General features: G+C 34.6%; 4 protein-coding genes across 4 annotated transcripts; 1 reads left to right on the top strand and 3 right to left on the bottom strand.

The window, feature by feature from the left end:
* Positions 1–5756: 5756 nt before the first annotated feature.
* On the bottom strand, positions 5757–25048 carry LOC145580048 (diacylglycerol O-acyltransferase 1-like). Its single transcript, XM_081637369.1, has 16 exons — positions 24335–25048; positions 20983–21063; positions 20796–20869; positions 20617–20692; positions 20293–20360; positions 19528–19651; positions 19089–19175; positions 17833–17934; positions 17590–17726; positions 15966–16047; positions 15821–15841; positions 9025–9087; positions 8392–8439; positions 7277–7339; positions 7074–7127; positions 5757–6280 (listed from the first exon to the last, which is right to left on the bottom strand). Exons 1-16 carry the CDS (start codon positions 24722–24724, stop codon positions 6176–6178), a joined length of 1575 nt encoding a protein of 524 aa, XP_081493495.1. The 5' UTR covers positions 24725–25048; the 3' UTR covers positions 5757–6175.
* Positions 25049–32985: 7937 nt separating this feature from the next.
* On the bottom strand, positions 32986–44112 carry LOC145578887 (THO complex subunit 6-like). Its single transcript, XM_081636185.1, has 13 exons — positions 43868–44112; positions 43753–43784; positions 43534–43632; positions 42610–42686; positions 40545–40590; positions 38751–38811; positions 37028–37081; positions 36706–36786; positions 36363–36402; positions 36120–36226; positions 35260–35370; positions 34077–34193; positions 32986–33255 (listed from the first exon to the last, which is right to left on the bottom strand). Exons 1-13 carry the CDS (start codon positions 44081–44083, stop codon positions 33166–33168), a joined length of 1131 nt encoding a protein of 376 aa, XP_081492311.1. The 5' UTR covers positions 44084–44112; the 3' UTR covers positions 32986–33165.
* Positions 44113–44719: 607 nt separating this feature from the next.
* LOC145578886 (disease resistance protein RPS2-like) lies at positions 44720–57151 on the top strand. The gene is made up of 2 exons (XM_081636184.1): positions 44720–46611; positions 56157–57151. Exons 1-2 carry the CDS (start codon positions 44918–44920, stop codon positions 57148–57150), a joined length of 2688 nt encoding a protein of 895 aa, XP_081492310.1. The 5' UTR covers positions 44720–44917; the 3' UTR covers position 57151.
* Positions 57152–58688: 1537 nt separating this feature from the next.
* On the bottom strand, positions 58689–67307 carry LOC145580047 (telomere repeat-binding factor 4-like). The gene is made up of 6 exons (XM_081637368.1): positions 67065–67307; positions 65310–65548; positions 64024–64099; positions 59991–60080; positions 59167–59437; positions 58689–59086 (listed from the first exon to the last, which is right to left on the bottom strand). Exons 1-6 carry the CDS (start codon positions 67212–67214, stop codon positions 59058–59060), a joined length of 855 nt encoding a protein of 284 aa, XP_081493494.1. The 5' UTR covers positions 67215–67307; the 3' UTR covers positions 58689–59057.
* Between the last annotated feature and the right edge of the window lie 1399 nt (positions 67308–68706).

Raw genomic sequence — 68706 nt, 5'->3', positions numbered from 1 at the left:
AAAACTCAACATCATACAAACATGGTTTAGAGATTTAGCGGTGAACTTCATGCTAAATAATTAATTCAATTAAAATAATAACACTAACCTTGATGACTGATCTCTTGTTATTATTTTTCTTTTTCGTTTGCTCAATCAGTTAGGGATGGTGCTAATAACGTGTTATAAAATTAAAAAGAAAGTAGAGAAAGCAGAGGAGATAATAGACCAGTCACCTTATTCTATTGAGTAGGAAACATATATATACATATACAATAATTAGGGTTTTCTTAGAAAACACTAAACCCTAAATATAGAATATTCCAGAGTGTACAGGAATATAATGGGCATCCACAAATATTTCATAACAACTACTTCCTCTGTTTTTATTTACTTAGAACATACCTCTTTAGCACGCATTTTAAGGGAGATATTAGACTAGGTAAACGGATAAATTAATTCGCAAATTTTTACCACTGATAAGAAGAAAGGGATAAGTTGCTACGATTAAAATTTCATAACTTAATTAATTCGTTTATCTAATCTAATCACCTCCTCGAAAAGCGTAATAAAAGATGTGTTGCAACTATTAAAAAACAGAGGAAGTACATTATTGTTTATCTCTACTTGTAATTTTTCGCTGTAGAAGGGACATCCATGTCGGAAGATTTTTTAGCACTCTACAAATAATATATGTTACTCCGTACTATAAACTTACAACTCACTCCCGTATAATCTTGTTGTCACCAGATTGTACCACCCTATTGCTTTTGTGGTATGCCTCTTTATACGGAGTACTAGTGTGGCATGATATTTTATTTGTGGCATGATATTTTAAGAGTTCATGTGACGAGAAGAGAGATTTGCAGAATTTTATTTCCAAAAAAACTAATCTGTCGAGGATAGAAATAATAATAATAAATCATGGAAATACAAGGAAATATTGCAAAACACAATCATAAAATAAAAAATGTTCGTGTTGATGGGTGAATGAGATTATAAAGTCAAAAAGAACTTTTAAAATAATTAGTACTTGTAAGATGTTTGGTTGGTGTAGTTTGACCCATAGTCATCGTGGTGTTTAAAGATGAGATCAACGAGATAAATGCACTGAAGTCGTGGCTTTGAAATGTGATTGTCTAGTCTTTTTCAATGTGCATATATTTTAATCAAGCTTTCCCACTGAAAGTTAGTTAAAATATTACTAGATCATACCGCAAATTTCTCAAAAAAGTAATCATATAGCTAATCTATCACAATTTGTCAAGTTGGACTATAAAACTTTCCTTTTAAATTATCTCTAATAATTATAGAACCTGTTTTGGTAGGAAAAATATACTTTTAGTTTTGATTATGAGGAACTTTTAAAAATGATACTCAAGATTATGAATAAAATCTCATACATCATTGTTCTTTTGCGACTCACTCTACACAAATAAAACATACTTAGTATGCATCAAGTATTAAACAAAACTAAGGTGCTTATTAATCAAGCAATTTGCCAACGCCACCATTTTAGCAATCCACTAGATGTTTAATTAGCATGTAATTCCCTTGCAATTTGCAAGCATAACAAAGCATATGATTCTTTGGTACATGTGACTAACACATTAGTCTTCTTAATTACGGACTTTTGTTAATGAAAATATGATATTTTTAAGTAGAGAAAGTAAACTTTGCACCATTTGTAAGACCATTCAATGCAGTAGAACTAGAAAGTAATATAACGAATTAAATTAGAGTTCAGCAGTCTCTAACTCAACCACAAATAACACAATCCGACTCATAGATCAGTTTAATTACATTAACAAAGAAACGAGGAATAGCCCAAAATCGACATGAAACCAAACATGAACGCGACACTTTCCCAATATGTAAACTCGAAAAAAGTTCTTCAATCACAAAAAAGCATCACTATAGAGAAGATTTCTCGTTTCTAGGTTAATTGAGAATCGAAATTGAACCAAAAAGGTATTGCTTTGAGTATCGGATTCATTGTTCATTTGTTCCTAAGAATAGCACCCACAAGAAAAATTGGACACATGATAAAGAATAAAGAGTTTAAGTTATGCCAACATTGTGCGATCCCTTTCAAACAAAATCACAAACAATTTCTAATTTAGGAGGATAAGTCAAATGTAATTTGCTCTTTATTCACCATGAAAATGTCTATCCTTGGTTGCATACCATGGCTGCATTCAACAACACTGTCATTGACTGAGTTTAGAACTCTGCTAAATTGACAAAGATGTCGATGTTTTTGTCCTAAATTTAAGTGAATTAACGTCTTAACATGTCATACTAGTGTCGAGTATTAGACACGGGTACTTGAACTAAACTAGGAACATTGTACAATAAAACAAATGCACAATTACTGCCAAATATCCTCAAATCATAATTTCCTTTTTTTTTTTTTTTTAAGAAAGAAACCATACCAAGATCAATGGGAAATAGGCACACATAAATTTGATACTAGTTAAAGATTCATATTACATAAACATAAACAATGAAAACAAAATGAATTTTATTCACTATATTCGGCAATTGAACCCTTAAACATGCAAAACAAAAGGAAAAAAACAACTCCAGAATCTAATTCAGCAGCAGACAAAACAAAGATCCACCACAATAACCAGATCTTACTCCTATTTCTCCACAAAAAACAAAACCCATCTCAATAAATTATATATATATATATATATATATATATATATATATATATATATATATATATATATATATATATATATATATATATATATATATATATATAAACAAGAAAGGATTAAAGGAATGATCAATTAGAGCTTAAAGCCTTAAATCTTAAAGATGATCATCTCATAAATTAGCAAATACTGTAATCTACATCACTTCCAAAAGATACAAACAAGCTCAACACTAAACAAAATTACACAATTTAATATTTTTTCCAACTTTCTTTTTCAGAGAATAAATAATAAAAATACTAACAATAGTAATTAATTATAAAAAAAGGGGTAGAAATTACCAACCCTGAAGCATATTAGAGTACCTATCTTTAATCCATCTAAAACTCTTAGAAAAAGACTTCTTAATTTTACCTTCAACACTATAAGCTTTATAACTAGCAACCCTTTTCTTCCTTGCCATTTCTGGGTCACTAAAACACCAACCAGCTTTTGATGATGCATTTACACTTTTACCCTTCTTCAACTCCTTTGGAATCTGCTGCTGCTGTTGCTGTGATGTTGTTACATAAGATGCACTGTAACACCTCATTTCATGTAATCCACCATTATTATAAGTATTATCACCATTATTATTTGATGTATTGTTTGTGGGTTTTTCATTATTTTCACCATAATATACTTCTATTTCCATTCTTCCATCTGCATATGACTTGGATCTATAATATTCACCCATCTTTTTTTCCAAAGTTTCCGGAATTTTTTTTTTTTTTTTTTTTTTTTTTTTTTTTTTTTTTTTTTTTGAGATTTGTTTGAGTTGGGAAGAAAGAAAAGGGGAAAAAAAATGGAAGAAATTTGAGGGTTTTGATGTATTTGTACCTTGGATTCTTCTTGGAAAATCAAGTGGAAAATTGTGTTTTTATTTGGATTTTGACAACTTTATTTTAGGGGGGAGTTTTTAATTACTCCGTATTTTCTTTTTTCTCTGTGTTTCAGCAATTTGTTGCGGGGTTTCGGAGCATTGGAGTTTGTAGTGTGAATTAAATTTGAAGGGTTAAGAATAATTTAATTAAATAAAGAAAAAAGAATGGAAAAAGGTGTGTGTAAAAAAAAAAAAAAAAAGAATGGAAAAAGGTGAATTAATTTTTTCAATAATGGGGTGCAGAGATGAATAGAGAAGGGAAGGAAATGGGGTCGACGGTTAATCTAACGGTGGATATGAGTTTGGCTAGGGCAGCCATGTTAAGATAATAGTCTTTCGTTTTATTTGAAAGTCAAAGCTCAATTTGGCGCTTTTTATCTTTTAATTAAACCACCCCCCCCCCCCCAACAAAAAAAAAATTAAAAAAAAAATAAAAATAAAAAACAAGAAAAGAGATTGACCATACAATAATCACTAATTTTGGAATTAATTATATCTTCATTCTAGAATAATCCATTGTTAGGATTAATATGAGAAGACCACTAACAGTTGGGATTAATTATGTGAATTATTCCTAAGTTTTTTAGGGTAAAATCTCTTTAATTGTTACATAGTATTATTTGTGGGAAATGCAAAGTTTTGCTATAAAGTTGCTAATGCAATGCTTTGATAAAGGTTCTTTCTCTTCTCCTTTTTTAGGGCACTTGGGTGAAATTGATTGCATTAAGATGGAGAAAAGTGGCAGAAAAGTAGAGCATTATAAGTTGCAAATTAGAGTGTTAATAGGAAATTAAAGCTGATATAGTGAAAGAGTGATAGACATGTGGTGAATGGTGCAGTGGTTGGGTAGTGATGATATGAGGATACAAGAGAAGCAATGTAGCTTCAAATGAAAAAAAAAAAAAAATCGGGAAAAAAAACTTTGTTTGAATGTGTTTGACTTCATTTGTTTCAAAAAGCTTTGTTCGAATGCGTTTGATTTTCATTTGATTCAAAAAGCTTAATTTGAATGTGTTATAACTAATGGAGAACATACAAATTTATCTGTTTTAAACAAAATTTTGTTTATCACAGAGACAAAAGTATAATTTTTGCGGTGAAAATGGGCAAAACCGCTATTTTGCCTTAAAACGATTTTGCTCAAAACTGCTACTTAGTTTTAACTAGGGCAGCCTCATAACTGATGGGGGTAAACAATGAAGAGAAGCCAGAAACCTACTACCATAATTCAAAGTAGGATTTCATCTTAAAATCAATTGACAGTTTGAGAAGTAGCCCACTTGGATAATAAACTGAAGCTATTTGCTCTTCCCTCAATTTTATCAATTTCATGCCAACCAAACATAACATGTATTCGACTATTCGAGTCTTGCTCTTCCCTATATTATACTTGTAACCAGACAAGCACAAATGTTTAGTCGAAAATATTGTTATGGGCACTTAAGAGAAAACGGGTAGTAATTAGGAGTATTTTCAAGCTAAGAAATCCCAACATAAGGTTATTCCCTAACAAACTCAAGGATAATACAGTACAATTTTTTTGCTAATTACTAAATTTCTTTTTATGTGTGTGCATGATCTTGCACCTCTAAGAATCTTAGCATATGATGTTGTTCATACTTAATATCTTTGTCACTGTCAATTCCACACTCACTCCAGGACCATCCACAAGACTGAAACAAATTAGACAAAAACTTTTCAACTTCATTGTACTCTTATGGGTTTTACAGAAATTGAAAGCCACATGCAATGCAAGGAGAACCACATAACTACTATAGAGTACTTCGTAGTAGATTTGATGTACCAATGTCGGTACTTCAACTTCCAAACATGAAGGGACCTCAACATAATGGAAGAAGGGGAAACTGCCAATATCAAAGCTAGTTACCTCCAAAATTAAGTTGACATCTAGATTTGCAACTTACTCGTGTTAGATACTTTGCTTCAGGTTCTACTAGAAAACAGAAACTTCTGTATCAACCATCAAACTAAACTCATCCACTAAACAAGATAAAACCGCTCCACATCTGAAGGAAGAGACTTAGATCAAATATACTAAAACCAAGATTGCTCAGGCGGGGAACAGTTATACTGAAATTTCTTTATCAACTTAACAATAAGTAGAGAAGCAAACACATACCTCGGCTCTTAGCTTCGACTACACCACATAGGAGACCACAATCATTACAGACAAAATAATTTTTCTTGAATATATTTTAAACTTTATTTCTTGTGAGCACCCAAGATAACTGGAAGCTACCCAGAATCTTACATGATAAGATGAGATTTTAGATTTGAGCAACATGTTGCTCAAAAACTCAAAAGGAAACAGAAACAAAAACACACATGTACAGCTTTTTCCAGAAAGTTTCTGCTCCTAATTCAATAATTCATCTACACTACTGTATTAGAAAGGGTGCATGTAATTTCCAAGTCAAAATTGCTCACACATTATGAAGTCATGTAATGACTCACTTGGCATGAGGAAATAGCAACGGCCAACATTTACATGGCATCTTGAAATGGAACGACAGCTGATCTCTGCATTGTAGCATAAGCTCTATCGCTTTTACGCAGTTAATTTGCCTTTTCTCAAGTTATAAAAACTTCATGATGATTTGCCTATGCGATTCATTAGATCATGGTAATAAAGGAGAACGCACATAGGTTGGCCAAATATGCTGAAGATGAACCAGAAGATCATGTTTCCGACCTGATATAAACATAAATTAAGGTAGAATTAATATACAATAGTACGCACTGAAGAAATTATCCTGTACATATGATGAAAAATCAATTTGAAGAAAAGTAACAGAAGGTTCTAACTGCTGGGCATTGAATAGCAAACTTAATTGAGAAAGTGGGGTAACGAATATGAAAATGATATAGGCAAGTGCAGCTACTAGCTATAAGAGGTTCACTAAGGCCCCGTTTGGTTTGATGAAAAATATTTTCATGGAAAATGATTTTTCCATTTTTTCCCCTTTTCCTTTGTTTGGTTTGTGAAGGGGTGGAAAATAATTTTCCCAATTGTGGAAAATTACATCCTTAATGATGGAAAACATTTTCCTTTACAAAACAAGGGAAGCCACATTTTCCTCCCTCCTCCTTACCTCCTTTTTACTTCTTTCTCATCCATCCTCACATTCCCACTCTTATTTTTTATTTTTCTTGAACTTTTCTTGTATGCAACCAAACAAAATAAACTAATTTCCATTTTCCAATTGTGCTTTTCCTTGAAAACCAATTTTCCATTGAAAATGTTTTACATCAAACAAAATGGGGACTAAAAGTAAAAAACACTACATAGATCACTCATAAAACGTTAAACCCCCCCCCCCCCCTCCCCCTCCCCCTCCCTCCAGGGATAAAGCAAAAAAAAAAAAAAGAGAACTCATCTTATCTATTCTTTCGTTTCTTTTAAAACAATCATTTTGTTTGTGATTTGGATTAAAAGCGTTTCCAAAGTTTAACTCCCAGAAAAAAACTAGAGAAGTGATTCATACCATTGAACTCTGGAATTTCCTCTGCAGAAAATTTGTAAGTAAAACCAAGGGAACCTGATTTAGAAAACAACATGAGCACTATCAGCAAAACAAAATACATATATTTTCACAAAGTATATAAGGCAAGGAGCTAAAAAATAGTCCTCCAAAGAAAAGGAATGTCAGAGAGGACAGTGCAACACGGCTTTGGCAGCCCAATTTACCTGAAACATAATACCAAGAAAAGCCCAAAGTTTGAACATTTGGCAAGGAACGGCAATGCATAGCTGTGAAACAAAATAGATTTAAGTCACACCCCAAAATAAGGTCAACATAAATCACCAATATATAAACACATCCATTAAACAGCCAATCAATTAAACTGAAATAACAGCAGCTCAGAAATCACACATAGAAACAAAATATTGCTTCGTAATATCATGAACAAAAAATTTTAAAGTTAAAATTTCACATAAAATATAATCCAGTAGGCTAGCACCCTAAATACCAGGTATATGTCTATTCAATTGCATCAAAGAAGGCAAAAGATTTGGCAAGACAACCCAAATTTGTAGAATCTGACATTGGATGACTAGTTTGTTGCAACTCAATGTTACGACAAATGCCCATCATGACATTTCCAAATACCGATCTAATTATAAAATACAAAAACCACCTCAATATGCAGAAAGCCAATACCATATCGTATCCTATCATATCCTACTAGATAATGAGCACAAATCATATACTGATATTTAATATGATTGCCTATCATTTAATCAGATTCCAGCACTAGAAAAAACAAAAAATTAAATTCAGTAGATCTGACAGACTTGCAGGCCATATAAAACTGGTATTCATATGGAAACTTTTCCGACTGACCCTGACCATTCAACATTTTGCTCAAGAGTCAATTCTTGCTTTGCAATCACAATAAGCAGAATTACAACCAGAAACTTCATCAAATACAAGTTTTGTAGCTATATCTAAGATTGGAGAACTTCAACAGGGATACAACTTCCTGGACAGACTGAAAGCTCAGGTTCACCTAGATGTTACAAAGGTAGATACCTCTTTTGAGTTTTGATCAATCAAAATATCAAATAATGTTTTCTTTATATAGGAATAAGCCTATTATTTTCTGAAGATGAAGATCTAGAAGAAACTAATAAGCAAAGTTGTTATCGCAAAAAGAGCATGCAAATAATGAAAAAAAAAAAAAATCATTAGGGTTTAAGACAATAGTATAAAAAAAAAATTAAAAAAATAAAAAAAATAAAAAAATAAAAAAATAAATTATTAATGCAAGAGAGCTCTAAAGAGAGGTTTTCTGAGATACCTCATGAAATATGGCAGATATAAGGAAGGCAAGCAATACTGCAACACCCTGAACGAAAAGATTTATTGTTAAGATCAACATAATGATAAAGAGAAAATACAAGTTAATCTTAATGATTGACAAAATTTGTCAATCTAGTGGCAATATTGTATAAAAGTGCACTTTTTTAACTGTTCATGGGCAAAGCCGCTACTGTAGCGGTTATAGGGCTTAACCGATAAAGTAGCAGTTTTGCCCATGAACAGTAAAAAACTGCACTTATTTACAATTTTCCCACTTGATTGACAATATTTGTCATTCATAAAAATTAACTAAGTACGCCTGTAATGATAAATGACAAGGTGTGTTGAAGATTTTTAATTGCAATCCTAAGATCCTCTAATAAGATTGTATTTGCAAGATATTTTATTTTGCCTTCCAACAAGTTATCTTTCAGAGAAGACTCATTGTCTACCAATCAATTAACTGTGGATGACAGAATAAAGGGACACAAGGAGACCATCTCAAAGCCATTCTGGTTTATGGTAAAAAGACTTGCAATATATCAAGTATCAGCAGTATGCCAAATATAGTAAAGGGGCAGCAGCCGAACACTAACCAGAAAAATATTTATATAAAGATAAGTGACAATACCTTGGGTATTCCATTGCGCAAGCATGGAAAATAAACATGGCGAACCATCCATTTATGTACAGGCTATGGAGGGAAGATATAATTTAGTGAGAAGAGAGAAGAAAAAAAAAAAAATAAATAAATCAGTTAATACATACAAAAACAAACATTGCAGTTGCAAAGTACATCTAACACTACTTCAATGGTTAAAACTTAATTATTATAGACTTTAGAGTACTACAAAGTCCAAACTCATTGATTTAAAGATTTTGAGAACTGCAAATGATAAAAACTAGGGGTGAGCAAAAATTAAGGTTACCCGGTTCCGGAACCGGACCCGGTTGAGACCCGAAACTGGTTCAACTGGGTCCGGATCCGGTTTCAAAAACAAGGACCCGGTTGCAACCAATTCCAATTCCAAGTCCTAATTTATTGGACCCGGTACCCGGTGGGTACCCGGTTAATTAGTTCTATGTCAGTTTTATTTAGACCATGAGAGTTAATTGGAGTTTGCGGCCCATTTTTTTTATCAAGCCCAATAACCCTATATACTGTTTTCTTACCCATAAATAAACCCTATCTACCAAACCCTAAAACTTAAAACAATCTTACAGCCGTCGTATGGCTCATACCTCACATTCACTCTCGTCCTCTCACGTACTCTTACTTCCCATTCAATCTCTTTCATCCCTTAGCTAGTCTCACTGTAAATGTTTTTTTATTCCTTCTCTTTTCAATTATCTCTACAAATGTAACTAAAGTAGTGAATGCTTACAACTAGATGAAAGCAAATGTATACAAAAACGAACATTCAAACATACAAAAGGAATCTGCTACTCTACTAGTAATCTGAGTTATTTTTTTGATTTTTTTTTGTTTTATATATAAATAAATGCACTGTTGTTAATGATTAGCTAATCTTTTGAGGTTGATTTAAGACATTTGATTATATGAGATTTGATTTCAAAGTCAGATTGTTTTTGGGTTGAAGCCATAGCGCCGCGATCCAATTAGATGATGATAAGCGGGTACCCGTTTTGGAACCGATTCCAACTGGATCCCCGACCAGTTCCGAGTTTATTGGACCCGGTTAGGATCAGTTCCAATCTTAGTTTTAAAAGGCGCGAGGCACACCGAGGCGCAAAACGTCCCTGGAGCCTAGGCGCAAAGCGCAAGCGCGCGCCTTTCGTATATGAGGCGCATAGTTTTTAATTTTTAATTTATATATATTTTACTGCTTTCTTAGTACCAAGTATTATGTATGTTTAAAAAAAATTAAAGCTGGTTAAATAAAAAGCTTAAATTTATTTTTAGAATAGACTTTTTTTTTTTTAAACAAAAAAAAAGGTAGTCAGCGTCAAAAAGGGGCGTAAAGACATAGAATGAAAGATAGAGGATCGAAGGAGGAGGAAAAAAAAGATCAAAGAAAGAGAAAAAAGGAAGACTGACCTGGGAGAGCTTTGCAGGCGACAATGCGATTATTCCGGTGCCGAAATCCATCGGAATCACATCTAATTTCCCCAATTATTTCGGAATTCGCAAATTAGGGTTTCTGATATTTAGGGCTTTTGATTTTGGGGTAAAATTGAAGCTAATTAATGCAATTAATTGAGGGTTTTTGTTCGAAATTGTAAAATAAAGAATGGGTAAGTTTTAATTTGCAAAATTTTTTTGGTCTTTTTAGGTAGATTTAACTCAAATCGCCATTCTCTCTAGCGTTTGACTGTTAAGCGACCTAGGCGCAACGCCTTGCGCCTTGGCAAAGGCAGTATGAGGCGCACCAAGGCGCGCGCTTTTGGTAGGAGCTTGCGCCAAAAATGGTTAAAACGCACTGACGTGCGCCTTTGTGAGCCTTGTGCCTAGGCGCGCTTTTTAAAACTAAGGGTCCAATACCGGGTCCAATTTTTTGGACCCGGTACTAACCGGGTCCGGTTCCAATTCCCTTCAACTTGACTGGATACCCGATCTTGCTCACCCCTAATAAAAACACCAATAAGTAGTATATGATTGACAATTTGTCACAGTAGTCAAACTTCCCTATTATATTAACTTAATTTCTGTTATACTGAATTATAAAGGATCTTAAAAATTCCCATAAGGTCCACAAAAAAGATTCCCTAGTCAGTAGTAGATTTGGCAAAAGGGTCATTCAGGTCGGGTATATGTTGGGTCAATTTCGAGTCGGGTCATGTTCAGCTAACATTTGGATTGGGTTCAAGTCGGGTCAATACAGGTTTCGAGTCATGTTCGGGTTATTCTACTTTGTGTCCATATTGTGGATCAAGCTGAAATCGATAAATTTTTTATTTTATTAAGCACTATCAATTTGAGTACAGTTACGGTTGGGGATGAAACAATTTGAGTCATGTCTTGCACTAGGCATTTTTAGTTTGGGTATAAGATAATATTAGTGGGACATTTCAAGTATCGGGTCCGTTCGAGTCAAGAAATTCGAGTTAAATCACATCAGGTCAACTTTGAGTTGGGTCATTTAGGGTATCGGGTCAACTACACTTTCGAGTCGGGTAAATTTCGGGTTTTGTGTTGTTTAGGGGTCATGTTAAGTGTACAACAGAACAGTAAATGACCATTTCATCAGATAGAAATGCATAATAGTCGACCACTTAGTCACTAAGGTAAGTATAGACACTTAAAAATGTCTCCCCAACCAAAGCTAGATGACGAAACAATCTTCATTGCCTAATTTGGTCCGATTCGCATAAAAGGTCTAAGAATTAATTGTATAGTCCTTTTGTTCTAACCCACTATCATTTCCTAAACCATTTTAGCCATTTCATTAGCTTAAAATCCATAAATCCTCACCCAGTTTTATCTTTTGTCCGATATTCACAGGAAAAAAATTATATTTATATAAAGTTTGTATTAGTTTATAGATTTTGTATACGTTTAATATTTTATTTCTTTAAAGTTGTTATTGTTTTTTTTATTTAGGCTGTGTTATTTTATTTTATTTTATTTTTATCAATTATCTTATTGCTTTTTAAGGAAAAAAAAAGGTTTTTGGTAGGAAATTTTTTTAATGTGATATAGCATTGATAATTGCAGCCCAAAACCGAGTAAATATGATTTTTGTCCCATACATTTAATCCAAGTTCTAGATGGTTGGATAGCCCTTGAAAATAAGCTTTCCAATGATATTATCATAAGCTCAATTCCGATTCGAAACGAAAAAAATATAATTAAAATACTAAACTCTATAAAAAACAGACACCGTTCCACTATTTCGATTATATCTCGAATTCTACAGACGATTTTAATCTGATTCCAATTGGGTTGGAAAGTAGACTTTCATAGGTTTCCAACGATATATTATGTATTTTATTACAAGTTCTAGATCAAAAGTTATGAAAAAAACAAAAACCGCAAATTGCTGACCCTTGCAACGCGTTTTCTAAAATCTATCTTCTTTTAGAATATCTATCTTTACTCGTTTTATATGTTATAAATGCCACCCTTATTTCTGATTTTTAGGAGGCGAATTTGGCATCCATACAAATATTTTATCAATTCCGAATCATCCCAAAAGGCTTACACTTAAAAGCTTTGACGTACAATTTCTATTGTTCTTAGCTTTATTTCTAATTCTATTCAAGTAATTCAAAGTTCAAAACAAGATCCGAAGGTTCTACCTTTTTTCCTAAGGCGTGAAGGTATAATCCCGAAGGTGATATTAATTTCTTTAAATATTTAATTTAATTTTTTGATTTATTATTTTTATTGAAGTTACTAAGAATTTATTCATGATGTAGTATTCCAGGTTGCACAATCAAAGTGAATATTTAATTCTCTTAGTTTTATTTACTCTAATTAGTTTTAATGCTTTGATTACTATTATCATGTTTAAGGATTTATTTTTAATTATTAGTATATGTCTAGGATTTTATTAATAATTATTTAGTATCATGTTTAGGATGCTTTTGATTCGTTCTTTAATTATTATCTAGTTGCTTCCAATATTTTTATGCATGCTCATTCATTTATTTAATTTATTCTAGTTTGCTTTGGTTACCTCTATTGCATGTTTAATAGGGAATATGTAATTGAAAATCATGCCTAATAAGAAAATTTGGACAACGGGTATAGGTTCCTATTAATCTTGTTGCTTAATTCAAATGGTCACAATAATTAGATTTATGTGTGCATTAAATATTCAACTGACTTAGATTAATTGGTTTAGAGCAAATTGAATATGGTTTGAATGTCTTTTGGGTTGCAATTAATACATGTCGCTATAAGAATCGAGTAGAGGCCAATACGGGCGGCATTGGTTTCATGACTCAATTTGTAACATTATCCCCGAATATCCAGTTATGGTTCATGACCACTATGGAGTTTAATCTCATTGATTATGAATGGGGTATAACCTTCATGGATTAAATCATTGTTTCCTTTCGGTTTGTCCCTTTTCATGGTTTCCTTTAACGACCATGAACGGTTTACAAATTTCTTAAAAACTTGTTAGCGGCTCCCTACTTTTTTGTCCCTGTCATTATATGTCAAATCCAACTTTCTATGATTGCCAAGCACATTCACAAATGCTTAAGTAGGCGCACTTCAAGCGACGCCTATAATGAGCAACATAAATAGATAAATAACTCTTCATATAGAAATGCATTAAACTTGTTTCCAACTGCGAGTTCCAATCCAGGATAAAGGAGGATAGTTATGGTAGGCCATTGATAGCCAGTGTAAAACTTTAACACATCACTTGACATGAGCCACAACGATTGAGAGTAGTACTAGAATGGATGTCCCTTTGGAAGTCCTCATGTTGAATCATGTAGCCGACCCCACTTATGGGATTAAGACATTCAAGCAAACAAGAAAGATAGAAATGTAATAAGGAATAAGGAGTATAATAGAAAGACACCCAAACGAAAAGGGGGAGATATATGTACTCCCTAATATTTTGTCTCATTAGATGGATAGCTTTTATGGTAGTCCATCTTTTACAAAACTGGTTCTTCAAATTAACATCTATGTTCAATCAACCTCTCCCACAATTACATGTACGGCGGATAAGATTCATACGGGCATTACCGCCATAGTTTAATATTCCTCACCACCCTCTTTGTTTTATAAATAATACCAAAGTGCTTTTCATCCACTCTTTCAATGTTTTGTTTGTCCTCTAAATCTTGTTATATTGATTTGTTAACCAATCAATACCAACTTTCTCTAGCTATCTAAACCTCAATAAAAATAAAAACTGCCCAACTACTTTCCTTAATACCATTTTCGTCATTCCTTATGTAACTTGACTTTTAGAATCCTTCTTATGAACTCCCAATTGTATTCTTGAACCTCAAATGAGACATCTCTTGTAACAACCTTAACCTCCACCAACAAAACTTATCAAAATATTTCTCGCATATATCCTTTTTCTTAGCAAGAGTCCTTTGAGTTTTACCCTTCACGCATTTCACAATGCAAAGATCCTTGGTCATTACTTGTCTCCTAAGTATCTTAATGATATCTTTTACACCATCCCTTAAATCTAGCTTGTCGTAAACAACCCTTATAAACCATAAATTTAGCCTCTCTAACACCTTTTTTTCTTTCTTCTTACCTTTAGTATCCATGTTCTTCACAATAGTTTTCATCTTTAAATTTTGCTAAGCTAAGTAGAATAACAACTTTTTTCTTAATTGCAGATTTCACATCCACATTCGATCATGTAGTGTCCTTGTGCTTAGGCGCTTTCATCCTTTAGACCCTTTTTGGTTGAAGGGATTTGGATGGAAATGAAAAGAAAGAAAAGGATTCTAATCATGTTCCCATGTTTGGTTGAACAAAGGGAATTGGGAGGAAAGTTCCTTTACAAATTTTAAGCTTTCCTTTCCTCCCAAATTTGGAGGAATTCGACTAGAAAGTGAAAAAATAAAGTTACAAATTATAAATTTTAACTCTCTTCACCTTCCTTTTCCTTTCTTTTCCCTTTCCTTCCTTTCTCTTCTTTTCTTTTAGTTAAACCAAAACCAATTAAAGTTAGGGTCTAAGTTTACTCTAAGGCAAATCAACTACTTTAACCACTTTTTGAACCAAAACCTTATAGTTTGCTCCATTTAAACACTACCACATCTAATTCTCTAACTCACATTAAAAAGTTGACACTATTCACAAATTCTACTTTGACTAACTTTTGTGATCTATGGATAAGAAAAATCATAGTCGTAAGGGATTTTGATAGATTCGTCTTAATGTGTATTTTCAAATCATCAACTTTAAATGATAATTAAAGATATAATGGTTGAATTTGTGTATTGGAAAATGTACTAAAAGACACGTGTCAAGAAAGGAAGAAAAATATAAACGTGGCAACTAAAATATACAAGTATAAAGTATATATTTGGATTGGTTTTGCTCGTCGCCAGGTGAGGATCACTCTTCCTTGAAATTAAGTATTAGCCAAAATCAAGTCATAAGATTATGCAAAATCCAAAATGATCTCTCCTTAATATCCATTTTTCCAAAAATATATATATATATATAGAAGAGGTAGTTAGGTGGAGAAAATACCGAAACCTAAATACTATGGGTGGTGAGATAATGTCAATGAATAAAGATTACTTCTTTTATCAGAAGTTGTAGTCATTCTCGTCTACATTTATCGTTACGTTGTTTCTTCTACAATCTACAATACTAAACTCAATCTTCCCAAATTGACTCTTCCTAGACAACCAAATATATTATCATAACCTAACTGCATTGAATTTTATACACATCAAGGAAAATGACTTAGCGACTAATGCCTATAAATGAGAATAAAACAGGCATGAGTTTACAGGAAACATACCATATTCCACATCCTCCAATACTGATGGAAGTCATCCATTTCACGAGCAAACAGAACAGAAACAAGGGGGACAAAATCATCAGCAACAATGTATACACTATTGACATGTAAGAGCTCAAAGTTTTATCTCATAAATGAAGTCTACCTCTTCGAATGTTCTTGCATTCCACCAATCCTTGTAAAACTCACGGTCACCAAATTTAAGAAGCTCAGCCAATATGTTTAACCTGAAAGTGAAAGACATCCACGTATTAAAAAACATATAGTAAATGGTAAAATGGCAAGTATCTAGATAATTTTAATTGTGGCCAAGGTATACAATAAATAACTTATACTATGTGTCCAAGTGGCAGAATTTGGTGTTTCATGTAATTAATTGGCAACTGAGATGAAATGAAGGGTCTAATTAACATAGATCTCCTTTTTCTAAAAGAAAGCAGCTCTAGCACACAATGTCCTATTTCATTCCATCGGAAAGCAGTTATACATAGTCAAATCCATTATCAACAAGTTCAAACAACTCATGGGTGAGGCAAGCTCTTCTATTCTGGTTCATGGGTTCTCTTGATTAAATGGTTCATCTGGCGTAGAGATCGAGCTTCAAGAAATAGTAAATGGTTATCATCAAGGAAAAAGCTCTGATCAGCCACAAAAAATATTCCTAATTCTTCCAATTGCAAATTGGACTAGCAATCCTTTATAAGATCATAATAAATAGTGACTTGCTGGAAACTCAGTGTTTAGTTGATACAGGACATGGGGCCTATAGGCCATTCCAAAGTAGTCTATATTAATCATTTCATGGCAGCACCATCTATCGCTTCAGAAATTGTTGAAATAACAATATGTTTCTTTTGCCCCTTCTAGGCGATCAAAATATTAAGAAATGGTTAAAATATTCAAGATAATTAAGTACAAGGTATTTACAAAATTCCGTCTTAATACATCTCATTTCATCAGATCTGGAAAGAACAATAAAGAGAAAATTACAAAGATATCATGGAGTTCAAACTTCACACACCCAAGGTAGCGCAGAATAAACCTAACCAGAGAAGCTAACTTCACATAAATGCTTGTGTCATATAATGAATAAAAAATTGGTAGAACTTTTTTTGAAAACAATTGGTAGAACTTATCAAAATCATAACAATTTTGAAAATTGACAACAGAAAAGTAAAAGACTTTTTCTAGTTTCCTGTTTTTAGTTTTTGTTTTCAAAAAAATAGGGAAAAAAAAAACACGAACAAGCCCTAAGTTCCTGTTTTCTAATCAACCAAACTGATGCAGAAATGATAAGGCTGATAAAAGAGCAACACGGGGAAGTAAAAGATGATGTGACTAATATAGGTGATATAAAACTCATGCTGTTTCAATTACAACCCTTGACACAACACCACGACAAAGTAGCACAACCTTTTCTGTGACTCAGTGACGGTTACCAGAGCCTCAAATATATAACATACTTTGCAACAGAAGCCCAATCCAATAGTACATGAAGTCAAGATATCTGTACGAGTTCAGCTACAAGAAATTTGATTAAACAAGAAAACATTTCTTTTGGAAAAATGGCTGACTATACGTGTACATCAAAGAGGGAACAGGTTTTATTCATAATTGACATTCTAATGTATGGTAATCAAGTCAATTCCAGAGAGAGAGAGAGAGCATTTGGGAGGGGGGGGGGGGGGGGGGGGAGGAAAATTCCAGCAGATAAATAGAAAATAACTTGGAGAACATGTAAACAGATTGAGATGTAGCAATCAACTCACCAGAGGTGGAAAAAGCAATAAAACATGCACAGCCACACGTATAAATTTGGCACTGACAGCTTCAAAATCCTTTCAATTGCATACAATAAGTTTGCTTTCAGAGGATGCTGTGAATTTTGTACAATTGGATTGATATACTACAAAAACATAGCAACAAGAAAAAGAAAAAAAAAATTGTCAAGATAACGACTGAGATAGGAAAGCAGGGGAAAAAGATCAAATTAATAGATAAAAGGAACAGACTTGTTCAACGATGAACCCCATTACTCCAGTAAATATCACCAATTTTAATACTTGTCGAGCCACCCATCCTTTGCGAATGCATGCGGTCCTAGGATAGCTTGTCTGCAAAATAGAACAGAGTCCATAACACATCAAGCACATTTTTTGATGATTAAGTGAACACACTCCATATACACACTGAAAAAAATTTATATGTGTGATATGCGAGCTCCCATTGGTACCCTTAATTCATGATAACAATTTAAAAGCAACTAAAAACTAATGAATGGAAGTGGGCAATATTGGAATAGGTTAACAGCACAGAATATACACAACATACAAACTTTAGGCATTAATAAGCAGTCAAGTTGCACTTTTACAGACTGATGAAATATCATCACACGCAATCTACTATCTACAATTAAAGACAGTTTCAAAAGCATGAACTCATGGTTCACAGAATACCATAATTATTCATACTTTCATAGTAACACTTGGATAACTTATCATGTGAAGAAATCTGATAACTAATTGAACTTGGAACATTAAAATTGCGATAAAGTATGTCACAATTGTATCTCTCATAAACATCACCTATCCGAAATATGGGTCGATAAGCATTATAAGCTTTCCCAGCCGAACTTAATAGAGATGGAAAATTGATTCCCCAAAATTTAACATCAGCAACAAAACTCTCCCAGTGCTTTCAAAATTGATCCCACCTCAAGAGGGGAAATGGAGGTAACATGTATACATAACCCCTGCAAAAACAGAGGAGCTGTATCCGAATGACCATAGTCATCAGTGCAACACCCATAATCTGCTGCTTCATTGTTTAGCAGCAGCCCAAAATTCAGCAAGACTTTTTAATTATCCACTAATTAAAAAGTCAAAGACCAATAATTTACTTCATTGATAATGCACATAGAGAATGACGGTGGAAAAAAGCATTTTCTAACTGAACGACTGTTTGAAGAAAATCACATATGACAACTTTAATAGGAAAGTATAAGCAAGTCACACTTATTCACTTCAAAATGACAGTCCATAGTCAACTGCCTTCCTGCTCACAATTACCACTTCACTTAAATAATGCTTCAGTACACAGAGAAGTTACAAAAGCACTCAAAGTGATGACCATGGAAAGGTTGAGAAGCAAAAGATGGATTAAATCTTCAATATATAGATGTACCAAAATTCTAGCAGAGGTGGAAAGAGGTAAGCATTAAAAACCACAAGCATGATCTAATATCAAAGTGGGCTAAATTTCTAAGTACCTGGTAACATAGTGTTGGAGCGACCATGAAGTACACCAGACTTTCGATGCTTACATCATATGGGAGTTCCATTAGTAGTACATCCTCCTGAAACCAAACTAAAAATCAATAAGGGAAAGCATAAATACTAGAGTATATCACAACAAGATAAAATTATTTTAGAAGATAAATCGTCTTGAAAAGCAGGAATTCAGTAAGCTATCTATGGGAATTGTAATTCCCCCAACAGCTTATGATACAAAGGATATATAATCATTTATTTAAGTTACAAAGTAAGCTATGAATCTATGCTAGAAGTTGAGCTAGGAACTCTTATATAAGGTTGTAAAGCAGCAATGGTAGAAGTAAAGCTGTTGCAGAATGTTACTTCAGAATTACACCATAAGGAAGAGAAAATTGAGCAATAAAAGAAGATAAAATATGAAACCATTTCAGTTACCTTAATAGATGCTTTGGCAATCGCTCTCATATCATAGTTTGTATGTGCATATGATACCAACTTTAACCACATGGTGCAAGCAAAAAGCATCAAAATGACACCAGAAAGAACAGCAGAATCACATCTGCAAAGATAGTAGGTGTTATGATTATTGATAAGTTAATTTGAACCATTTTGTGGAATGCATCTGAAGAATGCATAGAGCAAGCATTAGATATAGTGGACTAGTAGATGAGCTACACACGAGACAACAGGTAAAATGATAGTTGAGAACAGCATTGCATGTAACCTGCATGCCACTCATAATTATCATAACTGACTACACATGACAATGACTACAAAGATAGGAAAAAAAATAGATACATTCATCATTTTGCGCTTTGCCAGTGACTCCAGTGAGCATATGTTATTGCGGGTTCTTTTTTTTTAAAAAAACAAAAAAAGTCTGACAAGATTGATATTTGATATGATGCAAAACATGTATACACTCTATCCATCTGAACTTAGTTTGCTCACTTTCCTAAATTTGGCAATGGTGCTTTAGGCTCTCTCTTATCAGTTATTACTACTTAAAGCTAGGGGGGTCTCACCCTCTCCTTCATTCAAGAAATTAAATACCCCACTATATCTCATCAAATCTACCTTTTTATTACAATAATATTTAATACCAAGCCCCCAACTTTTTCCCTGAGACTATTTAACATGATAAGTGAACACATTCATTGAGACAGAGTGGATGATACATAAAGGTGTCAGGAAACCAACCTGAGTATTACAAAAACTGGATATAAGATGGTAATTGTGGAAATCAGTATATGAAGCAGGACAACAACCTACACAATCAATCAGATTATTAATACATAAATATCCTACAAAGTTTGAGACAAGATCAGCTAATAGAAAGGTAGAACACAAGAGCATTCATATCATGTAGTAGAAATAACAACAAATATATTAGCAAAATAAAATGACGAAATCCATAGAGCGGCTTCCAGGAACAAGGTAAGAAATATGGAGGAATAGTTCAAAAAGAGGCCCAAATCACAAATCAGCAACTGGATAACATTTTATTGCATTAAGATAGCTTACCGGATCAGTAATACGCCTTCTTTGTGCCAACTTCTCTACCAAGAAAGCAGTGAATGGAAAAATTGGGAGTGAAAGACTGCAAGATAAAATACGCAAAAGTACATAAAAAAATTCAGGATCATCCATGCATATAACAGATGACTTGTCAGTAAAAGGTATTCATACTAAATGATAATTACCAGCACATAAATATAGGCCAATCCCTAAAGGACTTTGAGCTGAACCAGAAACCAGCTCGTATCAACAATCCATACTGCAAACATTTTCATGTTACCAAAACATCAATTTAACCCGCAGAGCTGAAATTAAGCCTGGCTATTCAACAAAAATGATAAAAAAAAACAAATGAAATTAGATGGTACTAACCTTCATGAGGTTTTCTATTATAAGACGGCTGTTCACAGCAACAAGTACTACTACACAAAGATTGAAGAGACCAGCGTGACTCTGCAACAGATAATTTGATTAATAATAAAGATAACACAACAAAAATGGACGATACCAAGAAGATGTTGCTTAGCATAGGTAGTTGCAAGAAAATGTTGCCCAATATAACCTAATCCAAGGGCCCTCACTCTCTAGCATTTAATAATTTAATCAATCCAGCGATAGTTGTCCACGAGCAAATTGAAATCTTTATCAAAATCTAACGCCTATATTTTACTTGGGGCAACAAACTCAGTTATAGACAGCCATGCGACACGGAAAAATTGCAGCTCTTGATATGAAAGCGATCTTTTCAACTAAGAGAAACCAATATCAGTCAGGCCGTTATTACACCAGTAATTTGTGAGGTTTTGGGTCAGGACATGGTGTAGGGAGGATAGAAGAGCGCAACCTTACACTATTTTAGTCTTAGTCTAAGATTGACGAATATTGTATATCCTTTAACCCAATACAACTTGATAAACCAAATAATTCTCAACAACTGAGCAAGGAACTTTATCTAACAATATTTAACACTCTCTTCATGTGCATAAAATTTTTCAAGTCATACTAATGTTAAATATAACTGGACCAAGAATGTAGATTAAGGCAAGACTACAGAAGACTGTAAGCAAGAAGGATAAATGAGCAGAACACTTGGTTTAGATCAACCACGCAATCCAAATTGGAGGGAAAGACTCAAAAAGGGCCCCTTTTCTTTTTCTTAATTTCATGGATCATCTTTCAGATCAAAACAAACAAATCAAATAGAGTTCTTTGCACATGCATTAAAATGAGCAGGTTGACTCGATATCCAGCACATTGTCCATTTCCAAAAAGCAACATGTGCTCCTTCACCCATAAAACATCTTTATTGACAGAGTAGTATCCATATTTTATACATACTGATGATGGTTAATGTCAGGTAACCAAAGGGAAAACCAATTGACTGGCAATTACAGGTGGTTCTAGACTACATTGATCTTCTTTCCCTCTACCATATCCATGAACCAGATGATTCCATTTGGTCCAATTTTCAACATCAAATGTTACTACATTAAAATTGGGAAGGCCTACTGGGAAGGTTTTTAGAAAACAACCTTTAAATTGCATTTGCACAAAATGATATGAGCCCGCCTATGACCAACCATATGCATAGTTTCTTGGTATATTAGGGAAGCTGCAGATGCAGAACAGATGTCTGCTTTCAGGGAAGGTAACCTAATACAAACACAGATTTCTGGAATATACAATCTTATACACCATCTATTCACCAAAACTGGACTTTCCGGACCAATCTCTCTATAGATACCATTGGTCACAAAAGGAATCTTGGTCCAATAAGGAGAAAGAAAAACAAAAGTGTTGGGCAAGCAAAACCTGGATCTGTTAATAAATCAGGATAGAAAGAGGTCATGTATACTAAGATCACAAACTTCACAATCAATTATTTCCCTTCTGAATCATTATGCTGAAAATATTGGCCACCAAATTTGTTGGACTGTGTTCTGTACTGGCTAGTATTAATGAAACCTCAATCTTCATGTATGCCTATATTTCACTGTCAAGGTCATAGGTCTCCTTTTTCTTCAGAAGAGCAAATGAATGATATCATTGACTTGATTTAGAAGATGTGTACAGCATCAAAGAGCAAAAAATATAAAAAGTTGAGGTTCATTACAGGGGGAAAAAAAAAAAGTATATAGTGATCCAACCGCCATAATTCTAAAACAATTGAGAAACATAATCAGTTGCACTGCAGTCCCAGTGAATATACCTCCAAAAACCGCCAGATAAAATTTCCGAAATTAAAAGGACTCAGCTTACCCTTACAAGTGTGCAAGCTGAATATCAGAAACAATCAGATAATATTACATTAAAGAGACGCTGGTAGTCATGGGGAAGTTACAACGCAGCCAATTTTCAAAAAAATTTAATTGAGGCCTTGAGGGAGATAATTTGTATGTAAGGTAATAATACATATCCTTCGAAATTGGCATGTCTAGAATGTTAGAAAGTCTTAGATGATTATAAAATGGACCTTCAATGGTTTCCTCTGTTTCTCACTGCAGGCGAAAGATAATTGGGCAGGTGACTTTATGGACAATCATGAATACAATCACCCTTTTTTTCTCATATAATTTGATTCTAATTGTCTGTAGTTACATTCTATAATCATATAGATGAGTAACAATAGGCCTATGCTAGGGGAGTAGGGGTCTAACCAAGGTTTTCTTTCCAGCATTATGATATAAAAAGAGGTGTAATTTAAAGACCAAGCTACAGTGGCCTCTTTGTCATGCATATCTTCTCAACAAATTATGATATTATCTTTGTGCTATCAAACCGGGGAAAAGGCAAGCCTTCCTCATACAAATTGAATACATCATAACACCTTCATGCGGGTCAACATCAAAGTTAATTTGAGGATAATATGCCTTAAACGATCTTTACAAAAATCTGATAGTTAATCATCTCATGATCTCGTGTATAACCCCTAGAAATCAGTCAAACAATACAATCTTAACACCTAGGTTTTTTTTTTTTTTTTTTTTTTTTTGCGCAACCTTAACAACTAAGTTTCTATTTTCTTACATTAGGAACCAAATGTGAAAGACTAATTGTTTGTATACGTAAAAAAACACACTCTTAATTGCTTTAAAACTTTTTTAAAACCCATCAACATATTCACAAGAAAATTCCTTTATCCTTCACAGCTTAATCTTCCCGGCACAATCTCCCCCCAATACCTTTTTCCTACTACTATTCTTTCCATTTCACAATTCAATTCCAGTATTTAATATTGCTGATTCAAATTGGTTAGCTTCTTAAACAAGGTACAAAGTACATTTACACTTTACACCAGGTTCCAACCTTCTGAAATAATTAGTTATCTGAAACTTTAAGCTTTGTCAACTAAGTAGATGACATTGGCACCAACCATTACCGAAAGCAAGCTGCAGAAATCAAAATGTATGCTTCTGTACCTCTTCATCGCGAATTTAACATTAAATTAATCAAACGTTGAATATAACATTACAACTCAAGTCAAGGTCCATAATTAAAACTTCAAATTGTCTAACATTGAAGATATTTACATTCATTTCACAATAATTGCAATCCAACTCAACTTAATTTGTTCACAATCATTTCGCAACATAAAATTGTAAACACTAATTTCACAATAAATGTATGCAAAAAATTTACTTCGTTATAAGCTGTAGCAACAAATAAAATTAAAACAAATATAGCAACATTTATGAATTACAAACCAAAAAAAAAAAATGCAAACCTGTCTGAAAATGGCGTCGGAGCTAAGAGGACTCTCCTTAATCTTCCGATGAGCAGGAGAAGACGGCCGATACGAGTACCGAATCGCGGTTTCAAAATCCTGAGCTCCACCGCCATTAACAACCTTAGCTTCACCTTCACCATTAACATTCTCAGAATTATTCCTTTCACTATCATTATTATCAGCGCCATCAACAATTCTGTCACCAGCTTCGCCATTAGAGACCTTCTTCAAATCCTCCAATTCTTCCGAAATTGAAGAAGTAGAAGCTTTAACACTCGCACCACCAGCTGCACTACCTCGCCGACGAACAGAATCGCCATAGTCCGCCGCCATCGCAGTCGTCATCTCCGTCGCACCGATAATTTCCGGCGATTCTGAGATCGCCATAACAGAAAAACTCGATTTCTAGAAAGTTATTCGAATTTTTATCATGCAAAAATAGAATCAAATTGTTGAAGAAAAACTAAAAAATGAGACGAAATTGAAGAGATAAATAAGGAAAATTTTGGTTAAAATTGATGTGATGAATTATAGTATGAAAATTCGTTAATAATGATTGTAATTAAAGTGTAATTTGGAGTAGAAATTGAATCTAGATTCTTCTAGATTGGGCACTTTCGAAATTGATCGTCTTTGGATACTTGTTGTTTTGTTTGCAAATGGTAGGAGAGAGAAAATGAAAAAAGGTGAAATCAGAGGAGGGGTCTTGAAATTGAAACACGGGTTAGAGTCTGACAGAAATTGCAAAATTAAATGAATTTAAGTAACATAAGCTCTTCCCACGTATGGGTCGGTGCACCGTGGACATATAAGGCTTTGCATACGAGTATTTTTTTTTTCCGTTGTTTTCTAGTGCCGGAGAAAGGGGATTTTGTCCATCCATCATTTAAATTTTCTTCTGTTTTTAAATACTTGTTTTATTTTCTTATTTAAAGTGTTTTTATATTCTATCTCCTCTAATTTTATCAACTATATTTACTTTATACAATATTTTATTCTTTCACAATCTCCATATTATATTACTTTTTCCAATTTATCCTAAAACTCCATGTATAGAAAAATGGAGCAAGTATTTAAAAATGATGGAGAGAGCAATATATTTCTTTTTTTTTTTTTTTACAAAAAAACTAGTACTCGTACTTTTTAACATTATAATTTATGATTTATTTCCTCTCATATTCATTAGGAGTAGTTTCCTACAAAACTGTTAACCCTGCTAAATTTTTTTTTTTTACAAATTTTTAATATTCCAACTACTTCATTTTACTATAATTTTATTTATTCAATTAAATTGACTAAACGACTAAAATTATAACGGTCAAAGAGTAATACTTATAAAAATATAGAGAGAGTAGTTTAGTTTAGTGAATTTTTGAATGTTGAAATTTATACTCCTAAGGATTTAAGTTTTTTGTATGTGAGTATACTTTAGATTGATCCATATGCTTTTGTTCGTCGACATATGCCAAAATGCTAAGCGCCTAGGTTACCCCTCTCAATGTAGGATTAATTGTACCATATGAAATCGTTCTATATTAGTTGCATCACTTTAAAGTAGTACCAAATTAGCTGCAACTAATTCTATAAAAAGAAGGAACCTATATTTTTTTTTTTTAATTGTTTCTCTCAGTTATTTTGGAATTCGAAAATTTTTATATACACTCAGATGCGAGGTATACCCCATGCATTTTCTTTTCAATTAATATATTTTTGCTTATATAATACTAGGTTAGTTCCCGTGCCATGCACGATAATTTTTAATAATCATTTCAAAAAAAGTATTACCAAAGATATGTTACATATAAAATGAAGTAGAAAATGATCAAAATTATGTCAAGATTTTTTTTTTTTTATAGTAGCTATTTAAATATTTGTGTTAAAAATATGTCAAATATATTTTTTTTAAAGTAATAATATCATATAAGATTAGAGAATTATTTTTGTATAAAATTTGTTTCTTTAATAAAATGTTATGTAAAAAAAAATTAAAAAAAAAAACCTAAGGACACATCAGGAGATGACACGTGTCATTGCTGATGTGTCTTTTAGTATATAGTTACTAGGTTAGTCTTGTGCGATGCACGATTTAATATTTGTTTTGCTTATTTATTTGTATGTAATACATATTTTAAAAAAAAAAACACTAATAAATTGTGTGCCTTCTTATTAGATAAAATTGAGCTATAACGAAAGATATGATGTTAAATATAGAGTATTATAATTATATATTATACTATATGCTTCGTAATTTAAATAAAATTTAAAACTTATTTATAAGATGTAAGCATTAATTTACTGGTTTATCTTTCATTAATTTTTTTTTTATAAGAACTAATAAGGAATGGAAACACCAAAAACAACACTATAAATGTATAAAGTAGGAGGAGATAAAATGTTTCTAGAAAAATGAAATAGTCTAGCCACTAACTTTTAATTTTAATCCATGGAAAAGTTGTGTAGTTAGTCAATTTTAGCATAAAATGCTTTAGGAAATGTGCAATTAATTTACTAATTCCAAAAAAAAAAAAAAAAAAATTATCTTGAAAAAAAAAATAATGATACCAAAATTTTGGAGGGAAAATTTTGTATGAAAAGTTGACACTTGTAAATGATGATGTCAGCAGTTATTTCTTTAGTTACCTAACTAGATTAACTCCGTGCGATGCACGGTTTTAAAATAAGAATTGAATTATAGAATTTTAACACATAATAAAAGAAAATAACTTCCTCATTTTTCCTTAACTAATTTCTAATTAAATTTGAATATACAATTCCTGAAAGTGCATAATTTTCATATTTAATTAAGAAATTTCAATTAAATTATATTATTAGCTATTGTTAACAAGTCGTAAATAACTAAATAGCATAATATGTGTAGAAAACCCAAAATTTAAAAATTCAAATGGAATATATTTTCAAAGCTATGTTAAATAGGGTAGCTTAAAAAGGAAAAAAAAATATGACATCATCCTTGCATTTTGGAGGGAAAAAATTAACTAAAAAGGTGACACGTAGGCAATGATGACATCAGTGGTTGTTATTTTAGTATATATTAGATAGATAAGTCTTGTGCAATACAAGACATAAAAAATTTCTTTGAATAAATATTTATTGGGAAATTCCCAATGGTAACCCCCAAATTTTGCTACGCACCAATGGTAACCCTCTTGAAAATTAGCTATATAAAATGACCTTAGTTAAGATTTTCATCTCACTCATAACCTTATTTCATTAAATAATTGATTAAAATTAACTATAGTTAGATTTTTTTCAAAAAAAAAAAAAAAAAACTAAATTAATTCAACCACCATAAACCAGCCACCCCAATTAGCCAGCCACCATCTCCCTTTCCGGCGACCACGACCACCCCCAAACCACGACCTCCCCCAAACCACCGAACCCAAACCGCGACCACCCCCAAACCATGTCCGCCCCCAAACCACCGAACCCAAACCACGACCACGACCACGACCACCCCAGTCAAACACAGAACCCCGACAACCCAGCCCTCCTAGATCGCCGAACTTAGAACCCCAACCACCCCAGATCGCCAAGCCAAGCCACGATCACCCCAGACCACCAACAGACCACCGATCCTCCCTCTCTCTCTTTCTTCTCCGCCCTCTCCTCCACCCTCTCTCTCTTCACCTTCCGCCTTCTCCGATCCCGCCCATATTTGAAACCTCAAACCCTAAACCCACCGCCCCTCCTCGACCAAAACGGCCACAGGAGAGAGAAGGTTGCGAGGTTAGGGTTTGGGTCTAGGCGGAGGAAGGGGGGAGGCAATCGTTCGGTGGTTCAGGTGGGTGATTCGGCGGTTTCGGTGGCTTCGGTGAGGTCCCGGTGAGGTTGGAGGTGGGGTGGCTAGGTCTGGTGAGGGATGAGGGTAGAGGTGGTGGTTAGGTTGGTGGTTTTTTTTTTTTTTTTTTTTTGATTTTTTTTTTTACAAAGCTAACCATAGTAAACTTTTTTTTAACTACATAACACTCATTAATGTCATAAGTGAGATGAAATTCTTAATTGAGGTCATTTTGTATAATAAAAAAAAGGGGAGGTTACCATTGGTGCGTAGCAAAAGTTGGGGGTTACCATTTGGAATTTCCCATATTTATTTTACATATGTCCCTTGTATGAGATAAATTTTAAAAACCTAACCATTAATTGCAATGCTATTTAGATCTAACTAATTTTGAAGAAGAGTATAAATTTAAGTAAATTATGCAATACGAAATACTCTTTAACCGGGAGTTATTATTATTTTGAAGCCAAATAGTAACTCAAATTCATCATAATATAATATATGGAATAATAATATAATATAATAATAATTGTATTTTTTTTTTTTAAAAAAAAAAAGAACTATTGTAATAATTTAAGGTAAAAAATAAAAATATAATGTCAGCAATTAATTTAGGCGGGAAAATTTTCAACCACAACTTGATGTGTACAATTTGAAAAGTGATGATGTCAGCGGTTGTTATTTTAGTTTATTTATAGATTGATAGATTTAGGGGTGTCCATTATTCGGATAAAAACCGAAATTCAATCCAATCCAAACCGAATTATCAATTCGGATCGGATCCAAACTTTAAATCGGATCGGATCGGATTGAATTTTTTTGAAAATTCGAATTTTCGGATCGGATCGGATTGACCTTGTTCGGATCCAAAAAAACCGAAATAACCGAATTATGAAAGCGTTATTTTACAAAAGAATATTGTTAATATTAATCATGTTATACTATGTTTATGATTATAATAATATTAATCATGTAAACCTATGTTTTCAATACTTGTATAAATCATGTACTACTATACTTTCAAGAATTGAATTGTATTATTGCAATTTTATTTTTATAATCGCATTAGACCCAAAAAAATTAGCAACATATTTTAATTCGGATTTTCGGATTGGATCCAAATAACCGAATTATTGGATCGGATTGGATTTGGTAAGTAATTCGGATCGGATTGAATTTGAAAATTAAAAACCGAAATTTATTTCGGATCGGATTGGATTTGGGCTAAATCCAATCCGAAAACCGAATGGACACTCCTAGATAGATTGATGATAAGCGAAATAACAAATATCAAATGAGCAAAAGGAATATCCTTGAGTGCACCTATCTCTACATACATCGAGTGTATAAATTTTTGAAATTACTTTACTTATACTTTTTTGTAAATAATAATAGAAAAAACAAATCAAGAATATTTAAAATTTATTCACACCCCTTGAAAAATCAATGTTCGTCTTTCCACTTACAATAATGAAAACAATCTACTTACTTAACGTTCCATAAAATAAAGAAGTTACTTATTTTGCTTAAAATCTTGTAATGGTTTAACCGATTTGATTAACTTGAGACCAAGGAAGTGAATAACAATGTCAAAGAGATAAACCAAAAAGTAAATTAATTCCCCAGATAAACAAAGTTTTGGGGGTATAATTATATTTTCAAGTACCAATGGAGGGTACATGCGTCTTTTCATGTACTAGTTAAGGGGTACATGTGTAAATCCCTAAATGCAAGTTGCAAACAGTAATTGGACAGCTCACCAAAAATACTGAAAGCTTTTTCAATATACTTACAGAAATCCCACCAAATTAACAAAAATTCGTTTATCTGGTAGATAAACTTGTATTTACCCTTAATTTTAAGAGACAAAGAATGTATTGAATTCCTTCTACACATTATTTATTCTTTGTGACTTTATATATGCCAATATTCAATGGCCTACAAGTTATATTCGGGTAAGTACTAAAGATCTGTTCTGTTCACCTTATTTTCACTTATTTCAGGTGTAATAAGTTTTTCATTTATTTTAGGTGTAATAAGGGCATGTTTTGATTGACTGAACTGAACTTATTAGAGCTGAACCGAACTAAACTGAACTTATTGGAGTTGAAGTGAACTGAAAATAAGCTAAAGAGATCAGACCCTAAGTTCAGATAAGTTCAAGAAAAAAAAATGATAGATGTAACAAAAAAAAAAAAAAAAATAGGTATAGTGAGTTAGGCTTTGTTTAGTTCACCTTATTTTTACTTATATTAGAAAAAATAAGTTCTAATCAAATCAGAATAAATAAGTTCAGACCAGATCAGATCAGAAAAAATAAGTTCATATCAAATCATCGTTTTATGTGCAGTTTTATCGCTAAATATCTTTAAATTCGTAATGAAAAAAATTATGAAAATTACATATTAATAAAATACACATTATTATGAATCTAACAAAACCCCACTTGATATATTTTTTCCTTATAGATTATCGTATATCTAAGGTCAAAGTTTGGTTAAATTAGACAATCAGATCAGATCACATAAGTTTAGATAAGCAAAAATAAGGTGAACCAAACAAGCCCTTAATGGCAAGTCTTTTCTAACCTATTATATATTTGTAGAGATTTATTTACCCTAGAAATTGTTATAAAAGTGTCTAAAAACACTTTTAAAATGTCAAACAAAACATATAGAGAGTGACAGAAACATTGATTTGATCAAACGATCTTACTAAAGACTTGTTTTAACAATTTAACCAATATTCCAACATCGAGTAAAAATTACAAAGTTCATCCTTCGTTCATTAATTATCTTGATATGTTATTCTTTCAATTCACAAATAATATATTCCGTATATTAAAACGAGTATACTTCGTATTTTAGTACTCTGTATAAATTTAACAACCTACAATTCTACAAAGTAGTTAGGGGGTTAAACATCTAGAAATCTAGAATAGAATATCCAAAAATCGTACTTTGAAGAATATACCAACGCAGTCTCGGCGGGTACTTAAAACGTCAACATAACTACCACTTGTTTCCTTCATCGACCCAAGTTTGGAACGCCTACAAACCAAAACCAAAACCAAAACCAAATTTCTAGTGATTTCGTCACATTATATCATACTCGTATTGTGGTTAGGTGATTTCGACGTCATGTATAATAATTTTTGGTGATTGGTGCATTTCCACCACCTTATTATAATGATGAGTATTATGTTAATTAAAATATCTTGGTCAACCTAGAATGAGTAATACGAGCTTATCTTCGATTGATTAGTACTAAGTACAAATATTAATAATTCATTACTGGACCCACCTATAAAAATTTGGAGTATATTCTTTGCTTCATCTAAAGGTTTCTTAATTTATTATTTTATTGAAATAATAGTACTCCATTCGTCCCCAAAACTTCGATCTTTTTAACCTAATTTTAGTCCCAAAATGATCGACCCATTTGTATTAAAATACCCACCAATTTACAACAATATTTGTGCAAAATTAGCTTTCCCATATAAAATTTTGTGTTTTCATTTATTTGTAATACTTTATCTCTCTACTTTTTTATAAAACCCATGTAAATTTATCTTTCCAATATGTTTTTATTTTTTTTTTATTAAATTTTCTTAATAATCGCGAAATCAACTCAAAATGGTCGAAGTTTTGAAGACGGTGGGAATACAAGGATAGATTATGAAACCAATCAAAGGTTGAAAATTCATTTTTCCAAGATATTTAAACTATTCCTATGCTAAGATTCACTTGAAAGTTTGTAGTTATCCTTATCATTAGCATATTTGGAAATCAAGGGAATTTAAAGATAAGATATCGGATCGCATTTTTTTAGATTAATAAGACATTAAGACCTTGATATGCTACAATTTGCGTGTCATAGTTTTTATTAATTGACCACATATCCACATTCTAGCAATATACCCAATGTTGAGCCAAAATTGACAATAGAATTGAACCAAACCTAAGAAAATCCGATCAAATTTGACATATTTGATAACGACGCGACTTGAATGCTGAACTTACCCAAATCAGTTCTTACCGGGCCACCAGAATTGAAGTTTTTTTGAACATTAATGAACCAAACCAAAGTTGAACACTCATATGAAAGTTTCGCTTGTTCTAAATATCTTTCTGCAAAACCTTTTTTTTTAGCTGTAAAAATTGTCAATGTAACATTACTTATGTAATCTAGGGGCGTCCATTCGGTTTTCGGATTAGATTTAGCCCAAATCCAATCCGATCCGAAATAAATTTCGGTTTTTAATTTTCAAATCCAATCCGATCCGAATTACTTACCAAATCCAATCCGATCCAATTCGAATTATAATTCGGTTATTTGGATCCAACCCAAAAATCCGAATTAAAATATGTTGCTAATTTTTTTAGGTCTAATGCGATTATAAAAATAAAACTGCAATAATACAATTCAATTCTTGAAAGTATAGTTGTACATGATTTATACAAGTATTGAAAACATAGGTTTATATGATTAATATTATTATAATCATAAACGTAGTTTAACATGATTAATATTAGCAATATTTTTTTTGTAAAATAACGCTTTTATAATTCGGTTATTTCGGTTTTTTGGATCCGAACAAGGTCAATCTGATCCGATCTGAAAATCCGAATTTTCAAAAAAATTCAATCCGATCCGATCCGATCCGATTTAAAGTTTGGATCCGATCCGAATTGATAATTCGGTTTGGATTGGATTGAATTTCGGTTTTTATCCGAATAATGGACACCCCTAATGTAGTCACCTGAGAATTACAAATACAACTACAAGATTGTCTATATGTAGAGGACTATAGTATGGAGCAATACTTTAAAAATAAAATATTTCCAAAAGGAGGTTGAAAGGTGGTAATCAGGAAATCAGATCTACACTAATAATCAGATCTTCAAATTACTTATTCGTATAATGATACATAGCTCAAGTACTCAGACCTTCACAAAAATGGAAATCTATCTACCAAAAAGTCTAAGAATCATACTTTGTATAAAGCATAACTATATAAGGTGGGAGATCATACAGATGTGCATCTGAATGTGCACGAGTGACTTCCAAAATGTGATACCACATCAACCAGCCCTGTATACCCAGCAACTGCTATCACCTGGAAAACAAACATTGACAACTATTAGTATGAAAACCAACAGCACAATTAATGAAAGAGAACCATTAATAAGCTCCCTCGCCTAGATTCCAGTTAACTTTAAAGTGATGGATATATCACCAAGGCTATAAACACTTCACAACATTACAAATCATGATGGCCAAATTAGATTCTTGTTTTCATAGAATCATCACAAACGTATGAAAGGAAATATACTAGGTAGCCCCTAGATATCATAATTCGAGATGATTTTCCTTGTCTATCTCATCATTCCAGTTGGTGAGACATGAACTCTCATGCATATAAATATAACATATAAACTAGTTAGACTTTTTATGCAACAAAAATTCTAAAAAGCTTGAAAATGATCCATTCATCAGTGAACCCTCCACAAAACTAGCTCCCTCTGTCTTAAAGAGCGACCATTTGAGTTTTCCCTGGGATTTATTTAATATGGATGCATTGGGAAATTTGGCCCTATCCCTTCAATTTGCTGGGAATGCAACATTGCCAGGGCAGAAATAGTGAAGGCCAATATGATTATTTAAAATTCATTTTGGGACTAAGGCTTTGTTGTTAAAGAAAACGATATTTGCATTAGAAGCATACACAGACACTCTTTAAAGAGCATGTGGGAAATACAATTGAAAAAATGACATCTCCATAAGGGATGAAGAAGCTGAATGTTCCAACTCGCATCAAGTTTTCCAAAAATGCTTAAACAATCAGAAAATAAATAGGTGATGATAAGCCTTGCGTATTATAGCAATTGCTGCAAGGGTTTTATAAATGACAAAAACTAGAAGGTTAACAGAACATACACCCGACTGATGCAAGGAGACAGAAAATGCTGACTCAGGAGCACATCTTATTTGAGATAGGATCTTGCCATTCATGTCCATTCGACTAAGCATTGATGAAGCTCCAACTGCTAATATCTGATAGATCATAGTAGATATATAAATACTTCGTATAAAGCAAAGCAAAACACAACACCACACATCTGTCAAATAGCTACAGTGAAGCGAATGGCTGTTAAATGACCGTCTGCACCAGTAGCTAATGCATAAAGTGAAAAGGCAAATTTCTTGTCAACTTACAACTCCTTGATGGAAGCAGCCTAAAAAATGCAAACCAGGATCTAGTTTATGCGGTTCAGATAATTATATGAATGTAGAACAGGAAATTCACTAGCTTAAACAACAACAGAGCTTTTAAACACAGCTAAACAGCAAAGTCAAATGAGCTGACAGATAAATTAAGGGGGGGGGGGGGGGGGGGGGGGGGGGGGGAATAGAACGTAACATTTTAAGGAATAATATAATGAAATGAACAATCAGTGAAGAAAATTTCAAAATGAACTGTGTCCTATATCTAGGATGAATATAAGTTTGATAAAATTCCAAGAAATTATAAAAGATTATAAAAGAAGCTGTAACAAAGTGTTACTGAATCTAAAGCAAGCCAAGTTGGAACTGATAATAATTAAATCAAGCTGAAGATCACCTAAAGATTAGGGATCAAAATTTGCGATGCTAAAAAAATTTCCTTGTCACCCAAAGACTCGTGTGACAAGTGGTCAGCCATCACCTAACTTTCCCATACCACTACTTAAAGAATACTATGATGATGAAAACATTCAGACAGCAACATATTCATTAAAATAGCGACAGCAAACACCAATGAAAAGGTAACTTAGACCACATACAGAACTATTCAAGGCGACATGAAGTCAAACAAAGACATCAAACATTCAATGAGTTTCTTATCATAGTAAAAAATGGATACACAGACATAAACAAAGAAAAACATTCACAATTCAGCAACAAGCTTCAGTTTAAATTAATGCCACCACTTCAATTCATGCAAGCACAACCAGAGTTGAAAATTCAGTTAGTGTTCATATTAATGGAAGAATGGTAAGGCATCTAGGTTCAACTTGGAATGGTGAAATCTAATCATGGTAGGTTAAGTACCCAGCCACAAACCAGAATAAGATCTTACATGATTGTCATCAAAAACTACATCTTGGCAAGTTGTAGGAGTACTGATCCTTGAAATTTGTTCTGAAGCCAGAAGATTCCAAACATATAAACTTTTTCCGCTACCACAAGCCTGCAGAAGAGAAAAGTTACATTATGCTTTATGCAGGAAGCCTGGCAGACAGGAGCATCATAACAATAATTGATACTACGTTAAGTACTTGGGCTGCAGATCCTTTTCTACAAAGGCCATTTATATGGCTACAAACTTGCACTTAACACACAGCATAGAGATCTTTTGTTAAAAGAAGTCAAAATAATCTACTCATAAAAACAACAGACAGAACAAGAACAACTGTTTAAAATGGAAGCAGAGGTACTAATACTGCACGCTAATTGACCGCCAATGAGATACCAAGAAATGCAAAGGTGCTAAGGAACTACACTATTTAATGTCAAACCAACACAAGTTATTTTCAGATTCATTACATCAACCCAATATTTCAATTAGTCGATATTATTAGAAAATATTAGTTAGAATACTGAATGGTAATCTGGAATTTTCTGCCGAACAAAGTGATGCGTCTAATCTATACATCATAAATTCATAATTCTGCTGGTCTTAATTACTCAACGGCAAGACTGTTTTCATTTGATCTAGCTGATCTACTGCCAAAAAAAAGAGGGGGGGGGGGGGGGGGGATATGTATTGCTTCAACAAGCCAAGAAGAACCAACAAAGAACCGCTGCATTAACATATTACAGCAGACGGTATCACAAACTCACTTTAAGCATGCGTGCAAATCTCATGGTGCAATAAATCTGAATGCAAACTTCAAAAACAGAAATCATGACCAGAGAGCATGATACTAGAAGCTTTACCAGCCAACTCTCACTTGCATCTACAGCAATGCAGCTAACACTGGAAACTTCCTTTAGACTCTCTCGCTTTGGAGATATCACCTGAACACACTTTCCATTTCGGCAGTCTAGGAGAAAATTTTAAAAATCAGTTCATATTAACTTCTTTTACAAAGTCACAAGAAAATAATCACACGGCACTCAAGAAAACGGCAAAAAAAATTGTGCGCATCTTCCAGCATGACTAGAAATTTGCCATCATACCCCAAATTCTTGCTGTACCATCCTCTGATCCAGTTATGATCTGAAACCCAAACAGGAGCAATGAGATACAAACTTTCAGACAAATGTCAGTATCCTACTTTATCTATCTATCTATCTAACTATCTATCTACACGCTATGAGGATTTCAAACATACAGATATAAGATATAACCTATCAATTTATATCAATCAGTGGCACTAATCAGGTTTGCAACTCAGCAATATGAATATATGATAATAATTTACTTTTTATATTTATTCTTTTAATTTGGGAAAAAAAAAGAGCTCAAAAGGGGACTTCAAAAACAGTGAAGACATTTAAATTTTGGCATGAAAAACTCTACCTGATTGCTGCCCGTTCGAGCAATAATGGAATGCAGATAGTCCAAATGTCCCTTAAACACCGTCTTAATCTTACTTGTCTCCTGAGAAAGATATAGAATGGACTAGTCAGATACAGTACAGCTAAAAGGAGTATCTGACACATCAGATATACTCAGCAGAGGATGAAAATAACAACGCACCGATACTTGGAATTTTAAACATAACCTCAAGTTAACATATAAAAAGAGAAAGTGAATATTAGAATATCTTATATTTCAATGAAAACTCATTGAAGAACAAATATACATGTTTCATGTGTTATTTAAGAAACAAGATAATTACCACATCCCAGCAGTATGCACAGGAATCACCAGCAGCAGCATAAATGGATCCTCTCTGATATAGAAGAAAAAGAGAACAATCATTGGAAAAAGTGAAATGTATTGAGGTGTCAATAATATGAAGAAGGGATCAAATTACGGGTAGGGTGACTAGAAGCAAGTCAATTAGTCACTAAATAATTTACAGGAAGTGATGATTCAATCAAGTTGCAAACTTGAATAATATAAGAAAGTAAAAAGTTCATACAACAGCACAGCCTATATTGTGATCCACAAAATGGCTGATGAATCTCCCTCTTTAATGTCTTCACTTTATCCAAGTTAATGTTCTAATAATACTCGTATGTAGTATGCTAATGTAATGGGAATTAGAGACATAATTTTAGGGCAACCCTGAATAGAAGTAGACAACAAAGTGGGATAGATAGAGTACAAAGAAGCCATCTTGTTCATTATTAATATATTAAAATTTATTAGTGTCAAAAACCACAGTGAACAAGCAGAAGTGCTTAAAGTCTCTGAGGCTCAATGACTTAACCATTGAGAAATGCAATCTTACCTCGGTTGGCAACTTGGCATAGGTTTGAATCGACAAATTGTCTTAATGAAAGATTGCCACTCAAAAAACCCACATTAATAACCTAACAACATCAGAAGTCAAGCTTTGATATTTGGACTCACCAAGTTGGCTGATGGCCCCACAGTTACTTGACAAGACATTACCTTGGTATGGACAAAAGATACGAGCCCGAATAGAGGAAAAGAAAATAGGCATGGCATTCATCAACTGAAATCAGATCTACCTCCTCTCTCTATAATCCCAAAAAAGCCTAATTAATCATCCATCTCTCTAGTACCTCAGGCTCAATTTATTTATTTATTTCAATTTTAGTTGTACATTAAAACCCTTAGATAAAAATATGTCAATTGACTAACCAGATTACAAAGAAGAAAGAAAATTAAGGAGTTTCCATCCTAAGAGATAAGTGATTCATGTATTAACTTTGTTTTCAATGGCTGCGCAGGTTGGCGGCTAGAGAGAAGAAGGTTGGCTTCTCCGCTAACAATAGAAAACAAGGTGGCAGATGAGAAGGCAATGCAACATACAATAAAAGAGAAAGATAGGTGGGTGTATTGTGAACGGATATGTGAGGAGGGGGAGGGGACGAGCAAGTAAAAAAATAGTATGGTCAGGTTCATATGTCACAACTCTTTCTTATTGTTTTTTATCTTCTTTTTTTAAAAAAATATTTAGTTTAGTCTGTACACCTATATCTCATAACAACTTAATTTTTTTAAACCACTTAGTTAATAAGTTAGAACAAACACACACAAAACAAAACCAAATCCTTGTTCCCAAAAGGATGAAGTTGCATGAACCAAGAATATATTCAAGAATTCTTCCACAAATATTTCTTGCATACGCTCTAATGCTCTATATAGAGCTACATGCTCTAGGAAACCCCATTTTCATTGTCAAGCAAGATAGATTAAATGTCATACTCTAAATACACACCCAAGAGGTCAAATCCAGCAACCATATTTGAGTTCAAACAAGCATCCCATTAAGGTGCAACAAGCATAAAACAGAAATATTGAAATGTATTAGTTCAGTCCTGCCTTGAAAATTGGTATAGAGAGATAATGGTAACCATAAAACACAATCCCCATCAATTTAAAAAACAACATTAACTGAAACACAAACAAGACAATCATTTGAAAACCTGGTGGTCAACAGCAATTGCATTGTTCTCCGATATTGGAGATGTAGCATACCACGGACCCCTAGTACAAAATAAAGGAAAAATTATTTAAGAATGAAATCAAGCATAAGAAAAGATAGAATTACCATGTGTAGTTTGAATTTTTGATCTAAGGGAAGTCTATCAATGGAAACGTGCACCAAGCATCAAAATGATAAGTGTTGCAAAAAGTGACTCATTTAATATTCCTAGTGTAAGGCTCTGTAATTTTAAACCCTTTTTTTTAATGAACTTGATATATGTTTGCTGGACTTCTCTTACTTGTGCTGAACTTTTGCTTAGGGCCTTTTTGTTTAATCTTATTTTAACTAATTTTACCTTATTTCAGAAAAAAAAGTTCAGACAAAATAAATTTTGATAAAATATGTTCGAAATAAAAAAATTAATTTCATATAAGTTCAAACAAGTTCAGACTTTCAACTTATTCCAAACAAGTTCAGACAAAATAATGTAAGTTTAGACAAATTAATATAAGTTCATATAAGCTCAAATAGTATAGTTACATATTAATCATTCAAATGAAACATATAGAGCCTTAACTAGAATCAAGGGCGGATCTATTCATGTGCACAGTGGTGCACGTAACTCACCAGCAAAAAAAAAATGATGTTTATATATATATATATATATATATATATATATATATATATATATATATATATATATATATATATATTATTTTAAAAATATCAAAGAGACCGCCTATTATAGATAGGCGGTCTCTTTGATGCTGCTATTTCTATTGCCACACAGCCTACATGAGTTTGCGTTAGTTTTTTTTAAAATACCTTTCTGCTGCCATTGAATATGAATGGTTTTTTGCGCTACTTTCTTTTTTCATTAAAGAGACCGGTTATATTTAATAACCTGTCTCTTAAACTATCTCACTTTTGTATAATTTTTTAATAATTCTTGTTTCTATTTATACTCTATTTGTGCAACCAATTTTAATATTTTCCCACAAAGCTTATCAATTAAGTAAAAAATTATAAAGTTGATTTAATGTAATAATTTTATAGTACCATTTGTTTGTAACATGTTATTTATTTGGAGTACTTTCGACTTGTAAGATTGAATTTTTAAGTACTATTGTAGTATGGATTTTTATTTCCTATTTTTGGATTGAAATCATTTTGGTGAAATATAATTTTTTTTAATACGAGTATAATTTTTGGATTGAAACAAGTGATCAATTATTGATGGTGACTCACCAGTTCGAAAATCCTGAATCCGCCAGTGACTAGAATTTTACTGAACTTTACTTTTGCTTTTACTTATTTTAACTTATTTATGCCGGAACTTATTTTAGTAATTAGAGGAAAGCCTAAGTGTGTAACTGGAACCTAACTTAACGGATGATCCAAGTCTTAAGCTCGCCAAGAGTTTCGAAGAAGAATATTATCATAAATTCAAAATCTATCTAGGAAGTAGGAACTACTGGGTTTAATTCAATAGTTCTACTATTTATTGATATATGACACTTGGGTTTAAAGGAAAATGATTTCTCTTGTTATCATCAACACATACAAAGGAAAAGCTATTTGAACTCCCAAAAAGTCTTCTTGCATGCACACAGTGAGAGCACACAATGATATCTATGCTCTCATGAGATAGATTGTAGAGTATATTTTGAATCCTCAAAACAAACACACACAAAGCCAAACAATGTTATGATGATAAATATGTGTTAATACATGTCAAGTAAACGCAAGCAGTAAAACTATATTATTTGCAAATTTTAATTTCGAGTAATACCTGTGTTGTGGATTCATCAAGTCTATAGAAGGTTTTACATGGGAGCCTGCACATACATCAAGAAAAACAGTGATCCTTAAGCCTTGGAAATACATGGATTTTACCAAGCTCTATAAAAATAAAAAATAAATAAATAAAAAAAAAATAGTGGGGAATTCAGCAAAACTAATTCCAGCCAGGACCCATACCAAGCCATAGCTATTTGTTATTATTGTTTAAGCTAATAATGTCTGATTTTAAGCTGAATGTGCTTATTTCGAACACCCAGTTAGCATGTCAAACTTATTCTAGATTCTCAAATGAAGGATTCAGTCTATATCTAGTGTAAAGTAGTCTATGCTATTGGCTATCATTTGAATTTCTAACAACAATTTCTTTTTTTGGTGTAGCAATACCATCTATTACAAGCAAAGTTATTCTGCTTAAGAGATAGCAGTATATTGTTCACCACAATATTTATGGGAAAGAGCTACATTACTGCAGTAATGCTTTGTGAACGTGATTCAACATTGAGGAACCATGACAGACACCGATAAAAAGTCAGAATCATGATTGGTCACTGATAACATTCAATGATACCACCAGTGTTTAACAAAGGTCGAGGCATACTAAGGTGACAGGGTCCTATTATGCCTACGTACGCCTTGGGTGGAAATCAATGACGCATACTGTATAATTTTATTTTTTTAGATGGTTGACACACCCAAAAGAATGTACCTAATCTAGATTTTATTTTTTAAAAAAAATTAAAAAAAAAAAAAAAGTGTTTGTCGCCTAGTGCCTAGGCCTCAGCACATAAGCAAGCTTTTTCATACACTGGATACGACACCATCCTCAACTAATTCCCTCACCACATTTCCAAGCACAATTCTAAAATCTAGAGCCAAGAAGGCACACTTTTTCATACACTAAATAACACTCACAATCCTTCCAAGCATAATTTTAATATCCGGTGGATAGTCAGATGCCTCCTTAGAACATACTCTGTAGATCGGAACCCCCATCCCCCTCCACAAATTCCCTGATAAAAAGAACTTACCATATGAATTTGATATACCCTTCAACCCCCCCCCCCCCCCCCCCCCCCCCCCCCCCACAAAAAAAAAAAAAAAAAAGGGACTCTCACAAATCACTTCTCCAAGCCCCATGGAAAGAAAAAACCAAAAATCTTCCATACCCAACCCAACATCACAACCAGAATCGGTCATAGAACTCTGGCATAAGTGACATGTCCTCTTACCTCAATCCTAAAAACCACTATTATAAGTAACTCAGAGAAATCAAAGAATAACTACAGAAAGTTGTCCATGAGTTGAGGATAGAGAGAGAGAGATGGAAAGAGATAAGTATTGTTATGCGATGTTGGAGACTTCTATCAATCTCCAACCTGTGATTTATCTTTTGTGAACAGATGGAGTGGCAACTAAGCTAATCAACGTACAATGAGCAGCTGCATCAGCAGATTCATTTTATCAGGAAGTTTGTTGAAATTGTCCAAAATTGTTGGCTTTCAAGAGCTAACAAAGTGTTTAGTGATTCATGTTTGTCAAATGAGCCCGATGCAAGGACGCCTGCAGGTGCAATGATTGATTAAAGCAGCTACTTTTGTCACTATGCTCACTTAGTTTCCTTATTAATGCTAAGCTAAGTTTTGTTCTAGTTCAGTCCTGTTGGGTATTGTACTATTTTTCTAAGTTGTATTATGTATTGCTTACTTTTGGTATCTTTGTACTAGTTTTGGGATTGGTATTATATTGGGTTTCCTGGTATAAGAAGAGTTTCTTCTTTCACCACTTCATAAAAGTTGGAGGATAGTAAATACTGATCCCTCTTAATTTCAATTGCCAAAGAAAGTCTATTTAACTATCAGTTTCTCCATAAAATAATAGAAAACACAAGACACTTTGACCATTTTCACTACAAATGTTCAATGGTTAAATTTCCCCTCACACAGAAGAGTTTGCAAGATTTCATTGCTCATCAAATAGAAGCAGCAAGTTATTCATGTTAAAATATTTCGCACAACCAACATGTTATCTAAGCCTAAGGAAGCAAGATACAATACCTTGCTTATGTATAGGTGTCTCTGACTCTTCAAGTTCCTTCCATTTCCACCCTCGTATCCAGCCATCATCTCCACAGCTGGATTGTAAATTCCAAAATTCATTCAAAATTTCTGAACCCATATCCTCATGTTACCATTCTGTATACGTTTAATGCATGCAAATGCAAAATCACACAGGAACAAAAACAAGCTATTCATATAAATATGTCATTACATATTTATGATTGAAAACACATTTCCTAATGCTAAACCCCCAATGAAGAAATCTGCTTTGGGATTCTAGGGTACAATACATATTTGATATTTAATAACCCCCTCCCCCTAACTAATGGCATTAGTAATTTGGTAGGGTCATTAATCGATCAAAAAAAAATAGTTGGGTAATTTGAAGCAATTAGCTCCTCTGTTCTATTATAAATAATTCAAATAAAGTAATAAACTATTGAAATTAGAGAAGAGCCTATAGAGCTACATATCGTCATGTTCATCTAATGAACCAATAATTACTCATACTTGTATTTGTAATCCTTTGAAAAAATAGACTTTGAAGTTGGTAATGAATATGGTGAGTTATAATCGAAATCATAGCAGCTTTCTGAAACTAGACCAGACATTTAGGTGATACTGGCAGAAGATTGATACTAATAGAGTAATAGCAAAAACTAAGTACTTAAGCAAAGTTCATAATCATATTATGCTTCAAAAGCGACAAATGTGCACAAACACGAGTCTTACATTGTGCGATTCACCTACATTGTTCTTTTTAACATGATCTTACGTAAATTAACATATAGCGCAATTACAAGTATAATAATACTTCAAGTAGCATTTTCCTGTAAGTAATTGACAACTATCTTAATCCAACAAACATTGCCATTCTAAACAAAACCCGAGCAAAAAAGGCACAAATTCAAGAAGATGAACCTCAACAACAAAGCATCATCATCATCGCCGTAAAACTTAACATCATAAGCAGGCCCTTCATGCGCTTGAAGAAAGCAATAAGGTTCAGCAGCAAAAACTCTATAATCCAAATTTCATAAAATCAATCATCACATAAATATAACACCAATATAATCATCAAAAACCAAAACTATCCTCAAATTGTTCAATAAATCATCAACAACAATAAATCAAACTCACTGTTGAGGAGTCGGGACGCCATAGCGCGATTCCTGCAAACAAAAACCAAAAATCAACTGCAAAATTACATGAAATAGAAGAGAAAGATTGAATTTAAGCAGAGAATGAAGCGTACAATGGAAGAGAGTATGGAGGAGAGAGAATAAGCGGCAACTGAACCATCACTTGAAGCAGCAACAACAATGTCGGGATTTGGGTTAGGGTTAGGGTTAGGGTTAGGGTTTGAAGGAGCAAAAATGGCACGAAAAACTGTTCGACATTGAGTTTCTCTTTCATGGAGGATGGTGTTCCTGTAAGCATCTTCGTCCCAGTTGGTAGCGTCCATCACCATTGGTTATTGTTCAGTTTCTTAATGTTCAGTCAAATGTATGTTCGTTTTCTAATTTCTATTCTTCTATAGTTCTACTCTTATAAAACAAAGGGTGTCAATTCGGGTGTTCGGACCGGGTTCGGTGGGGTCGGGTCGGTGTTGAGTCATGCTACATTATTATTATTGTGTCCATACGAGTCGAAATATGAATCGAATATTTTTCGGATCAATTTCAGATCGGTGTGGTTTTGACATCTCATTTGTGATGTCTTATAAAATTGACAATGTCCAAAGCATGTTCTGCAAAAATAGTTTGTATTAACGTTTGGTAAAATTTGATGTTAAGTTTAGTGAAAATTAAGGAAGGTTAAAAAGTCGTGTTTGGTAAAACTAATGAAAATTTGTTGTTTGATTGAGTCAAAATCGAGGAAGGATTTCCTTCCACCATAAGGTTGAATAATCTCTAACATATTTTTATTTCATGTCATGTTGTCGTGTTAAGTCAGCTTTTGTAGGCTATTTAAGAGATAAGATGTGAGTATGTGACCCAATGTTGGACACTGTATGTTTCTTAGAGGCTTAGAGCCTTCTACGTGCTTTCCAAGCTCGATAGCTAAGTAAGTTAACAGTGACTATTAACGAGTAGAGGTTGAGAGCATTATAATCATCAAGACACCAAGTCAAAGTCAATGTTAGGAACACTGATATCATCAATAATTGTAGAAACTCTTTCACAAATATCATGATATTACTTTCCTAAGGTGGGCATGAGATTAACTATTCAATAGGAATAGAAGATTGACTGATATTATTACTCTTCATTTCATTTTTGATTTCTGATAATAAAGTCTAGAAATGGAAAGTCTCCTGACTCCTTTGGTTAGCTTTACTGACAGTGTATATACCTCAATAGCGAAAAGGGTAAATCATTATAAGAATTTCCATCAGAGAATCCAGGGAATGGTGGAAAAACTTGAAGAGCTGAAGGATACAAGGGATGACTTGAAGAGGGAGACTGAACGAGCTGAGTTCCAGGGATTGATGAGCACTAAACAGATCAAAGGATGGCTGGAAAGAGTAGAAAAGGCGGAAGCTGAGGCAAATTTGATTCTTGCACAGCCTATAAAGCAGTTAATATGTTGTAGGCAACCGAGTTGCAGATCAAGGTACAGGCTCAGCAAAAAAGTCCTGCAGAAGGAAGCAGAAATTAGTGAGCTGATCACTAAAAAGATAACTATGGATGTTCTTGTGCAAGGTTCGGCGCAGATTGACCCTATACCATGGGTGCCAACTGTAGGCTTGAATTCAGCTCTGGAGATGGCAGTCCAAATCATTGCAGATGATGAAGCTGGAATGATTGGAATTTACGGAATAGGAGGAGTAGGGAAGACGACGCTGTTAAAAGAGATCAATAATGAGTATATATCAAGGACTGATGAATTTGAGGCAGTGATTTGGGTTACAGTCTCCAAGGATTTTAGCCTGGAAAGGATACAACGCGCTCTTATCTCAAGGTTGGGTTTGTCTTTTGATGCAGCCGAAAGCCAAGAGCAGCTAACTTCAAGGATATACAGCTTCCTGAGGAGGATTAAGTTCTTGCTCCTGCTTGATGATTTGTGGCAAAGTCTTGATCTTGAAAATATAGGGATATCTTTGCCTGACAAGACAAACAGATGCAAAGTGGTATTCACAACTCGCTCTATGGATGTTTGCAGTGATATGGATGCAAATACGAAGCTGAAGGTTGACTTCTTGAACGAGGAGCATTCGTGGTGCCTCTTTTGTGAGAAAGCGAATCGGACAGATATAATCAACAACTCTGATTTAAAGCCTTATGCTGAAGCCATTGTCAAGAGATGCGGGGGTCTGCCACTTGCTCTTATCACTATAGGAAGGGCCATGGCCAACAGGAAGACGGAGGAGGAATGGAAGTATGCAATCGAAGCACTGGACAATGCCCCATCAGAATTGCAAGGTATGCAAGATGTTTTTACAATATTGAAGTTTAGTTATGAAAATTTACTGGATGATACTTTGAAGATGTGCTTTTTGTATTGTGCGTTATTTCCTGGTGACTATCCTCTTGAGAAAGAACAACTCATAGATTATTGGACTGGAGAAGGATATTTAGATGGCTCAAATGAAGACAGTCTCCATAATAAGGGACATGCTGTTATTGGTTCTTTGAAGGTTGCATGTTTGCTAGAAAGCGGTGAAGATGAAACCCAGATAAAAATGCATGAAATTGTCCGAAGCTTTGCTGTATGGATAGCATCATATGAGGGAAAGAACAAGGAGAGGGTTGTAGTGCAAGGTCGTAGCGGATTAGCAGAATTACCAGATGTTAAAAAGTGGAAAGTGGCTGAGAAGATCTCCTTGTTGGGTAATGAGATAACCATGCTTACAGCCGGGCCTGTTTGCCTTAATTTATCATCCTTGTTGCTTCATTGGAATCGTAGTTTAAGCAAAATCTCTAATGACTTTTTCCATTATATGCCGGTCCTTAAGGTGCTGGACTTATCAGTAACAAGTATCAAAGAAATCCCTGCAAGTATTTGTTGGGCCCGTATTATAATAAGACCCATTACATTTAGGGCATCAGTCCAAGATCAATGATTCAGCAAAATAAGCAAAACGGCTTGATTGGAACAAACAAGGAAAGTAGCATCAAGGATATCAATCAAATAGATACTTGCCAAAGATACACCTACAGAACAGGGAAGAAGATAAATCAAGAAGATCTTCCTCATTTTGAATATATTCTGAAGATATTTGTAAACCCTAGAGATCCCTAGGTATAAATAAGTGTAATTAGGCATTTTCTGCACTCATGTACGCATACATACTCAAAATATAATAGAATCACTCTACTTTTGCCTACGGAGCTTCACCCCTACTGAAGAAGGAGGCTTGTCCTTGCTCAGTATTGTATTCCTGAACTTATTCTCTTTTCATAGTTGAATTCACTTTGCTTACTTACTGCTTATTTATTTCTTATCTATTGCTTTATTAATGGTTTATAGTAAATTAGTATGCTTTTGGTAGTATGATTGTTATTACCCCTCAAACCTAGCAGATTCTCATATGTCCTTGTTGAGATTTGCCTAAACAATTTGGCGCCCACCGTGGGGCTGATAATCAATTAACCTACCAATTCGCCAGAAAATCAATACAAACACCATGTCTGGGCACCAAGTACCCTTTACCATGGCTGAAATCAATGAGGGAATGAACGCATTCCGTCAAACCTTAGACCAACAAAAGAGCCAGATTGAAACACTGTTGGCCCAAAAGGTTCAAACCGAAGCCAAACTTACCAGTCTCACCAAACAAAATGAAGCCCTCCGTAGCCAAATACAATCAGTCGCTTCTAAAACCGTCAACACCAGAAAGAACACTGAAAGTATAGCCATGCAGCTTGATATGTCAGGTACTTTTCATACCCCTAACGGGGAAAAAGGATCTAACACTAGGGAAACAGCCCTAGATCTAGACTCTTTGAATGCAGGAACCCCTAAGCAGAATAGCCAAGAAGGATCTGAGGAGGGAAAGATAGAGAAAGTAGTCAAAGAGTACCTCAAAGCAATCGAGGCCAAGATCGCCAAGATCCCTGGAATGCCAAAGCCCATGGAGGAAGATGCGTCAGATGGCTATATAGAGTCTCCTTTCTCAGAAGAGATCGCCATGGTAGAAGTGCCAAAGAGGTTCAGCACACCCAACATGGCCATGTATGATGGAACAACAGACCCTGATGAGCACGTGTCCCTCTACAAACAGAAGATGATGACAAGCTCAATCCCTAGAGACATCAGAGAGGCTATCATGTGCAAAGGCTTTGGAGCCACATTATCAGGTCCAGCTTTAACTTGGTTCATTAATTTAGATAATGGGACAATTCGATCTTTTGCAGGAATGGTAAACCTATTCAAGGTCCAGTTCGCCAGCAGCAGGAAAATAGAGAAGTAGTCATCAGATTTATACCGTGTTGTGCTGAGACACGGCGAGTCCTTGAGGGATTATCTCAACAGGTTCAACAGGGAAAAGATTGGGATACACAAGTGCGATGCTCCTACAACAATTGAAGCGTTCAGAAGAGGGTTGCTAGACCATAGCGAGCTCTACAAGGAATTGACCAAGTATCCCTGTACAACCTTTGAAGATGTACAAGCTAAAGCAATGGCCCAAGTCAGATTTGAAGAAGATGCATATGCAAGAAAGACTCCAGAGCTCAGAAAGGATGAATATCGTCCGTCAAGAAGGAACAATAACTTTCCCAGGAGAGATCATCGATTCAAGCCGTATCAGCGTTCACGCTTTGATGAGGGATCAGTCAACGCTGTCGAAAGAGAGTTTTCTGATTGGAGGGAAGATCCTGAACTTCCACCCAAATTACATGAGTATTGCTTCAATGTCAACCCTGCAGGAGTAATAAGGACCTTAAACAAGATGGGAGATACTGTACAATGGCCTAGAAAGAGTGATAGACCTGGGGAGAAGAAAGATCCATCCAGATGGTGTGATTTCCATTCAGATATCGGTCACACTACCGATGAATGTGTCGCGCTCAGGAAGGAAGTTGCATACTTGCTAAAGAAGGGCTACCTCAAAGAACTCTTGTCAGACAGATCTAAGGCTTCAGGGAAGGATAGAGAGTCCAAGCAAGGAGGTCCTCCACCTCCACCTCCAATTGTCAAAACCATCTGTTTCATATCTCGAGGGTCAGAAGTATGCGGTTTAATGTACTCGGCAGCAAAGCGACATGCAAAAGAAAGCAACAAAGAGCAACCAGACAGGAGGGAAAAATCCAAGATAGACATCCCCATCATGTTTGAAGAAAGCGATGCAGTCAAAGGTCATCATGACGGTCTAGTGATCTCACTCCCGGTTGGAAATTGCATGATCAAGCGAATCCTAGTTGACAATGGAAGCTCTGCAAATATCATCATGCTAGACACCCTGAAGCACATGAACATAGATGAGAAAAATATCGTCAACAAATCAATAATGCTAGTAGGATTCAGTGGGGAAACCAAAAAGACAAGTGGGGAGATTACACTGGCAACGTACGCAAAAGGGATCAACCTACAAGTCAAGTTCTTAGTAATCGACACTCTGTCTTCATACAACATGATTTTGGGAAGACCCTGGATACATGAGATGAAAGCCATCCCTTCTACATACCATCAAGTCATTAAGTTTCCTACTAGGTGGGGAATTCAAGAAATCAGAGGAGATCCTAGGGAGGCTAAAGAATGTTACAAGATAGCACTGAAAGCAACATCTGCAGAAAAGAGTTCAGCATAGCAATCAGAGGGTCAGCTGGGCCAAGAGAAATTGAGCATATCAGAGGAACAAGAAGCTACAGAAGTCCAGTTGAACCCCATACATCCAGATCAGAAAGTCAGAATAGGATCAGAGCTGAAAGCGGAACTCAGACAACAAATTTACGATTTCCTAGAAGAAGAGAAAGATGTGTTTGCTTGGACCCATGAAGACATGAAAGGCATTTCCCCAGAAGTAATCACCCACAAGTTAAACGTAAATCCAATGCATACACCAGTGAAACAAAAAAGAAGGAAATTTGCGCCAGAAAGGAACAAGATCATCAATGAAGAAATTCAGAACCTACTGAAAAATGGGAAGATCAGAGAAGTAAAGTACCCAGAATGGCTCGCCAACGTGGTGGTAGTCAGGAAGAAAAACGGGAAATGGCGAATCTGCATAGACTTTACAGACATCAACAAAGCTTGCCCAAAAGACCCATTCCCTTTACCTCATATCGATGCCATGGTAGACGCCACATCAGGACACGAGTTGCTATCTTTTATGGACGCCTACAGTGGTTACAACCAGATCCTCATGCACAAGGATGATCAAGAGAAAACCGCCTTCATTACCAGTCAAGGGATATACTGTTACAAAGTGATGCCTTTTGGATTGAAGAATGCAGGGGAAACGTACCAGAGGTTGGTAAACAAGATGTTTGAAGAACAGATTGGAAACACAATGGAAGTTTACATAGACGATATGGTAGTTAAATCCAAGAAGGCAGAAGATCACGTCAGAGACCTTAGAGAAGCATTCGCCATCCTGAAACAATACGGCATGAAGCTAAATCCCACAAAGTGCACATTTGGAGTACAATCAGGAAATTTCCTAGGATACATGGTTACACAAAGAGGAATAGAAGCCAGTCCAGAACAGGTTAAAGCCATCCTAGACCTAGAGCGACCAAAATCCAAGAAGGATGTACAAAGCTTAACAGGAAAAATCGCAGCACTGAACAGGTTCATCTCAAAGTCTTCAGAAAAGAACAGGGCCTTCTACGAAGTATTGAAAAAGAACAAGGAATTCAAGTGGGAACAAGAGCACGATGAAGCATTCCAGAAGCTGAAAGAATACTTAGCCAACCCGCTGATTCTCTCCAAACCCAAAGAAGGAGAGCCACTCCAGTTATACCTTGCAGTATCTGAAGGGACGGTTAGTGCAGTTCTCACAAGAGAGGAAGAAAAGGAACAGTTTCCAATTTACTACGTAAGCAAGACCCTACTCAGTGCGGAAACAAGGTATGCATCACTAGAGAAAATCATTTTAGCTTTGTTCACTGCTTCAGTAAAGTTACGTCCATACTTCGAGAGCCATTCCATACAAGTACGAACCAACTATCCCATCAGAGCTATCATGAGAAAGCCAGAGATGTCAGGAAGGATGGAGAAATGGGCCTTACATCTGAGCAAGTACGATATACAGTACGAGCCCAGGACGGCAGTCAAATCACAAGCCTTGGCAGACTTTGTGGCAGACTTCAGCCCTACCCTTGAAGAAGAAGCGCAAAAGGAAGTACTGGCAATACAGGAACCAAAAGCTGCGCAGAAATGGATACTCCATACAGATGGCGCAGCAAACATACGCGAAGTAGGCTTAGGAGTAGTTCTGACATCACCCCAGGGAGACAAGATAGCACAGGCAATAAGGTGTAACTTCAAGGCTACCAATAATGAAGCTGAGTACGAAGCACTAATCACAGGACTAACTGTTGCAAAGGACATGAAGATACAACACCTGGAAGTAATTTCTGATTCTTTACTCATGGTTAACCAAATCAACGGGGAATATGCAGCAAAAGACACTAGGATGATAGCTTACTTAGAAGTCACAAAGAAGCTCATCAAAGAGTTCAAGGAATTCAAGATAGAACAAGTACCCAGAAACTTGAACACCGAAGCAGACGCACTGGCAAACTTGGGATCAAACATCAACCCAGAAGAATTTGGAGCTATCCCACTAGTACACGTACTCTCACCAGCCATAGAGAAAGAGTCAACCATGAGCGTCTACGAGATTCAAGCGAGCCTTACAGAAGAAGAAGACAATAGCTGGATAACGCCTTTGAAGGAATACCTCTTGGGCAACACGAAACCAACAGGGAAAGTAACAGCTCAAGCATTCGCTCAGAAAGCCTCCAAGTATTATCTGATCAGCAATGTACTCTTCAAGAAATCTGCAGCAGGACCTTTCTTACGATGTCTGGAAGGAAGAGAAGCTCCGCAAGTCCTACAATCCCTACACAGCGGAGAATGCGGAAATCATTTCGGAGGAAGGAATCTAGCCAATAGAGCACTTAGAATGGGATACTATTGGCCCAGCATGAGAAAGGACGCAGCAGAGTTCGCCAAGAAATGCCTAGCATGCCAAAAACATGCACCTTTGACACACAAGCCATCAGAAGAATTACACCCAATGTTGACACCTTGGCCATTCATGAAGTGGGGAATGGATATAGTAAAGCTACCCCCGTCATTAGGACAGAGAGTGTACTTCTTAGCAATGACAGACTATTTCTCCAAATGGATTGAAGCAGAAGCATACAAGGAAATCAAGGATAAGCACGTCATCTCATTTATAAAAAGAAACATTCTAAGCAGGTTCGGGGTACCAGCAGAGATCATTACAGACAATGGATCCCAGTTCATCAGCAACAAAACCGCCAAGTTCTGTAAGGAATGGAACATCTCCCTTATCACTTCTACACCAAGGTACCCACAGGCAAACGGACAGGCAGAATCAAGAAACAAAGTTCTTATAGGCAACATGAAGAAAAGGTTAGAAGGAACCAAAGGAAAATGGGCAGATGAGTTACCCAACATACTGTGGGCAGACAGAACGACTCCTAAAGGCGTTACAGGTCATACTCCTTTCTCATTGGTGTACGGATGTGAAGCAGTAATCCCAACAGAGGTAGAAGTACCTACAGCAAGGTACGGGTTAATGACAGAAGAAAGGAACCAAGCAGAACTAATCCACAACCTAGACACAGTGGAGGAACTCAGGGAAGACGCACAAATGATAATGGCAGCATATCAGCAAGAAGTAGCAAGATCCTTCAACAAGAATGTCAGAATCAAAGTCTTTAAGCTAGAGGATTGGGTTCTCAGGAAGGTATACGAAAACACCAGGGAAGTCAATGCAGGAAACCTAGCACCCAACTGGGAAGGACCTTATGAGATCACTAAGGTAGTAGGTAATGGAGCATATAGACTCAGAAATGCAAAAGGAAAAGATGTACAGCGAAGCTGGAACGCAGCACATTTAAAACTATATCATTTTTGAAGAAAGGTACGTAGTTGTCATTTCAATTTTGTCTTTTAATTTACAAAAAGAAAAAACAAATTAAAAAAAAACAGGAAAACAAGCAAAAATACAAAAAAAAGAAGAAAACACAAAAACACAAAAATCTCCAACAACCAAAATCAGCACGAAAGGTACTCATCTCTCCCTAATCTTTGTCAATTTGATTTATGATCATTACGAGTACTGACTTTGGCATCGGAGGGCCGTTGGGGAAACCCACGGCCACCCCTCACTATCTTCTGTTTTGCAAGGAGCATTACTGACATTATTGAGCAAGAATGAAACAAGTCCCTTCACCGCAGAACGATGATCAGTCATTCTTGAACAGAACAGACCTACTATCCTTACGAGGCACGCAAACACATGTAAGCAATAATACAACTATAATACAACTGTAATACAATCGTAATACAACTGCAGTACAATCACAACATACTATACAGAAACAAAATCAACACAGCAAGAGGGACAGAAATACTTAGTTGCATTGCAACAAAATTAAACAAATTATCCAGCTACAGAAGTGTAGCACAAAAGACAAATTATCCAACTACACTAAGGCAGTAAACATAAACATCATTCAAAAGCTTTACATTTTTTTAAGGTGACGCAGCACTAGTTAAACTAATTCTCCCCCATGTTATCAGCAGGGACCACTTCTTCAGTAACAGGCTTCATAACTTCTGGAGCATCCTTGACTTCTTCATTATGAGGGGAGTTCACTTCCTCATCGGCAAAGCTTAACAGCAGTGAGCCAGGAGCAGCAGTCCCTTCATGAAACGCCTTCTCGAAGGAAGCCTTATCACCATCATAATCCCAGGACTCATGCTTTCCTTGCTGAACTCCTCCATCATCTCAAGACGCCCCTTCCCATAGTAGTACGTAGCAGAATCAATGGCCTCGTTAGCAGCTTCCTTCAGGGTACCCTTCAGCCCATCCCGCTCAGCAATGCAGTCCCTATGCTTAGTCCGTTCAGCCTTCAGAGCCTCAGTAGCAGCCTTGTACTTATCAGACAGAGCATCACGCTCCTTCTTTATAGCCTCATACACCCGAGTAAATTCTGACACCTTGCCTATAACACCCAGGCAAGACTGAAGGCTCTGCAACGCAAAGATAAAATGTAAGAAGCATAGCTCAATAATGATTGATTTTATTAAAAAAAAAATTTCGGAGTATACTATACCTGGAAGGATTGTACGGCCGCCTCTTGTGAAAGGTCAGCAAAGGTCATCGAGGATTGACGATCCTTGAAAGAAGGAAACAACAAGGTATCCACATGCGGAGCCAGAGAGTCAAAAGAAAACTCAGCAGCATCAACATCAATAGGAATCTCCAGCTTCCTCTTGAGACTAGCGCGAGGCGGAGGTGGAGGAGGGACACCCTTTGGAGCAACCATCTTGATAGGAACAGTTTCAGAAGTCTGGGGGGACGAGCGAGACTTGAGACGACTTAAGATGGAAGATGAACTAAGAAGATCATGAGACCTTAGTGACCTCGATGTATCTACAAGGAACACAGAGGAATTCAAAAGGTAGCACAACAAGAAACACAACAAATACATACAGCAAGGATGCAAATTGAATCAAGTAGATTAACAATTGTATTCAGTAAGTAAGTACATTCAGCAAGGATACAACTGATTCAAACAAATTAAAAACCCACAAATTGAGTCAAACAAAAGCGAAACAAATTTGCATCAACCACACATCCACAAAATTACTAGTATAGCAAAACATCAAAACGCACAAGAAAGAAAGAAAACAGACCTTGAGACATAGTTGGGGCAACTTTCTGTTCAGAATCAGATTCGTCCAAAGACTTAATTTGAATAACTGCTTCAGGCTGTGTCAACTTGATGAAAGATCTCTCGTCTGCACTCAACTCATACAACTTGTCTATCAAGGATGGAGACTGAGAGCGCTGCTTCAATTTACTCACTGCAACCAACAAGCAAATAAGCCCAAATCAACAAAGAAGGAGAGAAGAACATAAAGGAATAAGAAAACAAAATACCTTCAGCCTCAACAGTGTCAATCAAAAAATCACAATCATCACCCAACGAGTCAATCCTCACAAAGAAGAACTTGTGATACCACTTCTTGTCAAACGCCTTCTCCAAGTCAGTCACCAAAGGACCAACACTATCCTTCAGGCGAAGACCAACTCGACCCTTACCACTGGTCCTAATAGTATAAGGGTAACACAAGTCCCTCACATCAAGTTCTATACCCAATTTTGCACTCAGCAAATCCAGAATTCTCAACACCCTCCAAGTTTGGGGCAGTAATTGACAAGGCGAAACCCTAACTCTAAAAAGGAATTGACGAACAAGAACAGAAAAAGGGAAAGTATGCCCAATTACAAAGGGATACTCAAAGAAACACACCCAACCAGGAGCAGTCCAGTCAGCCCTCTCCCTAGAAGATGGAATTTTCACCACAACCCCATCAGGAAATCGCGCAATAGCAGCGATGTTCTGAACCTCCTCCTTCGTAATAGTGGAAGGATAGACATCTTTGGTAGGAAAGACGTTCTGCGCCACCAAGTTTGGCTTTTTCACACCCTCATCCACCCCAGCAAACATCACTCTCACATGATCATCCATCGCAAAAACAAGAGAAAAAACACAAAGTGAAAAACAGAGCAAATAGAGAGGAGAGAGAAAATACCTGAGGAAATTGAAATTGGGGCAAAGCAATTGAAGTGATTAGACAAGAGCCTGCACACCCAATAAATACCAAAGACGGAAATAAACCACCCTTCACAGTTATCGAGGAAGTTGCCTTAAAACCACCACCACTTTCTATTTTGTTAACCGTTGGAACAATTTCTGAATTTCAAAATATTTTCTAAGCATTTTCTTTAGGTAATTTTCACTTCCAATACTTGGAAATAAAAATTAGGGGCAATTGTTGGGCCCGTATTATAATACGACCCATTACATTTAGGGCATCAGTCCAAGATCAATGATTCAGCAAAATAAGCAAAACGGCTTGATTGGAACAAACAAGGAAAGTAGCATCAAGGATATCAATCAAATAGATACTTGCCAAAGATACACCTACAGAACAGGGAAGAAGATAAATCAAGAAGATCTTCCTCATTTTGAATATATTCTGAAGATATTTGTAAACCCTAGAGATCCCTAGGTATAAATAAGTGTAATTAGGCATTTTCTGCACTCATGTACGCATACATACTCAAAATATAATAGAATCACTCTACTTTTGCCTACGGAGCTTCACCCCTACTGAAGAAGGAGGCTTGTCCTTGCTCAGTATTGTATTCCTGAACTTATTCTCTTTTCATAGTTGAATTCACTTTGCTTACTTACTGCTTATTTATTGCTTATCTATTGCTTTATTAATGGTTTATAGTAAATTAGTATGCTTTTGGTAGTATGATTGTTATTACCCCTCAAACCTAGCAGATTCTCATATGTCCTTGTTGAGATTTGCCTGAACAGTATTGGTCAATTGGTTGAGTTACGTTATCTTGATCTGTCAAGGACTAAGTTAACTGCACTCCCAGAAGACATAGGCCATTTATCAAAGTTGAGGCACTTGGATTTGCAGCGAACTCATTCACTAAGAAAGATTCCAAGAAAGGCAATTTTACAGCTCAAAAACCTGAGGGTCCTAAATTTATACTACAGTTATGGAGGATGGGATATGTCACACGATGAGGGTGAAGGGCAGATAAAATTTGAAGACCTGCAACATTTGAACCTAACTGCTCTCGGTATTACCATGACAGAACTCTCTGCCTTGACAAAGCTTTCTAGTTTCTACAATATATTAGACTGTATTCAGTACCTTTTTATTAAAGGATGTGAAGGATTGATCTATCTAATGGTAGCAACTGTCTATGGTGGCGGAGAGAGATTAAGACGGCTAAACATCTATGACTGTTGCACTTTGAAAGAAATAGACTTGGGCTCGGAAGCTGGGAAAGATTGGCTTCCAAGCCTGGAAGTTTTAACTTTACATGCTCTTCCCAACTTGACTACCATCTGGAGGAACTCTGCATCTCCAAAATGTCACAAAAATCTTCGCTACATTAATATATGGTATTGTCCCAAGTTGAAGAATGTTTCCTGGATCCTTCAACTCCCAAGGCTTGAGAAACTCTATGTATTCTACTGTGAAGAAATAGAAGAAATAATAGGAGAAAACGACGTTACAGGAGGATCATTAGAGCTACCATTCCTTAGTCTTAAGACTATATCTTTCCGAGGACTTTCTAGATTGAAGAGTATTTCCAAAGTAGCACTATCCTTTCCTGTGCTCAACACAATTGCTCTGATTGTGTGTCCACAGCTTAAAAAGCTACCATCTGCAGCATATAACTCGTCAGATTTTCCGATAGTGTACTGCAGCAAGGAATGGTGGGAGAATTTGGAATGGGATAATGCTGCTGCTAGCTCTGCCTTACATCCTCAATTCATAGCAATTTGATTGCGCGTCATTAGAGTTATTTCACTTTTTGTACATCATCAACTGATTTTTTTGTAACACAGCAATTCTGTTCTGAACATAAAGAAGTACAACATGTCAGAGGTTGCTTGATATAGGCCAATTGCCTAATAACTTCGGGGAAAAGCTAATTCAGACTTTGATTAGCTATATTAAACAGCTTATTTTTATACTACTTATCAGTCAGTTTGAAGATTGTAATCCAATCTATCTTCACTCCATTTATATTTTCATGCTTGGGCCTGTCGTGCCACCGTTGTATTATCGCTTGTTACAACAAAATCAGTACATCTAGGAAAGATGGTAAGCTCCATCACATTCACTCTCAAGCATTTTTCATACACACATAAACGTAGAAGCAACGAAGCAGTTGAGAATAATCAACAAATGATTACTTCATAATCATTCTGGTTTGGTATTGTTATGCTCATTATGTTGTTATGTGACATATTTGCAGAGTAACATATATATACCATATAGATTTTCTTACTCAAGCATTCATAGAAAAGTAGTACTATTTCACAAAATACATTAATGCTTTCTATGTATGATTGTAACATTTGTAAGGATTACTTCTTTTTTTTTTTGTTTTTTTTTTTTTTCATTCCTTAATGTTAGGTTGTACTTCAATAGTACAACGTACCTAAAGTGGAGACATCTCATAAACGTTATTACTTTGTATTTATTAAAATAAATAGACTTCTTTTGTCCCTAAATATTTGCCCCATTTCTATTTTTATCTGTCCCTTTAAATTTGTCTCATACCATTTTTTATTGTGAAGATCACAACTTTACTCTCACAATCACTACATCTAACCCCCGTCACTTTTCTCTCTCACAATCACTACAACTAACCCCCGCCACTTTTCTCTCTCATCAACTCAATTCAACTAAAAATAAAAAAGTAATTCCACCCCTTTAGAGCAAATAAAAGGGTACGGAGGGAGTATCAACAATTCGTATGGTATAATAAAGGTAAGATTTATGTGTAATTTTGTTAGGAATATCTCATCACAATTCACAATGTCTTATTATATTTCCCTATCTTTAAAGAAGTTGTTTTCCTATTAATTTTCATTCGAAGGACGATTGTCCAATTTTAGTCTTGTAATCCTAAAATGATCTTTCAGCTTTTATCTGCCTTGTCCTAAATCAAGTATGTAATTTGCAAATTTCTCTTCGTATACATATATTTTGGAATTCCATACTACCAATAACTCTTTTTTTTTTATTCAATTGTTTATTGGAAACTAACTCAAGAATTCACTCTCAAGATTTGACTGTATTATCCTTCCCTAACCCCATGCTGGATTAAACAATCAAATTACGCTCTAAAACCACCAGTCAAAAACAATCACATATCTTTTGTAGGATGTGTGTATTAATTACCTGGTCAATTTGTGGCGAAAACGTAAGTCATTTTGAGTTATAAAAATAAGTCACAAATTTAGTAAAATTTCCTAAGAAATCCTAACACTTGATTAGAGTTCTAGCGTTTATGTAAAAGTGCACACTAAAAATAAAACAAAATCAACAATAAATGACTCTTGAACTGGATTAGTAGCACAATGCTAATTTAGAAAAAAAAAAATTCGCATAAAAATGGACAAAACTAAGAGATGCAATTTTCCTGATCTTCCAACTATGATTTATATTTACACACTTAGATGATACAGTCATCTGTGCTGCTCACTAAGAAAATTTCAACTGCAATTTGTTCTCTAACACAACTAAGGAGCATGCTGCAGCACTGCAGCTCCTGGAGAGACAAGAAGCTGCGAACTATGCACCACATTCCAACTTTATGCTGAGGAACATACTATTGTTGCATATTTACTCAAGAAACTGTTGTTGATATCGGTTCAATATGTAAATCCCACTCTGACATATCATGCAACAAGGAGTTCACCACAAGTACCTGCAACCAAAAAAATAGAAGATGAAGGGCTGCATAAGCAGAGAAGGGAACAAATGAAGAGCTTAAAAATGGAGCTTTACATCTTTCAAAGATCTCTTTTGCCATCTGCAGAACTGAATCTGTTTCTTCTGCCAACTTTAAGAATTTCTCCAAATCCTTCACAGCTTCAGCTGCTATTGATGAAGTGTATTCTGCTTCAACAACCTTGTAGGCTGCAGTCTTTGCTGCTTCTTCTACCGACTCACCAGCCTTAGAATAGACAATGGGTGGATGCTGTCTGGCCCAGATGCCTTTCTGACCGCTAGCATTTGTCTCCAATGTATTATTTTTAAGCCTGAAGTGGCTATCAACCTGCAATCCCAAACCATACAGATTTCAACCAGGGCACTATACAGGCACTCTAGTCAAAAAGACAACAATCATCATATTTACATCCTACATCCCAACTACTTGGATATACCCCTGTTCAAATTTCTCAGCATAGGTCACAAGTTAGTAAATACAGAGAAGGTTATGTTCTTGGAATATTTACAGATGGGTATAAGGGGGAAAACACACACACACAAATATCATTAAGAATGTGAGTGCTTGCTGCTTATCTTATCAAGAGAATGATGAATCTACTTGCATAATAATCCAAATCTCATTAATTTCTTTAAAGTGGTTGGTTGCAAGTATGATAAAGAGAGATTAAATGGATTTTAAAAACACAACTGAGGCACGTGCCTTGTACCTTTGTAAGTTCTGCAACTTTCTAATTTTTTATCTAAGAGCAGCATAATAAACAGAAATGAGGAATGCAATGACACACGTGCATAATAACTGGAAAACAGACATTATGCATAAAATCTTGACTCTTTTTTCCAAAGAAGAGAAATTAGCTAATTAAAAGTTAAAGTTTTACCTTCTCAAGTTTATCCTGAGAACAGAGTCTTCTCAACCTTGCCCCCAACTGTTTCCTAAAATTTTGCGGTACCGGAACATCACTCTTTTTCTGCACAAATTATATATAGGAAAATGAAATTAGTTTATATACATAAGTGAATGTCAAAGGTTTCGATAATAACATAAGATTATGAAATCCTAAGGAAAACTATATCCATAATGTTAATGCATTTAGGTTCTTGATAGAGTTCCACTTCTCAACCAACAGATATTACTATGGTAAATATTTAGTTAGCTTCAACCTCATGAAGTTTTTTGGCTTCACAATAATATGGACATGCTGTGCGGTATATTGCTCTCCCACAGTATGATGGACAACTGGCTAATCAGAAATCTAATTATAGCCAGTAGACACAACAACATCTAACCACACTCAGCCCTTTTCTTTTAACCATAGTCATGGACAAATTGAAGAGTTCAATTCAAGATTTTATTACATGGTGCATGATGTTTGCGGATGATATTGTGTTAATTAATGAGATGAAAGAAGACGTGGAAAGTAAGTGGGAATTGCGGAGACGAACTCTATCAAGGCTTTAAGCAGAGCAGAAGTAATAAAGAGAATTAGGAATGTAAGTTGTTAGACAAAGGTGTGACCCTTCAAAAATAGAGAACCTAGATGGCCAGCCCAATTAAAAAGATACGATGACACACTTTTTTTTTTTTGTGGGGGGGGGGGGGGGGGGGGGGGGAGTAACAGAAAATTTGGTCAATAAAGGAACAAAACACTATAGATAAGGAGAGGACCAGAATTCCTCTAACATCAAGATGTCACACAAAACAGAACTTTATCCAGTTAGTTCATTCAAAAGGTACGTTGATCAATCGTTTGAAAAAAAATATTGTCCCACAAATCCACAATAAAGTCTAATTAGGTTCCCAGTCCTATCCAACTACGAAAATGTCAAATTAACAGAGTGCCAACCATTTGGTACATCCAGATGGACATTGAAATTAATTGTAACATGGGTTTAAAGAGAAATATGTCAAACTAATTTAGCAACAATGAAGTTCAATTAGATTGCCAGATTTCTGAAGGTTCAAGCAGTCCTCTCTAATAATAAAAAACCCAAACCCATCATGTCTCGTAAATCTCACATAAGATACTTGCAGATGCTGAAAATCAGCCTCCTCTATCTGCAACTATGTTAATTTTGTTTATTAGAAAGTATCTTTGTAAATTTATGAAGGAAGAAAACAACAATAAGACAAGGTATTTGAAATGGCCAAAGTGTGGACTTGGATGTGATGCATTGAAGTTTCCTTAGTTTCACAGCTTACTTTGAGAGACCAAAACCATGTCTGGCACAGGTATAACACAGGGTACAACACCAACACAGCAACAGACCTAAGTAACAAAGAAACATACAATCTTCAAAAACAAGACACGCGACTACTAGCAAGGTGAAAATAATAGCTTTGCTTTCACAAACACATGACAAGAGAATTAGGCAGCAAACTTTTTCTCATACTCCAGAATCTGCACTTTCCATACAAAAATCTTCAAAATTAACAACCTTCCGAGATGGGTGAAACTTAGACCTCTGAACATCTCGCAATCACGCTGTGAACTCTGAAAGTGTGATAAGAAGGATCCAACAAAAAGATAGACTCTAAATATACCCAACAGATTATCCCATAGATCTCTATTTTGTAATTTTACCTAAAATGGAAGAAGATTACCCCAAAATAATGATAGAAACCATAGAGGCAAGAACAGTACAGAATAAGGCATAAGACTACTTTCCAGACCAATTTTTTTTTTTTTTTTTTAAATGAATGTGAACTACTGAACTCCCATTCCAACCACGTAGACACAGGAAAGAAAATAATGAGACTATATAAAGATACAATACCTTTGTTTTATTTGTTGGTTACGCTTTCTACTTATGCCCAATCCTTTTTATTGGCAACACTTTTGCTTTATTTCCTATTTAAGTAAACTTATTATTACGCAAACCCCAATTACATCACTCTCTACTGCTTTTAACTAAAATATACATACACCCCTACACTCCCTCCTCTCCTACCCTCTTTCAGTTCAAATGTTACTAGTAAATGTAACTATCATTTAGTGACGGAGGTTTATAAATTAATATATAAAGAATAAGAGTGTGAAATCCTGCTACAGAATCCCATTAAATCTTTTTGAGGTTCATATTTTTCTTCTATTAAATATAGCCCTAAAAAGAGGGGAAGTGCTTAGAGCATCATAATATGGGTTGAAGATAATATTTGAGCATATGACATGTATAACAGCAGTAGGCAGACAAAATATTACAAGCAAATGCTTTCTGGTTATGTTGGAGCCTGTGTCAAGTGTTTACTATCAAATGTCTGAAGATGTTAACCAGACCCCCAAAAAAAAAAAAAAAAAAAAAAAAAAAACTTCCATCCTTCTTCATTTGTCATAGTTTAGATTCTGTAAAAAGTAATTTGCTTTATATTTTGTAGTGAATAAAAAAGTGCTTTACGTAGTGCTCACTATCTTGATCGTAACTTTTACCAATCCACAATGATTGATAAGGGTAATACTTGGTATACAATGGAAACATTTAGAAGTGATAAATAATACAGGGTACATGCTTGTAAAAAGTGCCACAACCCACAAGAGCTTGATTTGAAAGACACCACAACACATAACTTATGAATAGTTATAAAATGCTCCCTATCCAGCTTGTATTAATATGGATATCCGGCCAAACCACAAACTACATATTCATCACAAAATTACAAGACCTGTACCCATGTAGACTATGGATTCTTCTTTAAAATTAGTATCTAGGATTATAAATTCTGTGGAAATAAGAAGCCTAAATACTACCTTTGTTCCTAAATGTTCTTTAAGATTACTAATTGGACAAGGAAAAAAAAGTGTGTTAAAGAGAAAAATCTTGTGTGGACTTGGTTCACAATAATATTATTGTGGACCTCAGGTCCATACGCGTGGCCTTGATTATTTATATTAACCAATATTAAAATGTTAATTAACTTATGAGTCATGAGTTCATGACCTTTATTGTAAAACAATAACTTTTATTTGAACATAGTGTGTTAGTGACCTAATATTAGTGGTCCACAATAAATTAATGTAAACCATGTCTATTTAGGAGTATATAGGGTTAATGTAGGTGATGTGTGGGACAAGAAAAAATGGGCAAGAGGTTGGTCCTTTTGTGTGGGATAAGAGGGTGAAAGCATAACAATTCATTATATATGGTATAAAGAAAAGGTGTAAAGAATAAAAAGGAACGAAAATGTGGAAAGCGTAATTACTATTACTATTACTATTACTATTACTATTACTATTACTATTACTATTACTATTACTATTACTATTACTATTACTATTACTATTACTATTACTATTACTATTACTATTACTATTACTATTACTATTACTATTACTATTACTATTACTATTACTATTACTATTACTATTACTATTACTATTACTATTACTATTACTATTACTATTACTATTACTATTACTATTACTATTACTATTACTATTACTATTACTATTACTATTACTATTACTATTACTATTACTATTACTATTACTATTACTATTACTATTACTATTACTATTACTATTACTATTACTATTACTATTACTATTACTATTACTATTACTATTACTATTACTATTACTATTACTATTACTATTACTATTACTATTACTATTATGTATCTTCTACAAGATTATGAGGTGAAATATTCCATGCCACACTCTAAGTTCTATATGATTTTGACATTCATAATGCATGTTCAAAGAAAATACTAGTATAATTTTCTACACTAAAGAGAATTCGAATAATACATCAAAACAGCGAGTACTATTTAAATTCTTGACACAAAGAAGGAAGAGTAGCAGCAGAATTAGATCATCAAAAAAACAAAGCATGATGCAAGGTCACCTCATAGAATGTGCAATACTGCAAATAAGAGGAGAATGATAGGAAGGAAAAAAAGGATCTGCTGGAACACACCTCAATATGAGCTAAAATTGAACCAATATCCATTCCATTTTGTTCTTCAAGGGCTTCAAAGATCATTTCATTATACCTGTTACAGGAGCAAAAGAGTCAGATTGTACACAATTCATCACAGATAGCTAATAGATTCACTAGCAGCTGTTTCCTTCCAAATAAAACAATCCATTTTGCATATTTGAATCACAATGGCCCAATGTATTGTCCAGATGAAAGGTCTTTTACTTACTGGACTCAGCCACTACAGCAAGTCAGCAACTAACAGCCTTAACACTATTATTTATGATGATTCCTACTGCATAAAAACCCAGCCTCCTGCTCATTCAAAACTCAAAGCTGCTGGTGTCTAGAGGTACCAAGCCGAATCTCTAGTTTAGTTGCCAAAGATCCTACCTCTCATAATCATCTTGGAATCAACCATCTTCACAGAGAATGAAATTCTTTCATGGTTTTCTGATGCAAATTCCTTCCAAAATGAACATCCACTCGTTCTAGAAATAAAGAGGGGCCCATTTCGATAACAATCAGCCTCTTGATGACATATCTTTTCATCTAGCTTGATATCAAAAACACAGCTGAATACAAGCTAACTAAGGAGTTTTTTTTCCCTTGCAGAAGAAAAGGGTAATACAATCCACAGAGTTTTTTAACAGAGGTCATCTATAGAATATGATGATTGTGATCAGGGTAGCTGAGAAGAAACCCAAATTCCTACCAATCCCTGCTTCCACAGTTTAAAGTGAGAGCAATTGTTATCTGAGTTTGGTTGTCCATGGCAGATAATACAAACTATACATAGACAAGAATATCAAGGAGTGGCACAATGGTAGTGACTTCTCGACAGAGAAATTTAGGCATATTCGCTGGCAGAAAGGAATTTGATCAAACCTTATCCAGCAAGTTTTTTTTTTTTTACACAGTTTTGAAATAGTCATTGTGGACAGAGATAGCAGAAAATATTCATATCAATCTGAGCCAAAGAAACATGACCAGGAAACAGCTAGTTCAAAACAAGACCCCTAATATTTTACAACTTGACCTTGTGAACGAATGTGTTGATAAGTAGATCTAGGGTTATCATAGTCCCAGATCAAAATTAATAGTGTTAGAGTGCAATCTGCCAGATCTTACCCAGATTTCATAACTGTTTTGGTGCCATGTCATGTCGACATAGGTATGTGAAGAAAACTTTTGAGTTTGTTAACATAGGTTACAAGTATAATAGAAAAAAAATATTCCGATAAGCACCCACAATCTTGAAAAAATTTTATATTTGCTAGTACCTGGGACCGTTTTTTGCATCAGGCAAGTCCTTGCCAAAATCATCCTTGACATGATCAGCTGGTGATTCATGTACGACAGGCACATGAACAGTAGGAGCCTGCACGGGGACAGAAGGAGCAGCAGGAGCCTGCATGGGGACAGAAGGAGCAGCAGGAGCATCTTGAACAGGCTTTGGCTTCGGAGGCCTTAATTTGTCCCTAGAGCCTTGAACTGCAGCACTCATGTTCCTCCATTTGTCCTGTGTCAGCAATACAACATATTAATTTATCAAACCTAATTGATACTAGAGAATAATTCTATCAAACACAGAATATACATCGACGCAGCAAGTAAATGAATTATGGACTAACAGTGTGTTTATATAAAGGAAGGGGAAGGGAAAAAAGGGGTGGGGAGAGGAGGGGAGGGAAGAATGATGAGTTTTCTTTCCAAATTTCTTACAATCCTTCAATTTGTCTCCCCTCCAACTCCCTTCCTTCCTCATTTGTTATCCAAACGAAAAATAATCCATCCCTCCATTTCCCTCCCCTTCCTTTCCCTCCATTTCCTTCAATCCAAACAAAGTGTAAATGCCTAACTAGAGTAGTAAATGCCTAATAAAGAGTTGTTACGCAAGATATAGGAAAGTTAAAAGGAGTCAAGCTGGTTACATAAAAATGTACGCCAAAAATCTTGATGTGCGACTTCAACACCTAAACTAATGAAAATTTGAAGCTACTACGTAATCAAAAGTTAACAAACACATCAAGGTTTGTCAAAATTTTCTATTATTTGAAGGGACAAACCCTAGTTCCAATATTCTAGCTTATGGTGGCATAAGCTGTTTGATAACTCTAATGAAAAATACATTCGAATTTCAACAAAAACACATTGATTCACACCCAGCAAATTTAGAGAATCACAGTTGAGGAATACAGACTTATCATTTCCAAGCCTGATGCAAAAACGGTTTTTTCGACCATTATAAATTTTGCAATATCAAAGTTTATTATAGTAAATCAATTAATCTACTTTATTGCACATGAAATCATAATAATTTTTACTTAATATTATTTTTTTAAGGTGAGGTGAACAAGGTCTTCCTCTGTTTTCACTAACTTTTACACTATTCACATACTCCACTTTGACCGAGTTTGATGATTTATATAGGCCCCTCTGTTTTCACTAACTTTTACACTATTCACATACTCCATTTTGACCGAGTTTGATGATTTATATAGGCCCTGTTCTTTTGTGCTTCTAGGCAGAGCACAGCAGGACAGAGTAGTGCAGAGCATAGCTGATGAGAGCAGGGCTAGGCTTCCACACACTGCGTTGCGGAGCAGGCAGGCAGAGCAGTGCAATATAGAGCAGCTCTAAAGAACAGATAATCACGTGAAATCTAGTTAGATTTGCCTCAATTTACAATTATTTGATAACTTTTATTTATTATTGGTAATTAAAGATTATGATCAAAATAATTATTAGATGAGAGGTATTACAAGTAAAAACAATGAATAACCAAAAATTTAAACCTAATTTAATCCCGCTGACAATCAGAAAACGAAATTCCACCAAAATTTGTTGCTTCAACAGAGAATCAACACCAAAACAATAAAACATCAAATTAAAGCCAAAAAATAATAATAATAATAATAATAAAATTAAATTTAAAAAAAAATAATAAAAAAAATAAATAAATAAACATATGACAAAAACAAGATTCAACGAAAAAGAAAAGGCAATTTGCAGAAAAAAAAAAATTAAAAAAAAACCTTGAGGTCGATATTGGAGCGAGAATGGAGAAATTTGTTGAATTCGACATCTTTCTGGATCAATTTCCATTTACCAGGGCCGTGTTTAGCGACACCTGCTCGTAGCGCCTCTTCTTCTTCGGACGTCCACTTTTGCTTCGGATTTCCCATCTCTCTTTTTCTCTCTCCTCAATTTCACCCGACCGCTGCAATTTTGATTTTTGAGTGCTGCTCTTTAGCCACGAGAGGTGTGAGTGGCGGCTGCCGATGTATTTGGAACAATGGACAGAGTCGGGGGTATAACTGTCATCAATAACTACTACCTCCGTTTCTTTTTAGTTGACACATATTCCTTTCTAGGAAGTTTTTTTTTAGTTGACACGTTTTCTTTTGGGATAAGTTTTTTTACCTTGCATTTATAAGTTATCCACTTGTTTTATCACTCTCTCTCACTCCCTCTCCTCTCCTTAATATATATGTCTAAATCAAACGCGTCAATTAAATAGAAACGGAGGAAGTATCAATTACATACTACTAAAAGCGAATGTAAGATAACACTTGTCAATGTGTTATCAAAAAAATTCCCGCCAAAATTACTTTCTAAAAAAAATATTATTACATTAAGAAAAAGATTGCATTTAGATTATGACTTTTATTTTATATAAAATCTAAAGTAAACTTCCTAAAATATCAACTTGCACATTATAACTATCACATATTTAAATATTTTCTCTCTCATGTTTTTATTGTTTTAATACGAACTGTATTTCATTTTTAATACGAACTGTATTTCATACGGTTTAATACTGATCAATCGATTTAGTTTTTTAATATCTAATTATATTTTCATTATAAATTAGTCAATATTCGTGCATTGCACGGGGTTTCACCTAGTATTCTAAAGACACGTAAAAACTAGAGAAAATATGCAAAATATTTTCTTCTAAAATTTGGGAAAAAAATTGTAAAATAATATATTTACCAACTTTTTTGTTTTTTGAAAGAATATATATTTACCAACCTAGATATCTATCTAATCATATCTTTATATAAATTCCTATACAAGTAATTACTTTTTAATGTCTAAGTGATTATTTATAGTAAAAAAAAATGAATATATATATCTTTCAACCTAACATAAATTGGTGAATGAAAAATTATTAAATGTGAAATAAAAATAAATATACCATCAAGGATCGAAATAGAAGAAAGTTTGAATAAAAAATATAATATGTATTCATAAAACTAAAGATAAAAAAATACTCCGTAATATTTTAAGTTACTAGCTTGATTTGGGATAAAATAAGATATAGATTTTGGACCAAATTATTTTTTATATATAAATATAGTTTTAATTGACACTATGTATCAAAAAGTGAAAAACCATGCATGACACGGGATCTAACTTATTTTATTATAATTGAAATATTAATTTTATTAGCGATTTCTAGGGTTGTTCATGGACCGGACCGAAGATCGAAAATTAGAATTTTAAAAATCAAAAACCGGACCGATTAAGCTAGGACCAAACCTGGACCGGACCGAAAGAATCAGTCCAAAACCCAGACCGGACTGCTTTGGACCGATTTAAGAATTTTTTTTAAAAAAGAATTCTAATTTTTTTATTAATTTTATGGAAAACTCGAAGAAAGTAAAGGAAAAT

Source organism: Chenopodium album, chromosome 14 (genome assembly GCF_948465745.1).
Source record: "Chenopodium album chromosome 14, dcCheAlbu1.1, whole genome shotgun sequence".
Taxonomy (NCBI): Eukaryota; Viridiplantae; Streptophyta; class Magnoliopsida; order Caryophyllales; family Amaranthaceae; genus Chenopodium; species Chenopodium album.
The sequence above is the reverse complement of the archived record's forward strand: the minus strand, read 5'-3'. Positions and strand labels throughout refer to the sequence as shown.

What these genes read in the sequence shown, in the direction of transcription:
- LOC145580048 (XM_081637369.1), bottom strand. Translation starts at nt 24,724, where the DNA reads ATGGCGATCTCAGAATCGCCGGAAATTATCGGTGCGACGGAGATGACG. An exon ending in CCGACGCCATTTTCAGACAG is followed by an intron (nt 21,064 to 24,334) that starts GTTTGCATTTTT and finishes TATCTGTTGCAG; the next exon opens with AGTCACGCTGGTCTCTTCAA. An exon ending in TGGCCTATATTTATGTGCTG is followed by an intron (nt 20,693 to 20,795) that starts GTAATTATCATT and finishes TTTATCTTGCAG; the next exon opens with TCTTTCACTCCCAATTTTTC.
- LOC145578887 (XM_081636185.1), bottom strand. Translation starts at nt 44,083, where the DNA reads ATGGTGATGGACGCTACCAACTGGGACGAAGATGCTTACAGGAACACC. An exon ending in GACACCTATACATAAGCAAG is followed by an intron (nt 40,591 to 42,609) that starts GTATTGTATCTT and finishes ATGTATGTGCAG; the next exon opens with GCTCCCATGTAAAACCTTCT. An exon ending in TGGTACAGCAAGAATTTGGG is followed by an intron (nt 36,227 to 36,362) that starts GTATGATGGCAA and finishes ATTTTCTCCTAG; the next exon opens with ACTGCCGAAATGGAAAGTGT.
- LOC145578886 (XM_081636184.1), top strand. Translation starts at nt 44,918, where the DNA reads ATGGAAAGTCTCCTGACTCCTTTGGTTAGCTTTACTGACAGTGTATAT. An exon ending in AGTATCAAAGAAATCCCTGC is followed by an intron (nt 46,612 to 56,156) that starts AAGTATTTGTTG and finishes GATTTGCCTGAA; the next exon opens with CAGTATTGGTCAATTGGTTG.
- LOC145580047 (XM_081637368.1), bottom strand. Translation starts at nt 67,214, where the DNA reads ATGGGAAATCCGAAGCAAAAGTGGACGTCCGAAGAAGAAGAGGCGCTA. An exon ending in GCTCCAATATCGACCTCAAG is followed by an intron (nt 65,549 to 67,064) that starts GTTTTTTTTTAA and finishes TTGCTGACACAG; the next exon opens with GACAAATGGAGGAACATGAG. An exon ending in AAAAGAGATCTTTGAAAGAT is followed by an intron (nt 59,087 to 59,166) that starts GTAAAGCTCCAT and finishes TTTTGGTTGCAG; the next exon opens with GTACTTGTGGTGAACTCCTT.